Here is a 52463-nt window from a genome sequence, read left to right on the forward strand (position 1 = left end):
CATGTCTGTCTGTCTGTCCGTCCGCGGCTTTGCTCAGGGACTAGCAATAATAGAAAGCTGTGATTTTGCACGGATATATAAATAAACTATACCGACAAAATGGTACAATTAAAAATTTAAAAAAAAAATTTTTTAACGTACCTCCCATAGACGTAAAGTGGGGGTGATTTTTTTTTTTCATCCAACCCTATAGTGTGGGGTATCGTTGGATAGGTCTTTAAAAACCATTCGATTCTTTGATTTGTTTGCGAAATATTCAACTTTAAAGTGCATATTTTCATTAAAATCGAGCGCCCCCCCCTTTAAAATCTAAACCGGTGGGTGGAAAATTTTTAAAAAATTCAGGATGGTAGTAAGTATATCAAAGAAAACTATAACGGCTTGCTTTGCTTGAGGTAGTTTAAGAATAAATAGCAGTCTAAGGTATAAAATATACCTAAAAAATTCAGGATGGTAGTAAGTATATCAAAGAAAACTATAACGGCTTGCTTTGCTTGAGAATTATTAGTAGTTTAAGAATAAATAGCAGCCTAAGGTATAAAATATACCTAAACTTGGAATATTCCGTATAAAATACGAAATCCTTAGTAAAATATTACTTATTTTTCGTAATGGCTACGGAACCCTATTTTGGGCGTGTCCGACACGCTCTTGGACGCTTTCTTTCTTAATTTTAACCAATCAACAAACATCTATTTGCAACCTTGAAAGTGATTTGTTTTTAAATCATTCGTTTTGGTTTTAGGTATGGCCACTTTTTGTGTGGAATTTGTTCTGAGTTACGCTTCCTGACATTATTTATTCGTATGCTGTTACTGAAACAGTGAGATACACCTTTGGCCTCATCTGCACTTAACATCAGGTGAGATCAGGGTCAATCACGGTCAGTTTCACGTAAGAAAAAAACATAAAAGAAAATACAAATACAAAATACAAATAGTTTATTTATATTAGTACATATGCACAGATCATGTATAAATATTACATCACCATGTTGGGCCGTAGGGCATACAAAATCTTAACTAATATGGGCTGCCACCACGGAGTTGTGCAGTTACCATTAATTAATTCCATTCTGACAAAAACCAAACCAAACCAAACCAGCCAAAAATTACCCCATTATTTTTATTTTATTTAATAATTATTAAGATAAGATATCTAGATGAATCTATTTATTTACCAAAATAGATTACACAGTCATAGAGATATACAATACAATATTAATCGCTATGCTACTTATGAACTAAAGCCCAATGACAAACACAAAAAATCGCGATATTGCCTCTTAACTTAATTAACAATAGAAATATTTAAAAGTGTAACTAGAGACTGCGTGTGTGTGTGTGTGTGTGTGTGTGTGTTTGTTTAAATTATTATTATTATTTATTTTATACCTATCAGTTATGGCAATGGTATGAGTAGCTCGGTATAATCATGGCTCAACAAAAACGTGGCTCAATTGCGCTCGATGAACTTGAGTAGCACAGGGTTCTTGGGTACGATGACTATTGACTGGGGATCGACCTCGATGTCGCGAGGCATTCCTGGGGCCAGCTCAACTCTGTATTTCCTCAGGATCGATACGAGACCTGCATACATCTGCATACGGCCGAAGCGTTTGCCTGAAAAGTAGTAACAAATATGATAAACAAAGCCTTAAAAAATTAGGTTTAACAATTGAATTAAAATCATAGGATCCTGCGGAAGTTGCCGAAGGCAATTCCCAAGAATTACATTGCATTAATCTTGCATAAAAACATTCAAGCTAAATTTCAAGCTTCGAAACCTAGCAGTTGAATTTAGGGATGTTTTTCCGATCTCGTCGCAATATCGCGACACAAAGAAGCTTATTTGATATTTGTCATCTGAAAAATAGAAGAAATTGAATTGCGTACCTTTTCATAAATCAATTTCACTCCGATTTCTTTGGCATATGTATGGAATGAAAACTTGACATTTGCAACGAAAAACGGGTAAGTACGGAAATCAGTCTCTTTCCCTGTACATACGAGGTTTTATGTAACTTTTTTTGAGCTTATACATAATCTTTTATTCACTTAAACAGGAAGACCAATTTTAGAAGTTGATAATTTACTGCAATCATTTTATGAACCTTGTATCTACAGTGGAAGTTGAAGCAAAGAAATGCATATACCACCTAATGTCATATGTGTGTTATGTTGCTAAACTAGGAACGTCTAATGTGTAGGAACGAGTTTGCTTAGTTTACTAAAAAGTATAGTATTTATGCTCTCACCTAAACAAACCCTCATGCCTTCGCCGAATGGGAAATATGTGTAAGGCGTGTGCTTGTTGTCACCAAAAAATCTCTCCGGATCATATTTCAGCGGCTCTGGCCAATAATCTGGATTCTTATGCATGTAATGTGTTGGGATGAACACGCGCACGCCTTTCTCAAGCTTCACGCCGTTAGGAAGAGTGTAGTCCTCAACCACCTCTCGTGTCAATGTCCCCAACACGGGGTACAAGCGAAGAGCCTCGTCCACGCAAGCCTCCATGTAAGGCAGCTCACTGGTCACCTCGTACGTTACTTTTCCCTCCGTCTTCTTCAAATACTTCGTCAATTCTTCATACACACGTTGTTGAACATCTTGGTGTTTAGCCAGCTCAAAAAGCGAGAAGGTCATAGTTGTCGATGAAGTTTCAAAACCAGCAGCAAAGAACACTAAACTCTGCGCAGCTAACATGTCATGAGTAACTTTTATCTGTATCTTACTGCCATTCAGCTCCTTTGATTTCATGGACGCCATCGCATCTCCTTCGATATAGTCTTTTGATTTAAAAGTCAAGAGGTAATCTATAAAATCGTTTCTTGCTCCTGGCTGGTTGTTTCTAGAGTTAAATACGCCTTCAAGTAGATTTTCGAAGAAAATGCCCATATTCTTCTGATAGTTTTGCATCTTAAATGCAAAATAAATACTTGGCCAAATTGATCTCATTATCAGTCGTATTCTACGATTGAAATTGAAGTCAAATATACTTTTGCCGATTTGCCTAAAAGGATTTGTTTCTGAATTGTCGCTTAGAACATTGGTTTCTAAGCCAAAAATGCATGATCCGATGCAGTCCATGGTGTACCTTAAATTTAACTCCTTGATATCCTGTACGAGGGAAACTTTCGTTTCTTCTTCGAGCAACTTAGCATACATTTTGGTATTAAGCTCGATGAGGTGGAACATGGCCTTCATTTTGGACGATGAGAACAGGGGTGTCAAATTCTGCCGAAGCACTCTCCAGCGGTCGCCAGCCTCGCTGAATACATTCCTAAATGTTAGCTCCTTATGAGTGTGCGCAGCTTGTTCTCTGCTGTTAAAATAGTAGAAATCTTTTGTGAATACAATCTTGAGTATCTCGGGATCCTTAACAATGACCGCTGGTTCGGTTCCATAGACGGTCCCGATGATTGGTTCTTTTGGGAATTGGTGGCAAATTTTTACACACACGTCGCCAAGACTTTGCTCTCCCGTTATATATTCCAGTAATTTCCAACGACAAGTGAAGCTTCGGTATGCGGCAGGCCTCTTCCTTTCCAATACTGTGTTTTTGCGGTAAAGATAGTAATAAGCCGCGGCCAAGAGGCCTAACACGCCGCACAGGATTACAGAGAGCATGATGGTGGGTGAGTTAGACCCAATCCCCGTTCTTTCAATGAATGATCTTAATCTACCCAGGTTCGTTACTATATATTTGGACGGTTTATCGTTCTGAAGTCAGCATTTTATCAATATAATATATGTCATGTCATGATGATTAAAACCGTATCCGTATATATATACGTGTTATCAGACGTGTTTATGTGTATGGACGTATTTTATCAACCAGATGCGTCAGTGGACCCATTGTTGGTGATACTTTTTCTATGATTGGTTCAATTTTATCAGTTTAATAATAAGGACTATAAAGCCTAAAGAAAAAATGGATGGACTGATATCACTCACGTGTTTTATGTTCTGGAATGGGGGGGGGGAGCGGTCACGATTACTAGATATAATAAAAAATGTATTAACTAATAGTAAAAAAGACGCCTTAGTAGATCTAGAAATAAGTAAGTTAATTCTTGAAACTTTAGGCAGGTAAAGCATCCTTCTAGCTCAACTAGCCCATTTTAAGTTTGCGTTTGAATGGTGATTTGAAAGTGATCTTTTTCGACCTCACTCGAGTAAAATTTAAAGAAAAACACTAAATGCACGTTTATAGAATATGTTTTTATGTATAAAAAAAGTGCTTCGGTAAATGCTAGCCCCCTTGGCTCACAAACAAGAATTGTTTAAATCTTATTTTCGCTCTCCTGTAAAATAACGACTTTGCACTTGTATCATTAATCACAGGAGGCACAGATCTATTCTATTCATATAATAAATCTCTAGAAAGTCGGTGTCTGTACATTAGATATTTGAGAAAAACTGTTACTAGACGCCTATATTAGCGCAATAGAACCCAAAAATTATGATGCTAGGCAGTCAAAACAATAAATAACTGCGATAAATCTAAGTCCACGCGGACGAAGTCGCGGGCATAGCTAGTTTCTAAATAAAAAGACAAAAGGGTACAAGTCGAGTTACATCACTGATCACAGGAGGCACAGAACTGAAAGGATAAACACAGGTTTTATGACAATGAAAGCCGGAATGCGGCTCAAGTAAGAAAGGATGTCGGGCGTTCATTAAGAACAGGGGAGAACAGTTAGAAGAAAAAAAAGACTACCCAATTGTCTTTTGTTTTTTAATAATTGATTTTCGAAGTAGGATTTTTTTCACACAATCAGTAATGTTTTGGAATAAAAATCCTCGTACGTCCCTCTGAGACTATGAATTATAATAAACACCATTATTATTTGAACAAGCATGTATTACCAAGTATTAAATACAAAAAATAATAAATTTTACATACATTAATAAAAAAAGTTACGAACGTTTAAAGGCGGGATTTCGGGAAATTTGAGAAAAACATTTAAAAAATCATAGCTTCAAAACCTTGACCCTTAGGACCCAAGGTCAAAGGGTCAAAATATAGCAAATAACCCCAACAATATCCCAAAAAAAATTGACGGTCCATGTGCCGAACAGCCTGTAGATTGCTCGTTTAAGGGGCTGTTTCACCATCCATTGATTAGTGTTAACTGGCGGTTAAATGTGATGCCGTCTCTATTTGTTTTGCTCGAATAGACGGAGATGGCATCACATTTAACCGTCAGTTAACACTAATCAATGGATGGTGAAACAGCCCCTAAATGTATTAGATAGATTAGATAAATAAACAAATATCATGAGACACTGATACTAATTCACAAGTGACAATGTAAGTTTCTATTAAAATTTTCATTTTAAAGTCAAGATTTTTAACCGACTTCAAAAAAAGGAGGAAGTCTTATATCCGAATGTGTGTATTTTTTGATTTTACTTAAACAGCTGTACCTCTTTTATTATTTATCATTATCTTATTGCTAAATTTCAAGTTAATCCAACCACTGTAAGTGGATCAAATTTACGAATACCTCGTTAGATTTGAAGGAAAAAACAAATACCTACCACCTACCTATATGAGCTGAAGTTAAATAAAAGAATGTACAAAGAGTAAAACAGGCACTAAACTACTTTTAATAATGTAATGTAATAAGTACCTAATCATAATACTTATAGTCAAACCTATTTTCATCTTTGACCTATAAAGTAGTACGTATATCGATATCACCGTAGCTGTGCTGCGCCCATCGCTTTAGTGCTTACGATTCCTGAAGAAGAGACATGTAGCAATCATTTTCAGTCGTGTTGAATCTAAACGTATTCACATAGAGCTCATTTTACAATGCTTTATATACGTCTAAAAAATTTGACACCAATTCGTGAATAGCGAAACTAACTTGACAATCTTGACATTCTTGTCAAATTAGTTCCGCTAGACAGGGTGATGTGGCGCTACGTAGCTGCGCAATGGACTCTCAGCGATATATATAAACTCCAATTCAATAGAATCTGATAATCCTGCAGACACTTCCAGCTACTAATATAAACAAACCGGGCTGCCTAAGGCTTTGTGATGTGGTCTTATTCTTTTTGATTCTTAGATGATAATTGCAACAACAGGGACATATAATAATCAAGTGTGCCCACGATAGGGTGTCTTAAATATGAAGAAAATTGACAGATTCTATTGAATTGTACTTTAAGTATAACGTGGATTTAAAGTTCTAATTAATGTTGCTGGTTCAAAAGTTATTACCTTTTTTCGAATAGAAGCTAATGACCAATAAGCGCCAAGATTTCAGCGTGTGTCCAATGCGCATGTGCGCATTTCCGGCGACACGGGTTTCGGTCTTTTTCGGTACAAGTTGAAGCTTTTGGCAGTTCCATTATTTTTTTCTGTTCCGTGGTTAGATCAGTAGTGCTGTAATATAGATATTAAAAAAATACTTAATATCGAAGTTAGAAAAAAACTCAATACGAATTAACAGCAAAAGAAATCGTTAATTTAAAAGACTTGAAAAAAAAATTTTGAATATCGGGATGGAACTAATTTATTCTTCATCATCATCATGTCAGCCGAAAGACGTCCACTGCTGGACATAGGCCTCCCCCAAGGCTCTCCACTCAGACCGGTCTTGTGCTTTCCGCATCCACCGCGATCCCGCGATCTTAACCAAGTCGTCGCTATCTTGTTGGAGGCCTACCGACAGCTCGTCTCCCGGTCCACGGACGCCATTCGAGAACCTTCTGGCCCCATCGGCCATCAGTTCTGCGAGCAATGTGCCCCGCCCACTGCCACTTTAGTTTCGCAATTCTTCGGGCTATGTCGGTAACCTTAGTTCTACTGCGGATATCATCATTTCTAATTCTATCCCGCAGAGAAACCCCGAGCATAGCCCTCTCCATAGCCCTCTGAGTGACTTTGAGTTTTCTCATGAGGCCCATCGTTAGCGCCCACGTCTCAGATCCGTATGTACTTAAATATAAAATAACAAAGAAGTAAATTATTTAAAACGTATAAAAGCCTAATATGAAATTCATAGCAATGAATATTTTTCCTTTGCATTGCCTTACATTATTTTATCAAACATTGACATGAGTAGCCGACCGTTTCTTAGTTTAGGTGTTCAGTCGAACAAATTGAATCATGACCCAGGGTGGAACCTTTTAATAATCATTTCACTATTTCCTTTACAAAAGTATGAGATGTCAACATGACATTAGTAGCACAAAGTTTCCACCCTGGGTCATGATTCAATTTGTTCGACTGTACATTTTCATTCTATACTAATGAGGGTCTCAGCGACGTCTTTATCCCATGTAGCGCCCGTGTGCAATTTTTACTTTAGCGCCATCTAGGAAGCGCGCGGTCAAAATGGAATAGGTACAAAGTGCCGCGGCCGGCGCCCCTAAGACCACTGCGCCCGTGTGCAATGCACCCCCTGCACTATAGGTAAAGACTCCTCTGAAGGGTCTTCACTTCACAGAGGGGAAATATCGCTAGATGGCGTTAGTATCGTGAGGTTCGATTAACATCCTGTACGCGCTGTGTGTGTAGTTAACCCACAAGCTGCACGTGTAGAACGACTGGCAGTAGCCTTTGAAAAGCGCCAGCTTGACGTGACGTCGTCGCTACATCGCGCGAACCTACGGGCCAACATATTGCAACGCACAGCCAGCGCCCTGCGCTCCCTTTCTATGTCCCGGTTGTCGCACAGGTCTTGGGTGACCCAGTGGACCAAATACTTTACCACCAAGATGTACTATGCTGAACAAACTTTAATTCAATTTAATTAAACATTTTGTCGATGGCCGATGGGGTCAGAAGGTTCTCGCATGGCGTCCGCGGACCGGGAGACGAGCTGTCGGTAGGCCGCCAACACGATGGAGTGACGACTTGGTTAAGATCGCGGGATCGCGGTTGATGCGGAAAGCACAAGACCGGTCTGAGTGGAGAGCCTTGGGGGAGGCCTATGTCCAGCAGTGGACATAGCAGTGAAACATTAGGTAGGTTAGGTAGTAGGTCTGTGTTTACCGGACTGTTCCGCGTGGCACGATCGTTGGTATTCGGAATCGGAGCGTACGGAGCGGACGGATTTGTTGCTTTGTATAATTATATTTCTATGGTACTGCGTGCACTGTATCAACATTTTTGTGCCGTAGAAATCTACACAAAGCAACAAATCCATCCGCTCTGTACGGTGCGTACGCTCCGATTCCGATGCAGTGTACGCGCAGCTTAAGGCCGCGACCACACCGCTGCTCAAAAAACGGTACGCAATCGCATTGACGCATCGTATGCGCACCGTTTTAATTGCATGCTCTCCACACCGCACACCGCTGCTTAAAATACGCAGACGGTGCGGAATCGCCACGACTTTTGGTAGAGAGCATGCGGTGAAGTCAGTCACCGTTGTTTAAAAATCGGTGTGGCCGCTCCTTTAGGCTGCTTTTCCACCAAAGATGTTCGATGATGTGTGAACGTGTTTTTCATGAACCAATAGAAACGCTTCACTTACCTACTGTCGCACAGCACCGCTCTGGTGGAAACTGCTGAGCGGAGCGAGGCGAGGGTAAATGAAGCGTTCCTATTGGTTAATGAAAAGTACATTCCTCGCACATCTATTGTTGAAACCCAGCCTTAATGGTTCATGCGAGCGAAGTCGAGCATGAGCATTACTGGAGGGATCACGTAATCCTCTGTGTGGCCAATAGCATTTGCCCAAAGGCCAAGACCGTGGGGTAAAAATATCGCTAGTGACATAAGCGCTCGCAGCCATCCCCCCCATGCTCCCCCATACCTTCCAACGACGTCCGTGATTTATATCGAGAGAGCTGTAGGCTTTTCAAGATTTGGGCGGTTGAATTTTGGATTTCGTTGTCCTCATATTATACGAAAAGTATAGCGCAGGAATCAATGATATTTTACAATCAAGATATTCATATTGTCTATGCCTGCGGTTTTTTCGATTTTTGTAAAAATGCTTTATTAGTCTGTAATTCTCGTGCAAAGTTGACATCTTTTTTTGTCGACTTTTGAGCTCCTGTAATTCTGATATTACACATTTATATGAAATTTTTAAAAATTACAGGCATAGATAATTACGTCTAGTCTATACTTACAAAATTTCATCTATTTCTGTTGCCTAGTTTTCAAATGAGACCGGGACTACGTTTGTATGGAGAATGGAACAAAGAGACCTCTTAAACACCTCAGCAATAGGGCTATGCTGTGAACATCACCGGTGAGATCACTAAATTTGTATGGGGCGTGGAAGCAACACTTTAGGTGAATTATGGTGGGCAGCCAACGTGTCAACAGCAAAAGCCGCAAATACGTATCTGTACATTTTGTATGGGCACTGCAAAGATGTGTGGAGTGACGTTAACTTGAAGCCAGGGGGACTAGTACAAAATTCAAAAATCGAACTATCGTACCGTCCCTCTCACTCTCGTATGAAATAATATTAGCGTCAGCGGGACGGCAAGATACGAAGTTCGTATATTGCACTTGGTAGTATAGGGCCAGCTGCGGTGGAGCTCCCGTCAAAGACGTTTCCGTTTCCGGCGCCGGAAGAGCGGGACGAGTGGCTTGCTGAACGGGAACAATGAAACATAGTTTACTTGTTACTAACCGACTTCAAAAACAGATCTTCCATAGACACCTACTCGTATAATGTAAAAGTATACTAATATCTACAGTTTGAGGGCTCATTTAATGGATGGTGAGTCACTTAGTCAGATAAAAGTAATACCGTCTTTGTATATTTGGACAAAAACAACAGAGACGGCATCACTGATATCCGTCACTTAAAGTTAGTCGACAAGTGGTGAAACAGGCCCTTAGTAAAATTTGTGAGAGATTTTAATAGTAGGCATTCGTTATCCTCACTCCATAGCCCGGTAATCCTGTCCATAGCATCCCAACCCCACAGCGCACTCTATGTCTAGTAAACTAGCCAGGCAGGATACGTCCTGCCTGGCTAGTTTACTTAAAGTGGAGGACATAAAGGATAGACCTCTATGGTTGCGCCCATCTGAATTTTATTATCGATACCTTGGGGCTCTAAGAGCGTAAAACACAAAACACAACTTTTCAGGATAAGCAAAAAACAGGAAAACTTAGAATAGTTATTTGTGCAACAAGAGAGCAAAGTTGTTTTTTGTTGCGAGTGTGATTTTGAATCCCGAGTAAGCGAAGGATTCTATAATTGAATCACGAGCGTCAGCGAGTGATTCTAGGTTAGAATCCTGAGCAGCAAGGGATTCAAATACACGAGACGCAAAAAAACTTTGGTCTCGTGTGACACATACAATTTTTCACCTCAGCAGCGAGAACATCATTTAAATGTAATAAGAGTAAAACCCATATACCTACCTGTTTATAAACAAACATTTTTTTTTATATAATCCGATTATTAAGAAACAAATATAATAATCACCTTTAAACCATAAAAAAGTGCTTAGTAGATACAATACAAATCTCATACTCATAACATGCATTGTAATTTGAGCTTAGACCTTCTTGTGCTATATATGTCACACTTTTTTTAATACTGCAAGAAGCCTCATCTGGTGGTCATTAAAAAGGTTGAACAATAAACATATAAATTTATTATAAATGTTATTAAACCTATATCAATTTTATTAAGATTTCCTTTAAATATGAATTTTATTAAGATTCTATTACATAACATAAATAGATTTGTTAAAAAATCATTCAATTTAACAAATATTTATTCCAACTGTAGAGGCAGTATACGTAATTATTTTATAAAAAAAGAGAAGCGGCTTTCGTGCAACGAGGTTGCATACTTTTTAAAAGATCGGGAAAATTTACATTTGGAAATATTTTTAATATCATAATTTAATTTAAAATCGTAATCAACACATTTGATCCTATCTCTCGCTTTTTTCGTGTTGAAGTGAAATGACAGATCAAAGTAAAGTTCAAAATTTGGAATTCAGTGAGTAGACCCAACACTGTACTCAGCATTTAAAAAAATAATTAAAAGTTACTTTGTCTCACGGAGTGAGCAAAATGCGATTTTGCTCATGATTTTCATAGCAAAACCTGCCTGTTTGAGGTGCTGTGGTGAAAAATATATATAGTTCTGTTGTTTCTAATGTTACATAAAAAAAAAATCTTGTAGTTTTTGTTAATATACTCCAATTGTATGCAAACTGTGTGGTTACAGAGATCGTGCGCAGGATTGAATCAGATGTACTTTAAGAACTAGTAAAATTGGCTTATTTTGGGTTCACAGGGGCGTAAAGATAACATCATCGCAAATTTAGCTTGCAATGAGTCGTATAGGAAAGTTCAACTTCTTTTTAAGGTAGTAAATTAGGCTGTTTCAAAGAGTAAAAAAAAAACATTTTATTCCATACTTTTTATTATATTAGTCTGCGGTCTTAAGAAACCAAAATAAACGGTGAAATATTTGGTGGTCGTAAAGAACAGTTGAATAAATTAACAGGTTTTACGCCGTATGTCTTACATATTTTTCGAGGCAATAAAGGGAGTGTAAAAATATGTGTCTCTTTAAATCGGTGTTAAAATAATTAATAATTTACTTACTGCCTTGATGATTATACAATGTAGTTTTTTTTGTTATTTATAGCCTAAATTTTGAAAATAAATGAGTTTAGGGACTAAAACAACACAGGCCGTAAAGGGGATATTTTTGAGCGAATTTCCTTACGTGGATTATACTGATCGATAGAGAAAAAAAAACTGTGTAAGATGCCACCTTTACGCCCAAATGTCCTTTCCGCCCTTTGAGCTTCTAGGTATCGATATGGCCTTCTGCCCCATGAAAGCACTTCAAAGACTGGCTCCCCATGGGCCCGTGATCGGAAATCCATACCAAGAATAGTACATAACATAGTATCTTAAAAGAAACAGGAGCGACAGTGGGAAAAAGTTAGTTTTTGAAAAAAATTAATTATTTACCTAACTTAATTTATTATCTTATAGTTATTCTTATTTATTTAACAGCCTACACTTGCGGCCCACTTCTGGGACTATTTAACTCAGCGGTGCTTAACCTTTTAGTTAAGAGGGACCATTTGACAGGATTTCTGTCTTGCCATGGGCCACCAACTGTTTGAAGGTAATATACGGTAGAAGTAAAATTGTAAATGAATGAACGGTTGCGACCGTTACTTGACTGGCGCGTCGTTTTGCCAATTCGTTGTTGATGGCTTCGCGGACCACTTCGAGTTCTTCCAGGGGCCACCAGTGGTCCGCGGACCACCGGTTAAATGATTTAACTAATAACCTACTTAAAAAATATCAGTTCAGTAAATAAGTTAATGACTAAGCGGCAAGTACTCGTCGTGGCAGGAACTTGAGAGCCAACTGTTCCCTGGTCTGCGTGGTGAAGGCATTGGGCGTGAAGGTGAGCTTCCGTGGCGTAGTGGCCGGCAGCTCCACGGTGTAATCCTTCAGGAGAGTCACCAGTCCCGCCAGCATCTGCATCTTCGCGAACCGCATGCCTGGAGACAAGGATACTGCGTTAGGATAATGTTATATCACTCTAAAACTAATTGTACTGGTGGCTCTATGAGCTGTTGACCAGTGGCTTGGAGGCGATCCTGTGTTTGTGACATAAAAACTTTTTAGACTCGTAAGCGTAAAATTGCCCAGCAGTGGACACTCTATAGGATATTAAAAAAAAACGTAAATTGTTACTGGCCGTAGAGACGCCTAATATTAATTTTATAAATTTAAATTAAGTTTTGCTCTTCTGTCATAAACAAAACATGTTTTTTATTTAATGCTAGCTGTTGCATGCGACTCCGTCCTCGTAGGCTAATTTAGTAAACTATTTGTATTGTATACCATAATATTATGCCATCTTTTGTTATATTGTTGTTATCTGTTGTTATGCCATATATCCATATTAATATTATAAATGCGAAAGTGTGTGTGTTTGTATGTTTGTCCGGAGCGACGGATCGTCGTAATTTTGGCGTAGAGATAGTTTATGGGCCCGAGGCTACGTTTTATCCCGGAAAAATGTACAGTTCCCGAGGGAACAGCGCGCGATAACAGAATTCCACGCGGGCGAAGCCACGGGCAAAAGCTAGTTATATATACAAAAATAACTCAGTTGAACAAGCAAAACTTAAACTAAAACCCCTCTACGGAATACTCCGTGTTCTAAAACTACGATAAGGCCAACATTATAATGATTTTCCGAGCCCATCTCATACAAACCAAATACGTACATACATAAAACGTAAAAAACGTGTTAGAGCATAAAAAGTCATTTTATATCGCCTAGATCCAGCATAAACACGAACTTTACGAGCATGAGAAGTGAAAAGTACCTATATTTATTTGGGCTCTACATATTTGATCTAATAGCTTTGAAATGTAGTAGTCAGGTACAGAAACAGAGGATGGTACTAACCTTACCTACTAAAGTAAGTAAGAGTAGGTATGTGAGGTTAAAAGTTTGTTTGTCGCAATTCAAACGTGAGCTAAAAGATAGTAGAACTCACCAATGCAAATTCTTGGTCCCTCACCAAAGGGATAGTAAGTGAATGGTTTGACATCTTGCTTGTTCGCGCCCAGGAACCGCTCTGGGCGGTACTCCTCGGGCTCGGGGAAGTAGTCCGGGTGCTTCTGCAGATAGTACACGGGGATGTGCACGCGCACGCCCTTCTTCAGCACCACGCCGGAGGGCAGCGTGTAGTCCTCCACCACTTCACGAGTAAGTCCACCCAAGACCGGATACAGACGCAAACTTTCGTCTATACAAGCTTCCAGGTACGGCAGTTCCGTCACACAATCGTAAGTGATTTTTCCATCGTGCGTCTTCATGTGCTCATCCACTTCTTCCAATACCTTTTGCAACACCTCTGGTTTCTTAGCTAATTCGTATAGAGTAAAACTCATCGTCGCAGCAGAAGTCTCGAAGCCAGCAGCGAAAAACACAAGACACTGTGCCACTAGCATTTCATCATCAACCGATAGTTTAATCTTCCCTGTACTTCCATCCTTGATTTTCATAGATTTAATCTCATCTCCTTCTAAATAATCGTTTTGTTTGAATGACAATATGAAGTCGACGAAGTCATTCCTGGCACTGGGTTTATGATTACGTTCTTTGAAGACATCTTTAACGAGATTCGCAAAGAAATCGTTTGCTTCTTTAGGGAACGCTTGCATCTTCAATGCATAGAACAAAGACGGCCAAATACTACGAAGAATAACTTTAGATAACTTTTTAGGGCTGAAATCCAAAATTTTGTCGCTTATTATACGAAAAGGGTTCTCATTGGCTGCTGACGACATGGCGTTTGTGTCGACTCCGAAGATGCACGATCCGATGCAGTCCATCGTAAACCTCGTGTTGAAGCTCCGAGCGTCATGTATTTGTTTTTCGTTAATTTCTTTGGCCAGTACTTTCTGATACTCTTCAGTTCGTTTCTCAATGAGATAAAACATCTTCTTCATTTTGGCTGAGGAGAATACTGGGGTCAGGTTTTGTCTCATGACGCGCCAGTAGTCACCTTCGGCGCTGAAGACATTCTTAGTAGCAGGCTCTCTGTGCACATGTTCTCTCAATTCGCGGCTGCTAAAATAATAAAAGTCCTTGGTGATGACGAGTTTTAAGAGCTCAGGGTCTTTGATGATAACTGCGGGCTCAGTCCCATAATACGTTCCAATGATGGGCTCGTTAGGGAACTGTTTGCAAATTTCCGTAAAGGTGTCTCCTAGATTTTTTCTCATTAGGATAAAGTCAGCATAGTTACCGAGTAAAGGCAGAGGTTTTGGTGAGGGCAAGCCATATTTTTTCCAGAAGTTATACTTGTGTGTGAGTACGAAGTAAGTAGCTGCTGCCACGAGTGACAGAAGCGTTCCCAGTATGACCAGCATGTTGCCAAAGTGAAGCAATAACTGATTTATTCCGGCCAGACACTAGCTAATATAATGTAGTTAGAGCAATGACTGGCGATTTCGTGTTATTTTAATAACTGTAATCTTGTCAACGCTTATTTTGCTTCATTGTTTGGTATTTTGGGGCACAAACAAACGTTAATTATCAAAAAGGTTAATATGATAGTAATAATAATCAACATTATAAACCGAACAGATAAAATTAGACAATATTTTTGGTTCAATAATAGCTCACCAAAAAAACGCCCGAAAAAAAACGCCGCCAAAAAAGACAACTAAAAAGTAAAAAATAATTATGCGCTACCTAGCTGTTGCCCACGACTACATCTGCGAATAATTCGTTAATCACTATCCCGCGGGGACTATGCAGATTCCCCGCAAAATTAGCCTAAGTTAATTTAGCATAAGTAAGTACCTAGTATTTTTTTTTATCTAAGCGTTGTCGGTGTCGGGGGACCGCTAAGGTTAACCGAAATTCAGTAAATAGGCCGCAATGGGTACTTTTACACGTCATTTTTTAAACTACCAGCGCTTTCGGAAAGACCATCATTGCCGAAGAAGAATGCGTCGCAAGAAACTTGGCAGAAAGTCATTTTTTCAAAATAAAATAATTACAAATAAAATACTTAAAAACTACAGTATACAATTAAAGAAAATATTACAAAAATAATAATAATAATACAGGGATGTATGGGGTCCCTTAGTTACAAAACTAAACACTTACTTTAACTACGTTCAGTGGAAGTGTAGAATGCTTCCACCATCATAAATAAATAAAAAAATCTGAAATATACATTTCAGGTCAAGTAACCATTAAGCTTTTGTATTCCGAAGGCAAGCTCACGTCTGCCGCCCCCAAGTTAGCTCACACGCACTCATGTCATGCTCTGAAAGTATAGCGGTACCGAGGGCATGGTATTGCTTCCGTTCCCATAAGCTCTATGGGGTCGTCTTGGGAACTTCGACGTCGCGAGCCTGTGACTAGAAATTAAACTACAAATATACAAGTTTAAAATCCATAAGCTTAACAATATATACCTACAGCCTTAAATATAGCAAGGGGATGTACATTATTTGAACCATGTAATATTATTACTTTTCAGAGGCAGTATTAATACAGACGCTATACAGCCTCTAATAGATTCACCATCCATTGATTAATTTTTAATCACGGATAAATGTGATGCCATCTCCGTCTATTTTAACAAAACAACCAGAGACGCATCACATTTATCCGTCAAATAAATTTAATGGTTCACTAATGTTTCGCAACTAACGTTTGGCAACCTGGTTCATTTCGCAACTGCTTAATATTTCTGAAACTGTAAATATTTCAGGACTTTATAACTAACCTAACCTAACCTAAGAGCTCTACACGGTGGCCCTGAAATAAATCTCGAAATATTTACAGTTTTAGAGTTTGCGAAATGAAAAGTTGCGAAATGAATCAGGTTGCCAAACGTTAGTTGTGAAATGAACGGATACCAAATTTAATATATGGATGGTGAAACAGGGGGTTAATATTTAAAATTTTATATCAGGTTCATTATAAGAGATGGAGGTGTGCTTTCGGAAAAAATCTATTATGGATGACTGGGAAGAAAGGACTCGGACAGTGCCGTACTCTTACCTAAGAAAGATGGAAAACATTTACAACTGGTACAATAAAATTGTCAAAATAAGAACAAAAACAAAATATGACGAAATACAATATTAATAAATATCACATCACAGTGACTTGCATTTATTGTACTTAGGGGCACACATAAAGCTTCTTTCACACAAACACGTTTAAGTTTTGCTTCGTCACCGTGATCAGCATTTACTTGTTGTGAGCCGGAATGCGATAATAACAAATGACAAAAACAATAGAAATGCGCAGTTGTTTTTTAACCGACTTCAAAAAAGGAGGTTATCAATTCGGTTGTTTTTTTAATGTTTGTTACCTCAGAAGTCCGTCATTTATGAACCGATTTGAAAAAATTTTTTTCGTTCGTCTAGGTATGCTTTCAATTAGGTCCCATAAGCACCAAATCAGGATCCTAAGGAAATCGAGGGAACTCTTCAAATATTGTAGGAACGCCTATGGTAATTTCGATGTATTTAGGAGTAACTCGTGCATTTGCTCTCGAAAATCATCATTTGGTGAAGTGGAACTGATGATGAAGACCAAATTTGACCAATGGAGGAACTACTCAATAACAAGTACTTCACGGGTTGTATTTCAATTACTTTAACGCAGTTGCTAAGCAATTTAAGCTCATCGTAATTCATATGGTGAAATGGCACTGCATCGGAAAAAGCAATTTTTCGTAAAAGGTGACGAGCAGTTGACATTAAACTATTCTATCTTTTATCTTAGATGTTTTACACTAAAAAGGGTGTTTTTTTTTATAACAAAACATCTTTTGTTATAAAAAAAATGTTTTTGTTTTATCATTAGCTATAATGATAATGACTGTATACTACTCGGCTATTTTTTTTTTACTGGATCAGAAATAAGGAGATACGTTAAGGGTCACCGACATATCCAAGTGTATTAGCTCGTTGAAGTGGCAATGGGCAGGTCATATAGCACGGAGAACAGATAACCGTTGTGGGAGAATTTAAGTACTCGAGTGGCGACCACGAACCGGAAGTCCCGGAAGACGAAGCGTTAGCAGGCCTCCCATTGCACTAGATAGACTGACGACATCGTGAGAATTGCGAGCAACCGGTGAATGAAAGTGGCGAGTTGTTGTTCATTGTGTGTGCGTTCTAAGGGGGAGGCCTTTGTTCAGCAGCGCAGACACATTATTCAAATATGACACTAAATTTAGGTGCTTATAAAATATCTGAACCCTCGCCTACGCAATTCAGAGTACAATTTTGTCCAGATATTTTTGGGCACGCGGGATTATAATAATAGGTCATTTAAAAATAACAATACAGGTACCCATCACCAAAATATCTGACACAACAAAGCGTCCAGAAGTAAATATCTGATACGACTCTATTTCTAGGGCTAGCAGGACGTGTCTGATATTTTTGCACCCTCCGCTGTGGCAGGTATTAATGCAAGTGACAGAAAGAAGTAATCCCTAGTAATAAGAGATCTCTTCCATCGAACCTAGTTAAGAGATAATTGTAGAAGAGCGTCATTTTCCTGCTTGACAATTAAGTAACCAAGTTTTAATTACGCACGATGTTTTTAACAACAGAAATATTAGTACGAGTAATAATGACTTAACATAATTTGGCACGCAAATCATTGTGACTTCGCAAACTCGTATCGTATAATTTATAATAATTAGTCGTCATGATGATACATACCTGCAGGTCAAGAAAACTGTCAAAATGACTAGTCATCCTAGATGTGAGGTCCATCACGTACACATTCTGGATCCCAGTTAAGGTCACTTAGATACATACATACGTCATTATTTAATTACTTAATATTCTATTCCGTGCCGGCAAAGACTCCCTCTCTCTCTCTACTTCTCTTCCTCCCCCCCTCTCTCTCTCTCTCTCTCTCTCTCTCTCTCTCTCTTCTCTCTCTCTCTCTCTCTCTCTCTCTCTCTCTCTCTCTCTCTTTCTCTTCACTTTTCCACTCGACGTTGTCAATTGTAGCAAGTAGGAAACTGCCCTTAGTGTAAGTTTTCGGTTACAAAATACGTCTCAATCGCGTTCACGTTAAAATCTCAATTTTTATGGAAACACGAACATCGCAAACGTTTCGCTAGAGGCGCTGTTCGTGTTTCCATATAAATTGAGATTTTTACGCGAACGCGATCGAGACGTATTTTGTAACCGAAAACTTACACTAAGTGTACTGTACTTCAGTACTTTCGAACGATGCACTTCGCAGAGACAACTCTCTCTGCATAAAGTTTACAAAATCACAAAGGATAGTTACTCCAATGTACTTGTACTTCTTCTTTGACCAAACAAGTTAGTCCACTACACCGTGCCATACCTACTGATGCACGAGTACTGCCGTTTGGGAACAAAAAATTAAATGCTTAAGTGTAAGTCAACGCCTAATCGCATGTCGCATAAACGATACTTCAACCAGACGCGTGTCGCATTCCAGAATAAGCCCATTAAAATTTTGTTAAGTTCAAGGGCCTACTTTCAGCACTCATTGATAAATCATTATGTTGCTAATATTGGTGTCTTCTCTGTTTGTTTTATCGGAATAAACAGAGACGGTATCAAATTTATGTGTCACATAAAATTCATCAGTAATTGTTGAAACAGGCCCTTGAATAAATTATTCAGCAATACGTAATGATGGAGTATGTTATCATGTCGTGTTGTCGAATTTGCCATCTGTCTGCCACGGCCACGGCTGTATTTACCAACCAAATGAGAGGCTAGCTGCTGATAAGTGGCTATAGCTTATCAGCATTTAGCTTATCAAGCGCCTTCCGTAGAGACAGTCCAAATACAATAATTTTAAATACTTAGATAACAATGTAATGGAACTTGTACAAGATTTGTTGAACTTATTTTTTTATTCAGTAGGACACTTGGCGCCAACCAGGAGCAGGACCCAAAAACATATACTGAAACTACACGCACAACACTAACAAAACATAACCATTTACACCCTAAATCTGCAATAGAAAGACTGACTATCAAGAGACAGGAAAGAGGTAGGGGCATGATAAACATTTATTATCTCTGGCAAAAACAAATACACGGCTTACAAACATTATTTCACACCAAATCACGTACAAGCAATATACACAACACAATCGTCCAAAATGACCACAACTACACTCCGCTAAACCTACACGAACCACCTGACACGCAAAATATTAACGGCAATGACCCACAAGCACAACTGATAAATAACTGGAAGAATTACTGATCAAAACGTATCCAAAAAAACATATGTGCTATTATTATATTATGTCTGTGGCACCGTAGCTCTTAAACGGGTGGACCGATTTGAATGCGTTTTTTTTATTTGAAAACAGGTTTTCTAGCGATAGTTCTTAGGCATGTTTTATCAAAATCGATTCAGCCGTTTTAAGATCATCAGCTCTTTTGTTCGCTGCGGTAGGAATTTTAGACGCATAATGGGTATTTACTTTACTTTCAAACATATTTGGGACCTAAAATTTGAAACACTCACGTATGCTATATTACCTACTATGCAAGATTATGGAATTCTCGGCCTGATGCTGCAGCCAGGATATCCAGAACACTAGTAGGTACGCTCTTGATAAAACCATATATCGTGTTTGGATTCGTTTTGATCAGTATTTGATTCTACATACAATGTAATGGTGGCAACTCGCAAGCTCGTCCATTTGATACTCATACTCAGCCAGCAATTGCCTAAGTAAGTACTTCTTCCATGCCACGACAATAATCTACTATTAAAATTTAGCAGACCTATAAGAAGTTGCTGTCAGCCTGCGCCGAAGAAATAATGCGGTCGTCATCTATTTCAAGATTGGACAATACACCAAACAACAACAATGGGCTCTATAAAATAGCTTGTATTCTTTTGTTTAAATTAAATGAAAATATCTAATCACAATATTTATGTGCAACGAGACCTTTTTGCGCACCGCATACAAACCATTATCAGCATGAACCTCAGAATCTGGAATAAGCTCTTTGTTTTCCCTTATCATACTTAATGATTATAAATAACCAAAACGGCCAGTCATCGCTCTAGTAGTAGCTGCGGTATAAAACGCAGGGCTTCGTGAGATTGTTTTAGTTGTCTCTCAAATTAAGCACCATGCTGTTGGTACTGGGGACCTTTCTCTCATTCGTCGCAGCAGCCGCCTACTGCTTTTTCTCCTACAAGTACAGCTTCTGGAAGAGATATGGCTTGCCCTCACCAAAATCCCTGCCTTTACTCGGTAACTACGCTGACTTTATGCTGATGAGAAAAAATCTTGGAGACACGGTCACCGATATCTGCAACAAGTTCCCGAACGAGCCAATCATAGGAACATACTATGGCACCGAACCCGCTGTCATCGTCAAAGACCCTGAGCTCTTGAGGCTCGTCGTCACGAAAGACTTCTACTACTTCAGCAGTAGGGAGCTAAGAGACCATATCCACTGCGAACCTGGAAGCAAAAATGTTTTCAGCAATGAAGGCGACTACTGGCGGGTCATGAGACAAAACCTGACTCCGCTATTTACTTCAGCTAGAATGAAGAAGATGTTCCATCTTATCCAGAGCCAAACTGCAGTGTACGAGAAAGTATTAGCAAAGGAACTCCAAGAGAAACAAATCCACGACGCACGGAGCTTTAACACGAGGTTCACAATGGACTGCATCGGAGCGTGCATTTTTGGCGTCGAAACCAAGGCTTTGACATTAGCAGCTAACGAAAATCCATTTCGTAAAATATCTGACAAGATATTCGATTTCAATCCATTTAATTTATCGAAATTTATATATCGTAGCATCTGGCCCGGCATTTTCTACGGTCTAGGATTTAGGTTATTTGATAAAGAAATAAATGAGTTCTTTGAAGATCTTGTTAAAAACGTCTTCAAAAATCGTAACCACAAACCTAGCTCTCGGAACGACTTCATTGATATGTTATTGGGGTTCTATGAGAACGATTACATTAGCGGTGATGAGATAAAGTCCATGAAAGCTAAAGATGGGAGCACGGGAAAAGTAAAACTGCCAGTTGACGAGGACTTGCTAGTTGCACAAAGTATTGTGTTTTTCGCCGCTGGTTTCGAGACTTCAGCTGCAACAATGAGTTTTACTCTGTACGAGCTGGCCAAGAACCCAGAGGTATTACAAAAGGTATTAAATGAAGTCGACGAACACATGAAGAAGCATGATGGTAAAATCACGTACGAATGTGTGACTGACCTGCCTTACCTGGACGCTTGCTTGGACGAGAGTCTGCGGCTGTACCCGGTGATGGGCGGGCTGGCACGTGAGGTGGTGGAGGACTACACGCTGCCCTCTGGTGTGGTGCTGAAGAAGGGCGTGCGCGTGCACATCCCCGTGTACTATCTGCAAAAGCACCCGGACTACTTCCCCGAGCCCGAGGAGTACCGCCCGGAGCGGTTCCTGGGCGAGAACAAGCAAGATGTCAAACCATTCACTTACTATCCGTTCGGAGAAGGACCAAGAATTTGCATTGGTGAGTTGTTGTACCCAATAACTCGATCAAATAATTCATAAAAATTTCGAATTGAAACTTCTACATATAGTGTTCTTTTTTTAAACAGTCAATTATTTTGACTTATCTGGTTTGACCAGGGAACCCTCGATATCATTTGTTTTTATTAGCGTTTGCTAAATGAAATATATATATCAGCTATGATATTAACAGTTTAACAATACTTAAAAATCAGTTAAAGTGGCAATAACCTCTCCGTCATGTCAAAATTAAGCCGGGGTTATTCACGCTGTAAGATTTTTAAAACTAAAAAAAAACGGAACGTACAGGATTTGTACATAATCGCTCTTGAACGCTTTGCTTCCTTTTCGGCTGTTTGGCACTGACGCGTACCTAAATCTTTCGCGATCTGAAAATCTATTTACTTAGTTTTTTTTAATAACTTATTTATTTATTAAATAAATAATAAGTAGTGGAGGTTTTTTTTGTTTTAAATATGTAATAATTTTGCAAATTTCACCATCATACAGTCGAGGTCAAAATATTTTGTACAATAATCCCATTCTGTGACTTGAGTACATTTCCTTTATTTGTAATTTTTGTAACAGTGTAGTTACCTACATAATATTTAAAACTTTTAGTTCTTCTAATATACTTTTTGCTGACGTATACATTGGATATAGCCTGACTTCGTTAATTAATGAGAAAATTATTTAGCCTCTATCTAAATTTCACTCTCTGAGACATTTTATAACGTTTCTGAATTAATTTTTAGATCACGCTTTGTAGAAGACAAATATTTTTTTTTATGTTGATTGCTCACCGCGAAAAGTAATTTCTGGACCTGTTCACCATTCTCTGACGTCCTTGTCTCCAGGCATGCGGTTCGCGAAGATGCAGATGCTGGCGGGACTGGTGACTCTCCTGAAGGAGTATACCGTGGAGCTGCCAGCCACCACGCCACGGAAGGTCACCTTCACGCCTAATGCCTTCACCACGCAGACCAGGGAACAGCTGGCTCTCAAGTTCCTGCCACGATGAGAAAATGCCGCTTGACTACGTCTAACATTTTTTATCGAAATCTATCTCCTCAATTGACAAAATTATTTTATAAATAAAAACATGCACATTACGTTGTGTTTATACTATTTTTCAATCGTCAATGACGTTATTCCATACCTGTATACTAAAAGACGAGGCCTCAATTGTTCCCGCGGGAATTATGGATTTACGTATAGTTTTCCTCCCCACGGGAGTTATGACTTTAGTTTTTAAAAGTTCGTAGGTAGATACGTCATTTCAGACTAAAGAGGTTTCAAGTCAGACAACGTTTTATTTACTTACATCTTTAAAACTTAGATATAACAATACAATACAATAACTCTTTATTGCACACCAACACATAGCAAGCAGTACAGAAAAACAGATATATACGAGTACACAGAGACTTTCTGAGGTAAGCAATAGGCGGCCTTATCGCTTCAGAGCGATCTCTTCCAGGCAACCTTTACAATGCCTTTGCAATGTTTTGAATAACCTAATTTTACACCATACAAATTTGCCACGCTTCATGAAACTTCGTTTTTTTTTATATTTTAATTTTATATCAAATTGTTTTGCAATATTTTTGTGAATATTTTTTTAGCATTTTGGAATAATCTGGCCGTAAGACCATTCGAATTTTAAACTAAACACGGTACATGAAGTATTAGGTATCTATGGTAGACGACTCGAAAAAAGTGACAATCAGGGGGGCTACCACGAAATTCGAAAATCAAAGTTCATATCGTTTTCCTGGCGCTAATATTATTTAATACGAGAGTGATAGGGACGGTACGATACGAACTTCGATTTTTGAATTTTGTAGTAGCCCCATGTATTGGCGGGTAGCCATATTTTATTCAGTTATTTTCTTAGCGTCTTGCTTTTGCTGAGCTGTGAAGCGTTTGGTCAAGAAAGAAGAGCGCTGTCCAGGGTTATCCCGGCCCATGTTCGAGGGAGTCCGGGGACCGTGACCCTCAAGAATGTCTGCCAAATTTCAAGCCTTTGGCTCCAGCAGTTTCAACTGGGTAATGGGTAATCAGGACATGTTAGTTTTTAAGTTTTAAAGATAGAAAAGTATAGCCGTCAGTCCGGAAGATAACACGCTACGTACCTACGTACGGTATAAATCTCATTTATTTTTTGTTAAGCATTGTGACGTGAATATGGACACACCTTAAATAGGTGTGCTCATATTTACCTACGTCACAATGTTCCACTTTATGACTACAATTTATGTTATGACTAAATCACCATCAAGGCACTGACCATCAAGAGACTGCCACTTTAAAAAACTCATAGGTGTGAGTCTGACTCACTACCGAGGGTTCCGTATAAATTCGTGGGTATGTAAATAGTTCGCTTATCATGGGAATCGAATCTAGAACGCTTTTCCCGCTTTTTTGAGTAAATTGTTTTAAGTCATCCCAAATTGTATATTTACTGAAATATCTTAATTTCCTTAAGGGTGTAAAGATCAAAATTTAAGCTACTAGCGACGTGCCTCGACAACGCACGGGTACAGCTTTGAAAAAAAACGAGGTGCAGAAAGATATAGAACTATGAAATCTAAAAGCACTTCACATTTTTCACCTCAGAGGCTCGGACAGATGGCGAGAAGTGATTTTATTTTAAACTATGTAGAGAGTAATTTATTGAATCAGGCGTTACTTTGCGGAGGTCCATATCAATGAACTAAAATAATTTCCTTGCTCACCCGCGACCTTTTTTTTTTTTTTACATTGTTGATTATACCAAATATTTTGAACAGCTAGACGATGTTGCTTAGTTAATTTAAGATATAAACGTGCCTGCACGGCTACGCATGCCGATTTTAAATAATTTATTGAATCAGGCGTTACTTTGCGGAGGTCCATATCAATGAACTAAAATAATTTCCTTGCTCACCCGCGACCTTAAGCAAGGAAATTATTTTAGTTCATTTTATGTAGAGAGTTCTGTTCAACCTTTTGAACAAGGAATCCTAAACATTATCATATCCGCTGATAAAAAATAATGAAATTCGTAAACACAACTTGTTACGCCACAAGAAATAATTCTCGTAGGCTAATTTCGGCTATCGCATCGATTATCACCTTAGCAACAGACAAAAGTGCCAGTCATCGATTCAATATTTAGTATAAAGAGCGAATCATCAACCTGTTTGCATTAGTTATCGTCTTTATCCAGCACCATGTGGTTGATACTAGTAACCGCTCTCTCGATCACCATTGGAGTCTCCTACTTATTCCTTTCGTACAAGTACAGTTTTTGGAAGCGATATGGCCTGCCCTCACCGAAGCCTCTACCCCTGCTCGGGAACTACGCTGACTTTATTTTGATGAGAAAAAATCTCGGAGACAACGTCACTGACATCTGCAATCAATTTCCGAACGAGCCAATTATAGGGACGTACTATGGCACCGAGCCCGCAGTCATCGTCAAAGACCCTGAGCTCTTGAGGCTAGTCGTCACCAAAGACTTCTACTATTTTAGCAGTCGGGACTTAAAGGACCATATTCACCAAGAACCCGTCATGAAAAACCTGTTCTCTGCCGAAGGTGACTACTGGCGTGTGATGAGACAAAACCTGACGCCGCTGTTCTCTTCTTCGAGAATGAAGAAGATGTTCCATCTTATTCAGAGTCGAACTGTTACTTACGAGAAAGTCTTGGCAAAGGAAATTCAGGAGAAACAAATCCATGATGCTCGTAGTTTTAATACACGGTTTACAATGGACTGCATTGGATCCTGCATCTTTGGAGTAGACACGAATGCCATGTCATCAATAGCTAATGAAAACCCTTTCCGCATCATTAGCGACAAGATCTTCGATTTCAATGCAGTGAGGTTATCAAAAATTATTATCCGAAGCATTTGGCCTAACATCTTCTACGGATTAAGATTTAAAGCATTACCGAATGAAATAAACGACTTCTTTGCAAATCTCGTCAAAAATGTCTTCAAAGATCGTAACCACAAACCTAGCGCTAGAAATGATTTCATTGACTTGATGTTGTTATTTAAGCAGAACGATTACATAGAAGGAGATGACATGCAATCTATGAAAACTAAAGCCATAACCACAGGCAAGATCAGATTGCCGGCTGATGATGATATGCTGGTGGCGCAGTGTCTTGTGTTTTTCGGCGCTGGCTTTGAGACTTCAGCTGCAACGATGAGCTTTACCCTGTATGAGCTAGCCAAAAGCCCAAAGGCATTAGAAAAGGTATTGAGCGAAATCGATGAGCACATGAAGAAGCACGATGGAAAAATCACATACGAATGTGTGACTGACTTACCTTACCTAGAGGCTTGTTTGAACGAAAGCTTGCGTCTGTATCCAGTCATGGGTGGTCTGACACGTGAGGTGATTGAAGACTACACGCTGCCCTCTGGTGTGGTGCTGAAGAAGGGCGTGCGCGTGCACATCCCCGTGTACTATCTGCAGAAGCACCCGGACTACTTCCCCGAGCCCGAGGAGTACCGCCCGGAGCGGTTCCTGGGCGAGAACAAGCATGACGTCAAACCGTTCACCTATTATCCATTCGGAGAAGGCCCCAGAGTTTGCATAGGTGAGTTTTGCACATTCACACATGCTGGACTGTCGTAAACAATATTAGTGGCAGCACCGTGCTGCCGTGGGCAATTCTGCAGTACCTAATTAAGACTACTTATTGCCGTAAGCAATCTACGTTCGTGCCATCCCCTCCGCCCCACTACTAAACTAGTATGTTTTTTAAACAGCTTTGCCTTTCATAATGTGCTAGCAATAGTAGCTTGTAATGAGATGAGTGATAACATATAATGAGATGTTTATATCCACCCGAGCTGCAGGCGAGGGTTGATAGTTAAGGCAATGGTAAAATGGGTTTTATGAACAAGTGATAGACTGCTTTTCATTTCGATTGTGAGGAAATTAAACAGTAAAACTGCAAATCAATGTAATTTAATATTTATCCGACTGCCCGAAAGAGGGTTATTTCCTTTTATTGTTCTCGCGTTGCCGTTTCTATATATAACTGACTGATGATTAATCTACACTCTTTAAAAGTTTTCCTGAATAACAAAATATTACCATCCCTTCACTCACTTTTCACTGACGTGACTGACTGACGTTTGGTTGGTTGCTGGCACAGATAAGATAATATGTTACATGCATTTAGCAGCATTTGGATGCGTTCACGAAAAAATATTTGTGAATCCTGAATTGCTTATTGACATGTTTCACAGTTTCTAACATATTATTTCAATGCATAGTTAAAATACCACGCACAGGACTTATCACGCTAACACACACGAGTAAAAAAGCATAAAAATTTCAACCGAGACGATGGTTATAAGCTTTCGTCTTCATGGAATCCTGTTATAAATAAGTGTCGGCGTCAGGATGAATGTTCTGAGGGACGATCGGACGTTGTTTGTTAGTGTTGTGTGTCGGTGTGATGGGGTGACAAATAAAAATGACCAAGTGCGGGTAGTTCGTGATAGGAGTGCCGGTACTATTTGTGATCAAGTGCGGGAAGTTCGAAGAACTCGCGCTGCTAGGCAGACTTGACACCCCACACTTTAGTCTACTCGTGACCACGGCCACTGTAATGTTGCCGAAACGTCGAGGTAAATATTACTCGTGTGTGTTAGCGTGATAAGTCCTGTGCGTGGTATTTTCACTATGAGAGAAAATCACGAAAGTTTAAGACATTATATTTCAATGCAGTTTAGCTAGAAATAATGAATGTTTTTTTTATCAATAGGCATGCGGTTTGCAAGGATGCAGATGATGGCGGGACTAGTTACATTGCTGAAGGATTACACAGTGGAACTGCCAGCACACGTGCCCCGGAAAGTCACTTTCTCTCCCAACGCCTTCACCACACAGACTAAGGAACTACTTGAACTCAAATTCCAACCCCGACTCAAACATGCTGCCTAATAATTGAAACGGATTGTATGAATGTAAAGACTGAAAAACAAGTTATTTTATACTGATAAAATATCTATAGGTAGGTAATACTTTTTTATGAAATTAATAAATGGTCCTTAAAAAGCAGGAGTTTTTATACTTTTTACTATAATATAAATATCGTTTTCATCACACGTGCTCGTCAATGATGTTATTCCATGCCTGTATACTAAAGGACAATGGCCTCAATTGTTCCTGCGGGAGTTATGGATTTACGTATAGTTTTTCTTCTCAAGAGAGTTATGATTATGACTTTAGTTTTAAAAAGTAAGTCATTCCAGACTAAAGAGGATTCAAGTCAGCCAACGTTTTATTTACATCTTTAAAACTTAGGTATATAACCCAATTTTACACCATAAATTTTTTCCACGCATCATGAATCTTCGTTATTTTTATATTTTAAATTTATATCAAATATTGTTTTGCAATAATTTTAGTAAATATTTTTTTAGCATGTTGGAATAATTAGCTTAGCATTATCTATGGTAGACGACTCGAAAAAAGTGACAATCAGGGGGACTACTACGTACGTAATAGAAGTTCGTATCGTTTTGCTGACTCAAATATTATTTAATACGAGAGTGAGAGGGACGGTACGATACGAACTTCGATACTCGAATTTTGTTGTAACCCCTTGTATTGACGGGTAGCCATTATTTTACTCAGCTGTTTTTCTTCTTTTGGCGAGCTGTGAAGTGTTTATAGACACAATAACTTATTTCATTTTTTGCAGTTTTTCCTCGCAATGTGATGAAAATCATTGTGTGTATCACTGGCTGTAAGGGGCCGTAAACTTCTACGCCCCTTAATGCACAATGTACTATTGCCTTCTTCCGAGTTCTATTTTCGTTAAAAATATTGTTCATAGTATTTGTTCTACTGTTTTTTAAAGCAGCTTAATATTTATTATTAATATACACGTTGGTTTGCGAAGTTAGGGCTTGTACAGTTAGGGAGTGTAGAGTTAGAAGCTTGGCTCTAGGTACATGAAATCTGATAACTTTTTGACAGTGCGAGCCATATCTCGTCTGGCAATGTTTTACCTACCGTAAACTGCTACAACTTTGCCCTCTGGCCCCAACATTGCCTGATTCGATTTAGAGTCGATAACTTAGCACCATTTAGGTTTTAAAACTTTTATCCCCCCGTAATAATAATTCCCGTGTAGATAAAAGTTAAAAACCTATAAGAGTGCTAAGTTATCGACTCTAAATCAACTCGGGCAATGTTGGGGCCAGAGGGCAAAGTTGAAGCAGTTTACGGTACTTGAAAAATGTTTTTGGTGGGATAGTATATTTTAAATTTTACATATTAAAGACTCAAGCGAAATAACTTGACACCTATATAGATCTAAATTCTTTTGTTGGCGAAGTCATCAACGATGCAATAGGTATTCGTAATATTGAACTTGGCTCTCATTTTACACTTGTGTTTTTGATGGGATCTCATTACTTTTTGTACAGGTATTATTGGAATTCATCGCGAATTCGTAGTACTTACGTTGTACCTATTTGTAAAGTTTTATTTTTATGCTATTATGTAAATTTTCATTTGCAAACGCCTGAGTAAGCTTTTCAGTGAGGTTTGCTCTAAATAATCGATCAGGCGTTATGAAGGGTCATCGATGCTTTCATCTATATATCTATCTATCTAATACCTTTAAACGAGCAATTCTATATATATATATACTAGCTTTTACCCGCGGCTTCGCACGCATAAACTATTCCGTCTGGTAGTTGCAATTGAAATTTTCGGTATTTTACAAAATTCCCCTGGAAATTTCCAAAATTTATATCGTGGTCTTCATTGAGGTTGTGTTGTGAATAACTGTACAAAATTAGAAGATTCAAATTCAAAATTCAAATTCAAATAATTTATTCAGTAAATAGGCCGCAATGGGCACTTTTACACTCACAAACTTTCACATTTATAATATTAGTAGGATATCGGGGATATCGGAAACAGCTCCAACGATTTCGATGAAATTTGGTAGGTATGTAGGGGATGATAAATCGATCTAGCTTGGTCAACGAGTAGGTAATCTCTGGGAAAACGCTTATTTACGAGTTTTATCCCGACCAAAGCTCGGTCGCCCAGGTACGTAACCTTTAGATTAGAACAAGCGGGACCTCGATAAGTCGATAAAGTGATAGTTATTGGAAACTGCGTATCTATGTCAAAACATTAAAACGTCGTGGTGCAGTTGATACTAACATATCGGCGTGGGCACTTGTCCCACCGCCGACGATGAGCGAGAAGCGAGTAGAGCGAGTAACTAGAAACGAGTGGGTGAGCAGCGAGAAGCGAGTGTAGTTTTGTCGCTGGCTGTAAGCGAGTGTTCGAGTGCGACGGGCGATTACTCGCTCCACTCGACTCGCTCGTGCGAGGCGGCCGCCAAGCTGACATCACTGAGCGAGTATCTATAGTTTAACGAGTTTTATAGCTCTTGTCGCTGCGACAAAAGATGTAAGAGCGAGTTCTCGCCGACAGTGTGAACAGCCAGCGATCAACTATTAATAATGTGTCTCTTTTACTAACACAGGATCTTATATCTTTTGCTCGCTTCTTGAACGAGAAAATAGTCGATAGCCAATCGTTTCCTCGCTGGCGGTGAGACAACTGCTTTAAGCTATCATAAGGTCGCGGGTGCGCAAAGTAATTGTTAGTTAACAGATCATTGATTTCCTGATAATTTGATTCAAATGCCAGACCTAATAATTCATTTCAACGAAGCCGCAGATAAATTCTAATAAACCAATAGATGTATTAGACTTTTGACCTTATTCAAAAGCATTATTCTAGACCTGATCTTTAAATTATGCATGTGATCAGATCAATCAACCTCAAGATCAGCCGTCGAGCCGTGGTTCCCGACGAGCTGTGGTTTACCTTTTGCTTCCGTGCGCGGGTCGGTTTGGCATTTGTTGCCATTTCTGCAAGTTAAAAAAAGGCTACTTTTTATCCCTATAATATTCTCACGGGTTCGGGATAAAATCTTAACCACTAGGATTAAAAACATGAAATTTAGTGCGAGTGCCTCTTAGGGCCTTATGGCACTTTAGCAATTTGCGGACGAGTTGAAAGCGAGGCCAGCGCGCAGCGACTTCGCTGTGAGCGCGTAACGATTTCGCCGCGAGCGCGCAACGATATCGCCGGGAGCACGCAACGATGTCGCTGCGAGCGCGCAGGGAGTTATATAGCTGCGTGTAGCGCCGAAGACGCCCTATTATTATTGTACGAGAGTCTACAATATGGCGTTTTTGGCGCTATACGCCGATAACTTGCTGCGCGCTCGAAGCGACATCGTTGCGCGCTCGTCTTGCGGTCGCAAATCGCTAGTGCGATAAGGCCCTCATATGTAGACATCAATGAAATCCACGACGTCATTTTCGGGAATAATCATAAGAATTTAGTAAAGTAAAATCTAGTTGATGTAAAAATAAATAAGTAAAAGTAAATACATATCCCAACACCAATAAAGACGCTAACCAGTTTCAAACCCTATTTAGGTGACGGTGTTAGTTCTCGGACGAGGACCTGTAAGTTAAGCCTCATCATCGTCATCCCAGCCTGTATACGTCTCACTGCTGGACACAGGTCTCCTCTCAGAATAACAGGGCTTTGGGTTCACTAATGTTTCGCAACTAACGTTTGGCAACCTGATTTCATTTCGCAACTGTTTAATATTTCTGAAACTGTAAATATTTCAGGATTTTTATTAAACTAACCTTACCTTGTGGTGATTTACCGTGTGGTGTCGGTCGAGAATTGCACCACTCTGCCCGTGGGTGTCGTAAGAGGCGACTAAGGGATAAACCGGAGGATGGGCAGCAACGTCCTCCGCGAACTATCGGATATAACTGCGGTCGGCAACCCGCCTGCCAAGCGTGGCGACTAAGGCATTTTCCCCCCAAGGTATAAGATATAAAATAAATAAAATGAACCCACGAAATCAGCCCAGACCCCTAGTCCCCGGCGGCCCTGCTATTCCTGGCTCCGGTAGCGGCCATGGTAACGGCGGGGCAGGGGGTGCTATAGCTAATCACCGGCAGAGGCCCGGCTAAACGAAGATCGCGGGATGGGACTGAATGGAGAGCCTTGGGGGAGGCCTATGTCCAGCAGTGGACGTCTTTCGGCTGACATGATGATGATGAACCTTACCTAACCTAAAGGGTTCTACATGATGGCCCTGAAATATTTACAGTTTTAGAGTTTGGGAAATGAAAAGTTGCGAAATTAAAGGAGGCTTCGGCCTGCTTCGCAGGTTTGTGCAGGTTTAAAACAAAATAAATAAATAAATATCATGGGACACTTGACACCAATTGACCTAGTGCCAAACTAAGCAAACCTTGTACTATGGATACTATAGGCAATGGATAATCATACCCGAGAACAAACATTCGTATTATTCATTCAAATATCTACCCCGGCCGGGGATTGGACCCGCGGGACCTCAAGCTTCGTAGTCAGGGTCTCTAACCACTTGGCCATCCGGTCGTCAAATGTATTTCTATTGGTGGATTTTTCCTGACATCACTCTTATAGACACGCAACATCAGAGTGGCGTGTATAATAAAAACGTATTCCAACACTCCTTAATTGTTACCTAATTGTCTTTAAATGACACATCAAATTGGTGGACACAAAAACACAAGGAAGTGTCGCGGTGAAAGTCCAATTGATCTTGGCCTTCGAGCGGCTATGGTTTATCAGTCATGATAATTATTCTATTAGTAGGCCTAACGTCGAGTTGTTTTTACTGAATGAAACAAAATAAATAACCAGGCAAGTGCGCGTTAAACCTTTGCTTGGCCTTTGTAGTAATATGGGACAAATATTAAATTAGGATTTTTTTAGCGTACACGTTTATTAAAAAATATTTTCCCCTATCGCTCATCACGTACTTGTATAGCCCTACATAGCCCTTGTATAGTACCTACAGGAAGAACTGATTGCGTAAAAGGAGAACGAATGAATTGGATGAGTGAGTCAAAATCCCCCTGTAATTACTTACATGACATGTTTTTGTGTGCGTGCGTGACCTCTCTCTGGTGGCACTACCTATATCAAACGTATAAGGAACTTGTCTTGTAAATTTTTAATGACAATACCCTAATGGTAATACCCTAACGGGTTTAGACTTATGTAGCCCACTGTCATTCATCCTTCACCATTAATTCCTTCATCTTTAACCAAATTAACTCCTCGCACATCTCTGGTAGAAACGCAGCCTAACAAGCACATAAGTGTCAAATTAGTGCCACATAAATGTCAAAAAAATGTACCACCCTAAGTACCACCAGTTCGGAAAAAGAAGGACCCAGCAAGAAACACAACGAGGTATTTTTTTTAAATAGTTTAAAGCTTGTTCAAATGTGAGCTTAAGAACCTGTAGGTATCTTAGAGTTTAATTTATCGACTAGATCATAACTATATTGGTTAACAAACATTTTAAAGTATCTATATATGTTTTAAGTATAATATTTTTGAGTCGGCCTTCCTTTTTGGTTTATTATTTAAAAATATTCAAATTCCAAGAGAAGACTACACTAGTAACCTGACTATCTTTATTTGTTTTTAAATCGCATTTTAATTCTGATGGCCATTTGGTGTCCTTCAAATTTATGTATTTAGTAAACACGTGATTGTTTTGTTTCCGGTCAAGGCATTGATTGGAAGGTAAACGGCACGTGCCGACAAAAATGAATGTTTATCGGAAATACATGAGTCTACGCAGACAGCGCATGTAGAAGGAGTTTTACCGACGCTCTTGTTTTGCATACGTTGTCCAGGTTTCAGCTCCGTAAAAAAGGATGCTCATGATGGAGGCCTGGAAGACAACCATCTTGGTCTTTGTGGTGAACAACAGCTTAACAAATAGGCTCTTTTACAACCTCACATTAGCGGAATCATCGATAGTATGCGGAGCAATAATTACAAAAATTGAATTGTAATTGAAACGTGTCCAACAAAACCTTTCGAGCGGAGGCGGGGCTTCTAGCTTTGTTAACTAGTCTTACCATGGTCAAGGATATACTTAACTGGTCACGATACGCACCGGAAGCTAGGCACACGACTCTTATCATCTTATCTATAGCACGATCGAATGTCCTTTATAACTTATGAGTACTTCCGATCAGCTTTACGATGAGCTAGATAACTTACGTCAAACAATCTTAATGATGGCCGTTTCTGCCTTACTGTGGCTCTTCGACTATCTTTATTAAGTAGTAGTTTTGATAAATGCTCTTCTGTAGTATTTCAATTATTCTGTTTATTTTTACCTTTATTTAATTCAAAGTACCTGGGCGACCGAGCTTTACTCGGGCTAAAACTTGATAATAAGCGTTTTCCCAGAGATAAGACCAAGCTAGATCGATTTGTCATCCCCGAAAACCCCTACATACCTACCAAATTTCATCGAAATCGTTGGAGCCGATTCCGAGATCCCCGAAATATATATAATTGCTCGTTTATCTAAGGTATTAGAATTTCACAACACCAAAAAAAAGAACTAACCTAAGACAACAAATACGAGTATGTTACAGTAAAATTATGAAAAGAAAACTCGTCCAGGATACTCTTACTAAGATATATTACCTATCAAGTATTTATTAAATTAAAATTTTAAGGTACCGTCTTTCATTTTAAAAGACTTGTATATATGTAAAATATTACTTAAGCTCTCGTGAGTCATATTTGATAAGTACTCGTAAAATTACAAATTCAAATCATTTATTCAGTAAATAGCCCGCAATGGGCACTTTTACACGTCATTTCTTTAAACTACCAGCGCTTTCGGAAAGACCATCATTGCCAAGAAGAATGCGCCGCAAGAAACTTGGCAGAGTCATTTCTTTTTTCAAAATAAAATAATTGCAAATAAAATACTTAAAAACTACAGTAAAAATTACAAGAAAATAATAATAATAATAAAATAATACAGGGATGTATGGAGGGACCCCATACCAGTTATAAAACTAAAACTAAACATGTAACTATTATCTACGTTCAGTGGAAGAAGTGTAGAATGCGTCTACAGTCATAAATTAAAAAAATATGAAATATTACATTAAATTTCAGGTCAAGTAAACATTAAGCTTTTGGATACTGTAGGCAAGCTCACGCCTGCGGCCCCTTAAGTTAGCTCACACGCACTCATGTCATGCTCTGAAAGCAGAGCGGTACCGAGGGCATGTATCGCTTCCGTTCCCATAAGCCCTACGGGATCCTCTTGGGAACTTTGACGTCGCGGGCCTGTGACTAGAAATTAAACTAAAAATATATATGTTTTTAAATCCATAAGCTTAACAATATACAGCCTTAAATAAAGCTAGGGGATGTACTTACCTATAAAGTCCCTGAGTTAATAATAAAATACCAAATCTAAATAATTCAGAGATGTACAAAATTGAACAGGCGCCACCATCTTGAACGCTCGCCTATGAAAAAGATGTTCCGAAAAGATCGAAACTAATCGGGCCGTTCCTGATTTATAATCGTGAGTTGAACGGTTCAATTAATTTCGTAATTTTATCAGACTTATATAAATTTCCTGAGTTGTATAGCGCGTAGGGCTGATTTTTTTTATCATTACTCTAGAATCATACTGGCTTCGTTATGTTGCGTATCACTTCCATTCATAGAGGCACGAAATGACTGAGGCTCGAACCTCTCAGATTCATTGTGTCAGCGAAATTGAAAGGACACGTCTGTCCGCCTGTCACACGCGACGAGGGTGGCGAAGGCGTGTGCCTGAATGCTCGCTGGTGGTTGCCCGCGGGCTGGCCTGTCTATCCCACAGAAGTTCAGTTCAGTTCAGTTTCTTTATTTGCTTTCAACAGATACAAGTATCATGCAAAATTATGTACAATGAAAATAAAACTTAGCCTAAATCATGCATATACAATTCAAAATTAAATTCAGAATAACATTTCACAAAAGACTGCAAATGTCAAATGCAATAATTAGTCATATAATTTACCAAAATACTCATCGAGACTGTAAAAGGGTCTCGTAGGGTCTCGTAAATAACTCTTAAGATTCTTTGAGAATACTCTCAGGTCTTCAGACTCTTTAATATTATCTGTAGGTGGTTAAATACTTTAATTGCTATATAATTGATGCTTTTTCGGAACAGAACAAAATTCGACCGTGGTAGTGTAATATAATGATTTCGTCTTAACGAGTAACTTTGACTTTAACCAACCAATTTGTATGAGCTTTTATTTTATAAACATGTCTGGCAATTTGGTAAATGTACAATCCAATGACAGTACTAATACCGTGCTTCGTAAGTAATATTATGAGGATACGTACGAGTTTATAAATATCACGGGACTAAGGGACAATTAACATCAATTGAGCGAGTCCAGAAGAAAGGAAAGCTTGTACTATGTTATGGATACTAAGCAACGGATAAAAATACTTAAATCGATTCGTACTAATAATATAATACGAAAGTGTGTGCGTATGTGTGTGTGTGTGTGTGTGTGTGTGTGTGTGTGTGTGTGTGTGTGTGTGAATGTGTGTGTAGGTAAGCACGCGGATTTGGAAGAAATTTTAGTACGTGATAGCTGGACATCTGGAGTAACACACAGGCTGCTTTTTATCCCGATATTCGCACGGGATCGGGAAATCGCGAAATTTCAAGCCCTGGGCTCAGAATAGCTTAAATAGCGTCATGAAATTTGACACGGTTGTTTTAATGTAGGTAACCTTTAATAAGATAGTTTTGAAACTATAGGGGTCTAGGCCTATAATACGAAACACTAAAAAGGGATCCGCGTATGTCATAGTTCGCATGACGCGCGTTGCATTTCCTCTCTTCAGAAATGTAAGACTTATTTAACTAAGTATAACAAGCGAAACATAAACTCGTAAGAGACGGAAATATATTAATTGAATGACGTAGGCGAGGCAAGGCCGATATTTGCATTGTAGAATGCTTTAATAAAATCTTGTTGTATATAACAGAGTGTATATAATTATTTGTAGCGGGGTCATCGAGTTTGGTCAATGTAATAAATGTTCAAAAACAGTTTGGTAAGAGCTCTAATGTAGTTCATCAGTAAGGTGATGAGAGGTCATGTTTCGTTGGTTAAGTTATGCGTAAAAATTGCGTCGTCTGCTTTAGTTTGGAATTCGATAACTGCGACATGGATTTAATAAACTAGTGACCTATAAAATTCTAATTAGTACAGTATCAGAAAATGGGCACAATTTTCCATTTTTTTTCTAGGTGATCAATTTGATCATAAAATATATTTTAATATCTGATCAATAATAACGAAACAATTAATTTTATTTTAAATTAATGAACTTTATTTATTATTAAATATAGATTAAATTAAATAAAATAATAATAAGAAGACAAAGAAAACTTACCTAAGAAACCTTAACTAAATATGTATATATATATGTTACTATAATGATAAAAAATATAAAAAGAACACCCCGTCCAAAAGATCTGCCTGTGGCAGAGTTCCCATGATGCTGGCCGCATTACCCCTTTGGACCGCAAGTGCGATCCGCTGGGATAAATACGTACCAGCTCTTGGGTCCCCAGAGGTGTCGATCAACCGGGAAGAAAGGGCCTTTATGAAACACAAAAATAAAAATGAAATTTTTGTGTCCATTTCGTAACGACCCATATAAACTGTATGAAAAAAAGTCACATAAGTGACAAAAAAATTAGGAACACTTTTTTCTTGGTCTAAATCAATAGTGCGTGATTCTGAGTAAGGTTAATCCAGAATTACATAATTCGAAAAAAAAATAAGCGCCATTTAAAGTAAAATGCCCAAATATTGCTCACGTTTTTTTTATACTTAGGGGCTGTTTCACCACCCATTGATTAATTTTATTTGACGGATAAATGTGATGCCGTCTCCATCTATTCGAACAAAAAAACAGAGATGGCATCACATTTATCCGTCAAATAAAATTTTCCTTCTGACACGTATACTATTTAAGTAACTAGAGTTTACCCGCGGCTTCGCACGCGTAAACTATTCGATCTGGTAGTTACAATTGAAATTCTGGGATTTTATAAAATTCCTGTAGAAAATTACAAAATTTATATCGTAATCTTCATTGAGGTGTTGTGTTAAGAACAACTATCCCGTGGGAGTATTGGAAGAAAAGTAGCCTATGTGCTATTTCAGATATCCAGTTATCTACATACCAAATTTCATGACTCTAAGCCCAGCGCAATCTGGCGCGCGGCAATGAATGGGTAAAGAGCTTTACAGTCTGCAATGCAGAATAATGAATAGATTTATTTTTCCCTGAAAATATAGATAATAGATCGCTCGTTTTTGGCTCGAAATTCGAACTTGTGATTTTATTTTGCTTAATATACAAAATGTACACGAACAATATCATATTTTCTCAAGTTTTTCGCGATTCCCAAGATCAAAGACACAAATTTCTTTAAAATTTCAGAGAAATAATGCGTTGTTTGGGAGAAACGTGTCAAAATGAATGGTGTTGTAGAGCGCCATCCTGCTCTGTCTCGTTTTTTGTCCCGTTCTGACGGTTCACTTTTATCACGCTAAAAACGGATTATTTTGATGAAATCTAATGACGTCTGGAATAACTCATATTTTATCCCGAGATTCCCAAGGAATCGAAATAAAATCTTAAAATTTCAACCACTGAGCTTAGTCATGAAATTTGGTGCCGATATTTTAGATACAATGTTAAATCTACGAATTGAATTTTAGGAATTCCCATGGGCGTTTAGTAAATTTCCAGATTTTCTATTTAATTGCCTGTCTAATGGATTTCGCGCGCGAAGACGCGGTAAAGTCTAATAGCTATAAATACGTCAAATGCCACGCAATCATTCCATTATCGGACATAATGTCCTATTATTTAGGTCAGCTATTATTAGATCGGAAGCTGAGCTTCCGCCATATTTCAATGGTGGTAAGGAATAGCAATCATACCTTACTATATATGAGATAGGTTTTCCAGTTATTGGTGCAATTAATATCAATAACTGAGATATGCTGCGATATGGAGGGTGTGGTCGGAACATAGAGATGAAGGGAGTCGATTGGTGTTAAAACTATTTGATTTTAACTCTAATAATCTTAATCTTCTTATTTTTTAATTGAAGGAAGGTTATATTTATTTGAGCGTTATGTACCTCTATTTCTTTGATCCTCTCTATTTCGTAAATAGCTGGACAGTTTTTTATATGAATAATATGACGTATCAATACATTTCTCGAAACTGTCGGAGCGAGAAGGGGTGAATACCTATATATTATTTCAAAATTGTGTCCGCGAAAAAAAAACTGGAGGGGGATTTAAATGTCAATTTTTACAAAAAACATTAAACAAACAACATGAAACAAAAAAGTTAATTAACAAAATCAAAAACCCCGACTGCCTTAAAATACTTTAAATAAAAACTAAAAATTTAAAAACAAGTCTCATAGTCTAGATTATCAGTTAAGTAAAACCTTCAATAGTCGGGAACCAAATAGGTTTTTTTGAGCTAGTCACAGCTTTGAATGTGCCCGACTGTTAAACTTTAAGTTACGTAACAGATTTCTAGAATATTTTTGTTCCTTTTAGTTTTTATTTTATTTTTGTAGGCAGTCGGGTTTCTGTTTTTTAACTAACTATTTTATTCTCTACTACTGCCCAAGCCCTCTCATTCTGAGAGGAGGCCTGTGCCCAGCAGTGGGACGTATATAGGCTGGGATGATGATGATGATTTTATTCTCAATCAGTATCCGCCACACACTCCATTATTCTTACGTTGAGTCAAAGAATAAAAAAGATGTAAAAAGAATACCAAAAATGTAAAATGAATACGACTCCACTCTCCTTGTTCGGAGCATATTGGCACCCAATCTGGGCCGGTAGTGACACACGCGCGAAATGTCTGATATGACGTTAATGTCATTGTCGAGGCGACGTCCGACATGGGCCGATGGCGACTTGTATTTCCCTGGCTCGAACTACAGTCTGTTCATAATAGGAATGGACAGAAGGAAAATAGGTTTTTAATAGGTAATGCACGCTTTAGGAAGTCATTTTACAAATTGCATTTTTTTAGTATACGGTCTAAACTTAGTTCTAATTAAAATATCGAAGACGTCAATATTGGTTTCAATTATTCATTACTGTTGCCCGCGACTCCGTTCACGTATAATCGTTTATTGCTATCCCGCGGGAACTATGCAATTTTCCGGGATAAAAACTATGTCCTTCCCCGGGACTTGTACTATCTGTATACCGAATTTCACCTAAATCTCGCAATTATAATGAATATTAGTGACATGAACTTTGCTATTTTTTTCATATAATAATTTAAATACAATAAAAAACTTTTCCTATTTTGTTAAAAACAGAAACGCCTTTCTATAAAATACCTAAAAAGGCAGAGGTAAAGAACATTCTGCAAGAAACGTAATGTTTATTATAATATTGCTGACTCAAGAAATATTTTGTACATTATTTATAACTATTAATCGCCAGTTTGGATCAAAATGTGATGACCCTTAATCATATACGAATAGTTAACTTTTCACAACTAAAGCACTGCAACAAATTTGATGAAATTTGGAATTGCAAAAGCTTGCGCTTTATAGCAGAAACTATACGAGTAGAATATTTTTAAACAGGGAATGAGTCCACGAAACACAGTTATTAAATTATGTGTAAATATAAATCGAATTAATATTATGTAGAAAATTACGAATAGGTAATATTGTCATATTTTGTAAGTACATTACGTATTATTTATTTATTTTTATTTATTATTTTAAGAACACATAGAGTCGTACATTGCATTAATGAGTATACAGGTAAAACAAAAACCATATAAAGACCTCGGTTCATAAATATTCATAGGTACTAAAAGTTATTTAAAACTAATGTGAGTTCTTAAATAAATTAAAAATCAACAAAACTAGGTTTGGTAAAAGATTAATGTTGATAAAAACACTATACAAAATGTTGCCTGACTAATTTCTTGAGAGTAACAAGTGAACTCGCAAATGGGTCAATATCATACAAATAATCTACTTACAAAGTAAACAAAATTATGACTTAAATTTATTACTTCTTTTATTCATCACCATCATCATCATTATTACGACTTCACAAAAAATGTTTGGAACCTCTTCTTCTGTGACCTTCTAGAGTCCAATGTTATCCTGGACTATACATGTGCTTGCATTGTTGTGTTTCGGCGTGGAGAGTAAGACAGCCGGTGAAATTACTGGCACGTGAGGTATCCCATCTTAGGCCTCTAGGTTGGCAACGCGTCTGCAATACCCCTGGTGTTGCAGATGTTTATGGGCGGCGGTGATCTCTTACCATCAGGAGACCCACTTGCTCGTTTGCCATCCAGTCGTATAAAAAAAAAACAGATCACAATTCACAACGCAAGGATTTGCAAGTAGACAAGGTAACAAGGCCGCATAACATTTAAGCGAGTTTCTTTTATCTTCAGTCTAGAGTAAATACTCGTATACTGTTGCGAAACTAGTAAGATACACCTTTGGCCTCATCTGCGCTTTTCATCAGATAACATAGTTGTCAGTCACGGGTCAGTTGTCTTCACCGTAAAGATAAAATATAAATGGTATGGCGTGGTAAATTTTCTTAGCCGTTATAATTTTCCTTGTAAATTTGATATTCACTGTACTGAATTTTAGCAAATTTTTCCGCCCAATAGTTTAGATTTTAGAGAGGGGGGGGGGACGTTCCATGTTACTGATAATTTGCACTTTAGAGCACTTTTGACTACAAAACCCTAAAAATGTAATTTCGCATATAAATTCCGGATAACTCGAATCCCTTGGGTCTGCGTGAGAACTATATATGACGCGAGCCCTTTCATTCCGGGAGCGGGCTGTGTCCTGCAGTGAGACGTATATATGACGATTTGACGACCAGATGGCTAAGTAGTTATAGAACCTGACTACGAAGCTTGAGGTCCCGGGTTCGAATCCCGGCCGGGGCAGATATTTGTATGAATACTACGAATGTTTGTTCTCGGGTCTTGGATATGTATTTACATAAGTATGTGTTTATCTATATAAGTATTTTGTATTGCTTGTATTAATCGTGCACATAATTAAGAACGAGTTAATTGAAGTTAGAATTAATCTGAAGCGTACCTAATTTGTCAAGATAATTGTGACTCACGGATGGACGCATCGTGCATGTTAACCGGGGTCTTCCATCCATTGATTAGTGTTAACTGGCGGTTAGGTGTGATGCCTCTCTATTTGTTTTGTTCGAATAGACGGAGACGGCATCACATTTAACCGTCAGTTAACACTAATCAATGGATGGTGAAACAGCTCCTTAATGTTCCGCTTAATTGGCTTTAAAATTACAATATTTAGCTCTATCATTAAATTGCAGTAAGTCGGCTAATCATCTTCCATTTTATTTTTAACCAAATTCAAAAAAAGGAGGTTATCAATTCGGTTGTATTTTTTTATGTTTGTTACCTCAGAACTCCGTCATTTATGAACCGATTTGAAAAAAAAATTTTCGTTCATCTACGAATGCTTTCAATTAGGTCCCATAAGCACCAAATCAGGATCTGATGGTTGGATCCTAAGTAAATCGAGGGAACTCTTCAAACATTACCCGCGCCAAGTCTTTTAAAAGACAGGAAGAAAGAAAATGCATTTATTGCCAACAATTCGGTAGGTATAGGCCATGTAACAGGAGAAATAAATTAAAACACAGGTTCTGCTACTCAAATGGAACAACCTTAGTTCTGCAACTTTCAAAAATGAAGTAATTTTGTCATTATGTTTATTCCAAACACACACAAATTAAATGGTATTTTCAATGTACGGCATAGGCCACACCCGGTATTTGTCACCTTCTTTTCCTTAAAACTACCTCACGCAGAGCAGTGCCCTTAGTGTAAGTTTTCGGTTACAAAATACGTCTCGATCGCGTTCACGTTAAAATCTCAATTTGTATGCAAACACGAACCGCGCCTCTAGCGGAACGTTTGCGATGTTCGTGTTTCCATACAAATTGAGATTTTAACGCGAACGCGATCGAGACGTATTTTGTAACCGAAAACTTACACTAAGGGTACTGGAACACGTCTCGCTAATAGTTAATAAATCAACAGGTGTTATTTCTGAAATTCTTTAACTTTAAGAGAATATAAGTTAAGTCAAATAAAGTTGATTTCTCCAAGACACTGTTCAAGAGATAAAAATAAGATATTTACCCCCTGTTTTACCATCCATTGATTAAGTTTATCTACGGATAAATGTGATGCCGTCTCTGTTTGTTTTGTTCGAATAGACGGAGACGGCATCACATTTATCCGTCAAGTAAAAATAATCAATGGGTGCTCGGTAGAATAGTACCTAATAGGTTCTTAATTTATAACATTTTTTGCATTCTGTAACTGTATAACTTTAGCTAAATATACAATTACCACTGTAGAGATATACATTTAATAGTTCATTATAGTAGGTACCTAGATAAATACCGGTCCTACGCACAGGGAATCCCTAAAGCCAGGCCTAATTGCCAACCAACGCATTAAAGCATTCTCAGTGGAAACGTTCATTAATGACATTCTGTTCTTATAAAATTTCCATAGAGCTCGAGAAGTGACTCAAAGCAGTTAATTTATCAATAACTATCGCTTAACGATAAACTGTCTGTGGGTGTTTTTTTTTTTCAGCCTTTGCGTCATTAATTCGTTGGGATTTTTTCGTCTTATGTTGTGCAGTGGGTATTCGTATTTATCGATTGATTTTTGTTATCCGTATCCTTACGAGTACTAATATTTTAAGTGCAAAGGATCTGTCTGTCTTATATCTCTTCACGTTTAAACCCGTGAACCGAATTAAATGGAATTTGGTACGAAGATAGTTCGAGATTCTGGGAAGGACATAGGATAGTTTTTATCCCGGAAAAGTACACAGTACCTACGGGATAGCGCTAAACTAATTTTTCGCAAATAGAGTCTAAAGGTGGTCTAAAGCTAGTTGCTTATAAGGCAACAATAGAATCTTACTACCTAAAAGAGAAATTGAGAAAAAAGCCGTGGTGGCCTAGTGGTCTGACCTATCGCCTCTAAAGCAGAGGTTCGTGGGTTCAAACCCCGGCCCGCACCTCTAAATTTTTGAAATTCATGTGCGAAATTACATTAAAATTTACCACGAGCTTTACAGTGAAGGAAAACAACTTGAGGAAACCTGCACACACCTGTAAAGTAATTCAATGGTGTGTGTGAAGTTCCCAATCCGCACTGGGCCCGCGTGGGAACTACGGCCCAAGCCCTCTCATTCTGACAGGAGGCCTGTGCCCAGCAGCAGCCGTGTACGTTAATAGGCTGGGATTGTCAAAAAAATGCTCTACCGAAATGACGCAAAAACTAAGTTTCAAAAATTTGCCTGGATACAGAAAATTCAAAGGCGGTCGCCACCGCCACTGCGGGAATGTGAGACTACGGCTCCTACTAGTCATTTTACTATATGTTTGGCATATAGCTAGGAATATCGACTAATACGTTGCTCTCGTTACTACTACTCCATCAGGGAATTTTCAGAATATACTTAGTCTATATATATATATATATAATATATATATATATATATATATATGCCCTATATATATATTTATCAATGCTATATGTTATGAATATGTATGAAGTAAAAATTGAGACAATTAAATAGGTTTTAATATAAGGCATTATTTGTATGCCCTGGGGCACCGCATAGTGAAACTCAAAAAACATAATTTAAGACCAAATCAATCTACCTATGTTGGACAAATGAATAAATGATTATTGATTAGTATTGATTATTGACGACAATTAACATAGCCAATGGAGGATATATTCAAAGCAATCTTGCCAGTTGTTATGACATTGTACAGTCACCAGCATTAATATCTGCCACAGCGGAGCGTGCAAAATATCTGACACGTCCTTCCGGCTCTAGAAATAGAGTCTTATCAGATATTTATGCACGCTTGTTGTGTCAGATATTGGTGCTGCTGACTGTACTGAGTATTGAAACCGACTTCATAAGGCGCAAACTAAACTGCCTACCCTGCAAACTGCCTCATGGATAACACAGAGCACGCAGCTACGCATACAGTACCACTACCATGAGTTTACAGTGGCCGTACTCGATAGCGACGGCGTAAATTATTTGTAGAGGCGCTGTACAATTCTCCATACAAATAATTTACGCCGTCGCTATCGAGTACGGTCACTGTAAACTCATGGTAGTGGTACAGTACCCCTAGTGTAAGTTTTCGGTTACAAAACACGTCTCGATCGCGTTCGCGTAATATCTCAATTTGTATGGAAACACGAACATCGCAAACGTTCCGCTAGAGGTGCTGTTCGTATTTCCATACAAATTGAGATCTTAACGCGAACGCGATCGAGATGTATTTTGGAACCGAAAACTTACACTAAGGGCACAGTATGAGTGCTAAGACTATCGAAGAAATTTTATCTTTTTTCTTTAAATAAAAATAATGTCAAGCTCAACATACAGAATGCTGTTGGTGCTAGGTGGTGCTAGCCCAAACTGCGCGCTAAGAAATCCTGAAGTTTTTTTTATATCAGAGGGGAAAACGAGCATCGGGTCACCTGATGGGAAGCAATCACCGCCGCCCCTATGGGCGTATGTATATACACCCGAAACACGAGGGTTATCGCCAACCCTTAGAGAGACTGATTATTTAAAGACCCTTTAAGTTTTACTTATCGGGAACGCTGTCCCTGAAAGCTGTTTCCATATTTTTGTCGGACGTGGAAAAAAGTTGCGCTTAAAGCGAACTGTGCTAGATTGCCAACCATCAAGGTGGTGAGGATTCAAATGGGAAAGAAAAAGAAAATCGATCTTTTGTTTCTACTTCCGAACGACATTAGGAAACTGGTTTAAGTTTAAATTAATTGTCTTGGAGGGGTTTACACCAAGAATGCTAGGCGGGCGGGGCTGAAAGCTTCAAGGTGGCAAAGCCTCGGGCACTCAGCAGTCACCGTCGGCGCACACTCAGCGGCGCACGCGTCTCTGATGCAACCTATAACCGCTTAGGTTGCCAGCAGAAGGAACGGCGAGTTCGATATTCATATTTTTGAAACGAAGCGACCGTTTTTTGTTTTACGCGTGTTTGCGCTGTGTTGCCGGTTAAAAATTTTTGAGTGTTTTCGGTGTTTTTTTCGATAAAGGTGAGTTTTGTAGTAAATTTAATCCTTATGCTTGGAAATAGGCAATTGCTGACCGAGTGTTGATTTAAACAAACGAGCTTGCGAGTTAAGTGTTGAGATTAAATAAATAATATAAAGCCAGCAATTGTTGTTCCGGCCGGATAAAGTGTTATTCTCTAAAATTTAAAACGATAAATCAGAAAACTAAATTTAAGAAAAGACCGCCATTTTTTATTAATGACGTTTTGAATAAGCCTAAACATCTAAAGCTATTGTAGATACAAATAAAAAAGTTTTGTCGTTTTTTTTTTTAATTTCGGTATACCTTTAAAAACTCTTGTGCTAAGTATAATTTTATATTGATGTTTTACATTTTTAAAAAGTTGTTAAATACAGTTTGACAAAGAAACTAATAAACGAAGTAAAAAATTGAATTAACGCGGCTATCCTGTAAACTGTAAAATTTACTTTTTACAGTTCACTGTGAATTTCGCTGTTTGTTTATTTTGTTCATGGTTTCTAGTTTGTATTTTAAGATTAAAGCACTAATAATATAAAACTATGTAATGATAAATATGATAATATAATAATATCTATTATAAATAAAGTAAAGCCTCCTTGTGCAAACGTCACCCACGTTAAATAATAATAATAATCCCGTTCCGACATTTTTTTTAAAGTTTTGTTTGACCAACAACGAATTTTTACGTGAATTTTATAAAAAAAAACATTGTCTCGTTTATGATTGTGAATACTTAACTAATAAGTATTCAATTTTTTTTTATGATACTATAACTAAGATGTATTCGTTGTAAGTACATAGCTAAAGACATGGACCTCTTACGATGTGGACGCAATTTCTGCACTGGACATTTTACGACTTTGTCGTAAGACCCCGGAGGGCTAACTAGCTAGCTAGCTTCTAACAAGCTATAAGGTAAACGTCCCAGTGCTCGTCACGCTAATGCCTAATAGACGACACCCTGCTGTCATCTCTATCGCTAATGACATAAGATTAAAGATGCCAACTACTGGGATAGTGACAAGCACTCGTACGTTTACCTTAATCATATTTAAAAATATAGTATAACTATACAATATTTACTGTGTTTTTGAACACGATTATAGCTTCTTAGAATCAACATTTGCTAGGCTCAAGCCTCTTCTCTAAATGAGGAGAGAGAGAGAGAGAGAGAGAGAGAGAGAATGAAGAATGAGGGTTCCCACGCGGGCCCAGTACAGATTTGAAACTCCACACACACCATTAAATTGCTTCACAAGTTTGTACAGGTTTCCCCACGCTGTTTTCCTTCACTGTAAAGCACGTGGCAAACTGATTCTAATTATGCACATGAATTTCGAAAAACTTAGAGGTGCGAGCCCGGGTTTGAACCCACGATCCTCTGCTTGAGAGGCCATAGGTCAAACCACTAGGCCACCACGACTGTTTTTAATGGCAATAATTAATTGAAGGAACTTCGAAGGTTCTATTGTCCGCCTCTGATAGCCTACTGACCTAGTTGTCTAAGTCATTAATAATTATTAACCGTCTTCCATTGTGCTTTGCTCTAAAAATAGTTAAGAGAAGTTTCCCTGCCGGTCGCGCGGCCGCGTTAGGTATTCGTTTGGGATATTGCTGTTTTTATTGCTCGTGACATAAGCGCTCGCAGCCCCCCCCCATGCCTTCCACAACGACGTCCGTAATTTACATCGAGATAGCTGTAGGCGTTTCAAGATTTGGGCGGTTGACTTTTGGATTTTAGCTTGAAGGAGTACCTACCTAACAAAATTACACACACACACACACACACACGCACGCACGCACGCACGCACGCACGCACACACACACACACACACACACACACACACACACACACACACACACACACACACACATGAATTTTAAAAAACTAAGAGGTGCGAGCCAGGGTTTGAACCCACGATCCTCTGCTTGAGAGACCATAGGTTAAACCACTCGCGACCACCACAGCTTTATACAAAACTGACTGTAAGGTAAAAGTACCAGTGCTCGTCGGTGTCCCAGTATATGGCATCTTCAATCTTATGTCATTAGCAATAGAGATGACAGCAGGGTGTCGTCTATTGGGCATAGGGTGTCGAGCACCCGGACGTTTACCTTATACAAAATATTTAGGGGCTGTTTCACCATCCATTGATTAGTGTTAACCGACGGTTAGGTGTGATGCCGTCTCTATTTGTTTTGTTCGAGTAGACGGAGACGGCATCACATTTAACCGGCGGTTAACGCTAATCAATAGATGGTGAAACAGCCTCTAAATCTATAGGAGCCGCGGTGGCCTAGTGGTTTTACCTATTGCCTCTCAAGCAGCATTACTTAAATTAAAGCATAAAAGCTGGTTCCCACTTGTCAGATGTCGGGCCGGATTTCGTATATTCAATGTACGGTATCCAAATGCCCAAATGGCATCGCCTTTCACGTGACAAATAGACGGATTTCGCAATACATTGCTTGCCCAATTATACTTTAAAGTATAATAAAAATCATAATACAAGCTATTTTCAAAAGTTGTGGAAGCTGTGGTTTAATTTTTTGCTCCTGTTACAGGCCTCACCAGTGGCGTAGCGTCAGATATTTTCGTGTTAAAGCCGAAGCAAAGATCGCATATATCTTTCATAAATCATGTATGTCCTGTAGTCCTATTTTGTAAATATTGGGCAAGCCGATGGGAATAGGATTATATGGACGCTTCGCCACTGGGTCCCACCTTGTACGAAGCTATTCACACGTGCACGACACGGTTTTCTTTAGAAATGACTGACATCCGACACGGAACGGATCCGACACCCGACAAGCGGGAACGGGCTCTAATTCTGCGTTTCAACTTCAACTAGAGATGTGTGAGGATGTTTTTTTATGAACCAAATCGATGAGTCCTACGTACAAGGGCTTAAGTGTAAAATCCTTAGTTTACAGGACGGGCTTTCAAAGACAAAAACTGTCGTAACTCAGAGATGGTGTATCCGAGACTTCTAAAATTTGACACACTAGCTAATAGTACTCTGTCCTTCACCCACAACGAATAATTTTTGATATAATATTTTTTCATTAAAAGTTATTGTACATACGCCCATATACGTGAATTTCCGGGAAATAAACTTCTGTTCAAAAGGACAGTTCAAAGATCTACTTATGTGATGCTTTGGCTCATATATACGCGTTCAACTTTAAAATCTTTGGTAAAAAATACGGGACCCAAGATACTTGGGGAATTTTTTAAAAAGTAACACAATCACGTTACGATGTAGCATCCGGGTAGCGGCGTTCCGCTTGACGTCCAAGGACCTAAATGATATGCCTACAGATAAAAAAAAACCGCCCCGGGATATGCCGCGTAAAATTATCAAACGTACGTTTGGCCCTTTTACGTTAAAATTGCATCTAGTTCAGCCATTTTACTTCAATGAAAACTCGAAAAATAATTAAATAACAGTGTTTTTTTAATCCGCTATCTAAATATATATAGTTTATAGATATTAAATATAATGACCCGGATAACTCACGTCTTAAATATTACGTCTTAAATATACCGATATTGTCTCTGGTCCGAAACTGAAACGCTAAGTCGCGAATGGGATGCCGCTATATGCAAATCAAATATTGTATACTAAAACCTCTTTATTTTGGAAAACCATTACTCTATGTCATTCCGTGTTCTTAGCAACCGTTGTGTTGATTATAAATAAAATGTTTACGCTGTCACTAATCCACGATTCTATTTTCTCACTGAAAAATTAGTTTTATCAATGAGGAGTTAAGAAGCACAATGTCCTATGAAAAGTTATAAAACTTGAATAAAAGTTTAAAGGTTCTTGAAATTGAAAAAATGTTCCAAGTAAAACACTTAAAATTCCAAAAGAATTGACAGAATGAGTTTATATTGAATCGCTAAATTTGACACTGAAGCGATTCAATGAGGCTATCGTTTTTGTCTCACTAGATGGCGCACTGTTGCGTGAGGTTTTTAAGTGTGGCTTTCAGAGTCTGTTATTACGGGCGTTAAAACAAAGTTTAGATTAAATCATATTTAATACACTTTAAACCGTACCATAAAAATATCCAGCAACCACAGTGTTGCTTAGTCCCGTTTCGTTCGGAAAAAAAGGGAGGACAAAAGTTTCCGAAAGACAAAACTGTCTCAAAACACAGACATTCATTGCCCGTAACGCATAATTGCCATAATTAATTTCAGGTAATGAAAATATTCACAAAATTATTCTAATTATAAATAAACCCGCGCAGCTCACCCAAAAACTTGAGATTTGACATTTCGGAGACCTCACGCTACACTAGCGCCTCTAGCGGCGAATTCATTCGCGATAGCCTCATTCCCACTCAAGTTAAGCGTCACGGTACGAAAACCGCTTGAAGTGAGTGAATGAAAATGTCTGTATCGCTGTCGCTGAACCGTGCTTGAACTGAATCGCAAAAGTAACGTCGTGGTACAAAATAGCGATGCAGTTCAGTTTAGAGCCTAACTGAATCGTATTAAGAGGGCCCCCTGTGCGAGAATAGGTAACTGAAGCGTTTCTATTGGTCCATGAAAAACATATTCCACGCAACACATTCTCGCACATCTCTGGTGGTAACGCAGCCTGATTAGTTTTAATAAGAGCCTAAGAAATTAATTAACTAAAACATCTGCGTAAGGCCACAACATACGTAAACCTAGTTATGTGTACTGTAAACCTAGTTATGTGTACTGTAAACCTAGTTATGTGCATTGTGGTAAGGCCTTAAGAATGACAATATCAGCGGTGCGTCACGTCCGGCTGCATAAACGCAGCGGGTCAATATCCGTAACGATATTCTAGATGGACGGCCTTATGCGAGAGACAGCCAAGAAAAACTTATTTTATTCTTTTGTTCGTATTCGCGAGCAGGAAATTATTATAATACTTTACTATTTAATTTATTGAATCAGGCGTTTGCTCACTCGTTACCTTATAGATAGCTACCTACGTTTATGTAAGAAATGCGTGTCCATGCAGTTCGAAACGCGTCGGTGTAGTGTGGTGATGGTGATAGATGGGTTTCAGCACAGATATAGATTACACTAGATAACGCTAACACCTCAATCTGTATGAAAAATGAAAACCAACCGTGTCACTTTTTTATATCTACTGTGACGTCTCAAGAGTGAATTAGCGATGTGAATTCCCCAATGTCCGCGCAAAATCGATTCAAATGCGCCGCCCGCCCGCGCCGTGGGGCTCATGTCATTGATAAATAAATGTGAAAGTGTGTGTTTGTATGTTTGTCCCTCTTTCACGTCGAAACGGAGCGACGGATCGATGTGATTTTTGGCATATAGATAGTTTATGGGCCAGAGAGTGACATAGGCTACTTTTTATCCCGGAAAAATGCACAGTTCCCGAGGGAACAGCGCGCGATAACCGAATACCACGCGGGCCAAGTCGCGTAAAAAATCTAGTATTACGTATAATTCTAATAAACCAAACAAAATGCTAATGAAATTCAGGAAGCCAATTACATACAAACAAATTCAAACCTCAATTGTCATAAGCCTTCAAAAAAAGCTTGGCTACTGTCGGCATGAAGCAATCCTATCCTTTCACTGGCTGGACCAGTTCGCGTGAAGTTCAGGGTCGTACGCCACAATTGCGACTGCTAGGTTTTAGTACTTTTAGTACTGATACCGGTATTTAATTAGACCTATTCGTATATGGAGCATCCAGATAACAATATAGGTCTTGTACCATTTAGGGATTAACGTTACTGTTCTCTTATGTACATTAAGGTTTTTTTTCTTAATATTTTATTTGTACGCTTGCTTGCATGCTGAATACATGTACTAAACTTATTTTAGGATCATTTTACTGTATTCTTACAAATAAATGTTTTTGAATTTGAATTTGAATAAATGGACCTCAAAAGCCGTGGTAGCCTAGTGGTTTGACCTATCGCCTCTCAAGCAGAGGGTCGTGGGTTCAAACCCCGGCTCGCACCTATGAGTTTTTCGAAATTCATGTGCGGAATTACATTTGAAGTTTACCACGAGCTTTGCGGTGAAGGAAAACATCGTGAGGAAACCTGCACAAACCGGCGAAGCAATTCAATGGTACGTGTGAAGTTCCCAATCCGCACTGGGCCCGCGTGGGAACTATGGCCCAAGCCCTCTTGTTCTGAGAGGAGGCCTGTGCCCAGCAGTGGGACATATATAGGCTGAGATGATGATGATGATGAAATGTACCTCACGGTATTAACGCCATCTAGT

The 52463-nt window shown here is 38.6% G+C and overlaps 4 protein-coding genes across 4 annotated transcripts; 2 read left to right on the top strand and 2 right to left on the bottom strand.

The window, feature by feature from the left end:
• Nucleotides 1-926: 926 nt before the first annotated feature.
• On the bottom strand, nucleotides 927-3683 carry LOC141430847 (cytochrome P450 6B4-like). Its single transcript, XM_074091707.1, has 2 exons — nucleotides 2258-3683; nucleotides 927-1622 (listed from the first exon to the last, which is right to left on the bottom strand). Exons 1-2 carry the CDS (start codon nucleotides 3630-3632, stop codon nucleotides 1456-1458), a joined length of 1542 nt encoding a protein of 513 aa, XP_073947808.1. The 5' UTR covers nucleotides 3633-3683; the 3' UTR covers nucleotides 927-1455.
• Nucleotides 3684-11928: 8245 nt separating this feature from the next.
• Nucleotides 11929-14894, bottom strand: LOC141431352 (cytochrome P450 6B7-like). Its single transcript, XM_074092504.1, has 2 exons — nucleotides 13497-14894; nucleotides 11929-12485 (listed from the first exon to the last, which is right to left on the bottom strand). The coding sequence occupies exons 1-2, from the start codon at nucleotides 14875-14877 to the stop codon at nucleotides 12307-12309; spliced, it is 1560 nt and encodes a 519-aa protein (XP_073948605.1). The 5' UTR covers nucleotides 14878-14894; the 3' UTR covers nucleotides 11929-12306.
• A 5703-nt stretch (nucleotides 14895-20597) lies between these two features.
• Nucleotides 20598-23130, top strand: LOC141430848 (cytochrome P450 6B5-like). Its single transcript, XM_074091708.1, has 2 exons — nucleotides 20598-22019; nucleotides 22876-23130. Exons 1-2 carry the CDS (start codon nucleotides 20639-20641, stop codon nucleotides 23037-23039), a joined length of 1545 nt encoding a protein of 514 aa, XP_073947809.1. The 5' UTR covers nucleotides 20598-20638; the 3' UTR covers nucleotides 23040-23130.
• A 2089-nt stretch (nucleotides 23131-25219) lies between these two features.
• Nucleotides 25220-28089, top strand: LOC141430849 (cytochrome P450 6B2-like). Its single transcript, XM_074091709.1, has 2 exons — nucleotides 25220-26614; nucleotides 27794-28089. The coding sequence occupies exons 1-2, from the start codon at nucleotides 25234-25236 to the stop codon at nucleotides 27970-27972; spliced, it is 1560 nt and encodes a 519-aa protein (XP_073947810.1). The 5' UTR covers nucleotides 25220-25233; the 3' UTR covers nucleotides 27973-28089.
• The last annotated feature ends 24374 nt before the right edge of the window (nucleotides 28090-52463 follow it).

Source organism: Choristoneura fumiferana, chromosome 9, assembly GCF_025370935.1.
Source record: "Choristoneura fumiferana chromosome 9, NRCan_CFum_1, whole genome shotgun sequence".
Taxonomy (NCBI): domain Eukaryota; kingdom Metazoa; phylum Arthropoda; class Insecta; order Lepidoptera; family Tortricidae; genus Choristoneura; species Choristoneura fumiferana.

Excerpts from the sequence above, each read along its gene's own strand:
- LOC141430847 (XM_074091707.1), bottom strand. The coding sequence starts at position 3,632 with ATGCTCTCTGTAATCCTGTGCGGCGTGTTAGGCCTCTTGGCCGCGGCT. Across the intron at positions 1,623-2,257 it reads AGGCATGAGGGTTTGTTTAG|GCAAACGCTTCGGCCGTATG; the intron begins GTGAGAGCATAA and ends ACTACTTTTCAG.
- LOC141431352 (XM_074092504.1), bottom strand. The coding sequence starts at position 14,877 with ATGCTGGTCATACTGGGAACGCTTCTGTCACTCGTGGCAGCAGCTACT. Across the intron at positions 12,486-13,496 it reads GGGACCAAGAATTTGCATTG|GCATGCGGTTCGCGAAGATG; the intron begins GTGAGTTCTACT and ends CCTTGTCTCCAG.
- LOC141430848 (XM_074091708.1), top strand. The coding sequence starts at position 20,639 with ATGCTGTTGGTACTGGGGACCTTTCTCTCATTCGTCGCAGCAGCCGCC. Across the intron at positions 22,020-22,875 it reads AGGACCAAGAATTTGCATTG|GCATGCGGTTCGCGAAGATG; the intron begins GTGAGTTGTTGT and ends CCTTGTCTCCAG.
- LOC141430849 (XM_074091709.1), top strand. The coding sequence starts at position 25,234 with ATGTGGTTGATACTAGTAACCGCTCTCTCGATCACCATTGGAGTCTCC. Across the intron at positions 26,615-27,793 it reads AGGCCCCAGAGTTTGCATAG|GCATGCGGTTTGCAAGGATG; the intron begins GTGAGTTTTGCA and ends TTTTATCAATAG.